This window comes from Pelobates fuscus, chromosome 11 (genome assembly GCF_036172605.1).
Source record: "Pelobates fuscus isolate aPelFus1 chromosome 11, aPelFus1.pri, whole genome shotgun sequence".
In the NCBI taxonomy this organism is placed as follows: Eukaryota; Metazoa; Chordata; class Amphibia; order Anura; family Pelobatidae; genus Pelobates; species Pelobates fuscus.
Window position 1 is genome coordinate 17,534,660 of NC_086327.1, and position 72,089 is coordinate 17,606,748.

The 72,089-nt window shown below is 39.4% G+C and overlaps 2 protein-coding genes across 3 annotated transcripts in view; both read right to left on the reverse strand.

Moving 5' to 3' along the window:
• LOC134578189 (myeloid cell surface antigen CD33-like) overlaps nt 1-9,363 on the reverse strand; it is a 17,055-nt gene extending 7,692 nt beyond the window's left edge. Inside the window, exons 1-6 of the mRNA XM_063437208.1 lie at nt 9,158-9,363; nt 7,062-7,180; nt 4,116-4,478; nt 3,519-3,887; nt 2,835-3,143; nt 380-421 (exon numbers count right to left, since the gene is read on the reverse strand). Of these exons, the coding sequence (XP_063293278.1) occupies nt 380-421; nt 2,835-3,143; nt 3,519-3,887; nt 4,116-4,478; nt 7,062-7,143 (1,165 nt within the window). The 5' untranslated portion in view covers nt 7,144-7,180; nt 9,158-9,363. The remainder of the gene's footprint in view (nt 1-379; nt 422-2,834; nt 3,144-3,518; nt 3,888-4,115; nt 4,479-7,061; nt 7,181-9,157) is intronic.
• Nucleotides 9,364-15,375: 6,012 nt separating this feature from the next.
• On the reverse strand, nt 15,376-44,460 carry LOC134577961 (sialic acid-binding Ig-like lectin 10). Of its 2 annotated transcripts, XM_063436919.1 has the most exons (11): nt 44,367-44,460; nt 42,219-42,578; nt 32,020-32,328; nt 28,173-28,202; nt 26,894-27,157; nt 24,682-24,717; nt 23,315-23,563; nt 21,266-21,556; nt 19,884-19,989; nt 18,074-18,155; nt 15,376-16,617 (listed from the first exon to the last, which is right to left on the reverse strand). In XM_063436919.1, the coding sequence occupies exons 1-11, from the start codon at nt 44,449-44,451 to the stop codon at nt 16,426-16,428; spliced, it is 2,004 nt and encodes a 667-aa protein (XP_063292989.1). In that variant the 5' UTR covers nt 44,452-44,460; the 3' UTR covers nt 15,376-16,425. The 2 variants fall into 2 exon arrangements, with proteins under 2 accessions (XP_063292989.1, XP_063292990.1); XM_063436920.1 differs by lacking the exon at nt 42,219-42,578.
• Between the last annotated feature and the right edge of the window lie 27,629 nt (nt 44,461-72,089).

The following is a 72,089-nucleotide window of genomic DNA, read 5'->3' on the forward strand; positions in this document are numbered from 1 at the left end:
GTTCCCTGGTGGTCAAGTGACGCACCTCTGGCCACAGAAGCCAGAAGCAGTGCCGGTTGTCATTCATTGGCTGATAACATTAGCTCTCAGCCGATGGTTGACATTCTCTGAAATGAAAGTTGCACAGAATTGATATTAGCCAGCCCTGAACTCTAGTTATGGTCCTATGACGCTGCCAGAGGTAGAGTTGCAACTAATAAGTGGATAGGTTAATGGTTAATCTCTATATGTGCGGTGTTTCAGACTCCTGGCACCTTGACCACTTCAGATCAGTGAAGTGTAAGCGAAAGTGAAAAAAAAGTGTAAGTGAATGATATATCATACAATGACATGCAACAATATATATATATTTGTATAATATGTCTTCAAACCAAATTACCACGTGAATTGTCACTGACGATATTATGATCTTCTGGGACATCTATCATAACAAAAGTAGAAAAAAAAAGTATTATTACTTAATAAAAATATTAAAGGAATGAAGCTACAAATTAAGTAAATTAAACAATAAAAATGTAATTAAGAACAGCATTTCCTAACTTCTTAATGACCAATGACTATCCAAGATATTGTATCAGCACGGAGTATCCTACTTATTTACTAACAGCAGTTCTATAGAAGCCATGTTATGTTAAATATGTCATTATAAAGTAGGATCCATGGCTAGATTTTCAGACTTATATCAATATTAGACATTAAGGGACCAATTCATGGTTTTACATCTCATAATTTAAAAATGTTAAAAGAAAACTAAAGAGTTTAGTTATCTACTAAACTGGCACTTGGAAAAACAAATGATGGCAAATTATAATCTAAACAAGTGAAGTAGTTATGTTTATAACAAAGCTTTTGAATAGCTTTTGCATAGCACTAGAAAACCAGTTGAGACTTTCTCATTAAAGCAAATTTGTAAATTTACCAGGAAAGGTTAAAGGATCTTAACATGTATAGCTAGGAGGAAAGACGAGACAGGGGGGATATGATAGAAACATTTAAATACATAAAGGGAATCAACACAGTAAAGGAGGAGACTATATTTTAAAGAAGAAAAACTACCACAACAAGAGGACATAGTCTTAAATTAGAGGGACAAAGGTTTAAAAATAATATCAGGAAGTATTACTTTACTGAGAGGGTAGTGGATGCATGGAATATATATTTAGATATACGATAAGATCAGGGACCTAATGAGAGTATTTAGAAAATTGGGCAAACCAGATTGGCCGAATGGTTCTTATCTGCCATCACATTCTATGTTTCTATGTTAATTTCAGGGGTCTTTGCATATTCTGGGAGCACAGTGGAGGTGAGTCTTACTTACCTCCAGCTGTCCCTTGTGGGCACTGTCATGTTCCAGGTCCTCTTCGCACCTAGTGCTTCAGTTGCCAGGAGCCATGTCAGTGTTGTACTCTTGCACCTGTGTGAGAGTACAACCCCCGAGGTCTATGGGGGATGCTGCTAGACCATGGGACCCTCTGTAGACAATGCCTGAATCCCATAGCCGTCATTTGTGATAACTCCTAGGACAGGACAAAAGTTGATGTCATGCCTTAACTACCGGTATTTCTTTGTCTCTTCCGGGTTGACGGAGCTTAGCCACACCCCCTTCTCTGACGCGGTCTCCCCCACGCTACACAATGCGACCGCGCCAGATACAAGACGCTGGATTATTGAACAGCGTTACCGTGGAATCAAACCGGCTAAAAGTTTTCTCCAACCTTTACCTGTGAACCGAACCGGACTGGAAATCTACAGACCCTCCTTCTCCTCTCCTCGACCACGGCTATTAACTGGACCTTTCTCATCCTGCCTGACAACTTCCCTCCCCGGAGGAGAACTTCGGGAAACCTGATCTTTTCACCATTAAAAGCTAAGTCAATTGCTATATCCGTAATAGGAGATTACCTGCTCTCAAGCCTGCTATTCATTCCTGCTACAGCCTGCTTACTTCGAACTCCAAAACGAATCACTCCTGCTACAACTTCATTTCTATTTTGCTCTGTTTCCATGAACTTGCAAACTCCAATGTACTATACTGCATATATGCCATAAGCTGCTTACTCCGTTTAAACAAACAGCAAAGTAATTAAAGATACAGTACCTGTATTATCCGTAATTAAAGATACAGTTCCTGCACTTTAGTATCCTAGTCATCAATCTGAATTCTAAGAGATCTGCAGTTGTGCTCCATTTAAATATATGTAAGCATTACAGTTGACAGGGGAGCACATCCTTTTCTCAACTTTTGTCAGCCTCATCTCTGCCAAAAGGCAAAGCAGTCCTTACTTTGTCATATGATAACTTTCAGTAAAATTCCAATGCAGTCTTAATCAGTATTCCATAAAGACTATATTCTTTATGAAATACTCAAAAGTGACCGATTCACTTTAGCATACAAGGCTGTAACAAACCTTGGTGGTGGTTCTTCTCTCTCATCTCCTTTACAATATCCTTTAAGACAGTTCTTAAAATATATTTTTACCTAATTTCCAGAGATATACAGATCTCAAGTTGGGAGAACCCAATAAGGCTTTCACCAACCACATATACAACTATGACTTTATTTTATTTATTTTTGTCATCATCTTCATGCAGTTCTTCTGATGATTAAACTGAAATAATGGAGAACCCTTTGATCTAATATATTGTATATCTAATATATTGTAAGATCCTCTGTCTTTCTAGTTTCCATACTTGTGATTAAACTGTGAATCACAATCAATTTAGAGATAATAATAATGATCTCTTCATGTTAAACAAGACATAACTCAGAAAGAGCACTATGTTTTCATATACTAGTAAATAATGAACACAGTATGAAGAGTAAGACTTACGTTCCACTTTTAGTATGATGTCTGCACTGGTGGTCGCATTGCTATCTCTGTAACTTACAGTACAGGTTAATGAAGACGTGTTACTTTTCTTAGATGGAGTAAATGTGATGTATGAGATGTAAGTCCAATTACCATCTTCATAATCTACCCTGTAATTCCGAGTTTTACCACTATTTAATTCTTCTGATCCATTCCATGTGATTGATGGGGGAGACCCTGTGCACCTTGCTGGACTCATACAGGTCAATGTTGCCTCTTGGTCTACCAGCAGATGTATTTTTGGAAAGATAAGAGGTTTTTCTGTAAGCTCTAGAGAAGAAAAAATATACATCAGAAAAGTTGTCATGTGATAATGTTTTCTCGAAATACCTGCATTCAAAATCAAGATAATTTATTCACATGTCCTCCAAGTTTTAAAAACAAGCTTATCCTATTGATCCATCCATCCAACACACACAAACCGCCTACCCCACCCCCCCACCCCCCCCCCCCCACATGTGTGTAGTTGGTGGGTGACTCTATAAATTCAGATAAAAACTGTGAGGATGTAACATAGAACACACTAATAACTATGAATTATGTAAGGTGCTATTAGGTATAGATATTTAAGTAATGTTATGTCAACAACCAGTGGAGATATGTTGAAGGAAAATTAGTAAGGTTAAAGGGTTCTTCTTCACTCACCTGTCACCTTCACATAGGGCAAAATATCCATGTAATTAAACTTAAGAGATCCATCTTCTATTCTGAATCGATATGGTGACTCATCTGTCTCTTGGACATCATTGATGCTGAAGGAACAGTCTCCTTTACTCACATCCCCAGTAAGGAGGATCCTTCCTCCAATGTTAGCCACAGAACCAGTTTTAGAAGCCACAGGGTTACTGTTAGTAACCTTGTTCTCTTTATACCACATACCTTGAGCATTTGGAGATAGAGTTTTATCTGCAGGGATGGTGAAGGTGCAAGGGATAAAGGCACAGAGACCCCTCTGCACAACAACACGGCTTGGCACGTTTAAATTGTACGATGGTTGTGACTTACATGTCATATCTGTGGATGTAAATATTGATATATTTTATTATTGTTGTATAGGTCAATACAATGTGTGCCATTGAGTTGGGTATTAGCAGCAGCTATTCAGCAGTTGTCTTGGTCAGCGTTGTGTTTCCATTATCATTATCATTAACGTGAAGATATATCTACTGTTGTTTGCAGAACTGGAATCAAACAAAGGATAGGGGTGTAATTGTTTTGGATATATTGATGAGTTTCCCTTACCTGTCACCTTAACATAAGGCTGAATTTCCAGATAGGTATACAGAGTTAGTCCATCTTCTATTCTGAATCGATACTGAGACTCATCACTGTCTTGTACATCAGTGATCCTGAAGGTGCAATCTCCTGTTATCACATCCCCGATCAGCTGGACCTTCCCTCCGATACTAGGCCCACTACCAGTCTTTGAAGCTACTGTATTTAACTGAAGTAAGGTTCCTTTATATATGATTCCCCGAGCATTTTTAGAAAGATTATTTCCAGGTACCGTAAAGGTACATGGGACATCGACACAAAATCCCCTCTGTGCAATGACCTCTATTGGGGCCTTGATACCGTAAATTGGCGTCTTCTGACATCTATTATCTGTGGAAACAAACAACTCAGACAGACAGGCAGAGACAGAGATAGATAGATAGATAGATAGATAATAGATAGATAGATAGACAACAAATTCCATAGTGTTGTGGAATTACGGACAAGTATTTACAATATATATATGTATATATATAATCAGTGTTTAGCTAATCATTTTGCCATTTTTCATTAGTTTATTCTTTTTCATGTAACTAAAGTCAGTAAATAACCTAGGCTTATACTCGAGTATAAGTCGACCCGAATATAAGCCGAGGCCCCTAATTTTAGCACATAAAACTGGGAAAACTTATTGACTCGAGTAAAAGCCTAGGGTGGGAAATGCAGCAGCTACTGGTAAATTTCTAAATAAAATTAGATCCCGATAAAATTACATTAATCGAATATTTATTTACAGTGTGTGTATATAATGAATGCCATGTGTGTGTGTTTGTGTAGTGTTTGTATGTAATGAATGCAGAGTGTGTGTGTTTGTGTAGTGTGTGTATATAATGAATGCAGTGTGTTTGTGTAGTGTGTGTATATAATGAATGCAGTGTGTGTGTGTGTGTTTGTGTAGTGTGTGTATATAATTAATGCAGTGTGTGTGTGTTTGTGTAGTGTGTGTATATAATGAATGCAGTGTGTGTGTGTGTTTGTGTAGTGTGTATATAATGAATGCAGAGTGTGTGTGTTTGTGTGTAGTGTGTGTATATAATGAATGCAGAGTGAGTGTATAAAATGAATGCAGTGTGTGTATATAATGCATAGTGTGTGTTTGTATGAGTGTGTGTGTATATAATGCAGAGTGTGCGCATTATATACACACACACTCTGCATTATATACACACACACACTCTGCATTATATACACACACACTCATACAAACACACACTCTGCATTATACACACACACATATACAAACACACACTCTGCAGTTTACACACACTGTGTGTATATATTGCAGAGTGTGTGTGTTTGTGTGAATGCAGTATGTGTGTGAACTGGGTGGGTGGAGGGAATTTTTATTATTTGAAATTTATTTTTTATTTTAATATTATTTAAAAACTAAATTATTTTAATATTATTATTTTTTTTATTATTTTATTATTTAATATTTGTTTTGTCCCCCCTCCCTGCTTGTTGCCTGACCAGGGAGGGGGACTGTAACATTCCCTGGTGGTCCAGTGGATGGACTGTGCAGGGGGGGCCCGGAGCAAGCTGTTACTTACCTTTGTAGCAGCTCTGGTCAGCTCCCTGTCAGCTCCGTGCAGCTTCCCCCGTGGCAACGCTCTGATGGCCGTGGGTGTCGCGAGACTTACACCGTGAGCTGAATGGGGGAGCTGCACGGAGCTGACAGGGAGCTGACCGGAGCTGCTACAAAGGTAAGTAAGAGCTCGTGGCCAGCCCCCAACAGGACCGCCGGGCTTGTAATGAGCACGGCGGTCCTGGTCTGTATTATGGCAATGTAAGTTGCGATAATACAGACCATGACTCGAGTATAAGCCAAGTGGGGCTTTTTCAGCACAAAAAAATGTGCCGAAAAACTTGGCTTATACTCGAGTTTATACGGTAAATAATGTATAAAATAGAGTATAGAAGAAAAAACTAAGTTAAATACTTCAACCAATTAGAAAGATTGTCAGGCTACATCTAACCTCCTCATGACATGGGGTTAGGCAAATTTTATTATATCGTGATAGCCCTGTGTTGCTGATTAGTTTAATTCACTAGAGCTCAATGATGTTCTAAGTGGCAATGTAGCATAGTTATGCCACAATTGCAGTTCACTAACTGGCACAGCTTTTCTGCCATGTCAATAAGGAAAGGGTCTTAATCAACTGTAGCACAAGACTTTCTATAGGAAATCACAGAAATCACAATTCAAATTGCTATTTACTAATTGACTTCACAGTTGCATTGCAGCTGAAAAAAAGCCTTTTTACTGGAACAAACATTACACCGAGTGAGACCACCGTGTTGAGGCCTCACAAGGCAAGTACCACCAGGCAATAAATTCTTCTAAGCCAAAATATTGGTCTTCGCAATGGCAATGGAAGTGAAAGTAAAAATATTGAATTAAATAATACATTTTGGGGGCTGTTTATAAATAAAAATAAAACCTAAGACTAATAAAAAAAATGGCTAGAGATGCTAATTGAAGTTCACCGAAGAACAGAAGAGATAAGTCCTAATTGATAGAAGGTAATCCTGGTGTATTTTTTATGTTGTTGTTGTTGAGCAATGTCTATCAATAAATGAAGCAAGTAATGTTGAGGAAATAGAAATTAGAGCAATACCATGGACAAATATGTGTGTGCTAAAGAGAAATTGGGTAATATTTTAAGTAAATGAACCTTGTGCAAGGAATCAAAGTAATATTTTTCAAGAACAAACTTGACCATTATTCCAGCTCAGATATTTTGGGGTCATTTATGTAATTCCATTGTGAATTCTTTACAATTTCAACTAAATTATATAAACCTCAAAAAATGGCCATTTGACACCTTGTCTTCACAATATCTTTTCAAATTGTAGACTAAGTAAAAGTACCTGTACGTGGAATTCAGATATTATAAATGTAATCAAACGCACCCTTCCATAGTAATGACAGAAGGAAGATCAAGGCAAGATGTTGAAAATTGTGTTGAAAAGTGTATGTTCCAAACCTCATCATGTTGCTGAATGTCAGTAGTGGTGTACTCACAGAAGGTCTATATTGGATGCAATAAAATAATTAGTACCGTAAATAAATATCTTAAGATAGCATCGTTAAAGATGAGTGGAGGCTTGTTTATAGGTGCACTTTGCCAGCTCCCTATAATTTTTTGTTCAAACAAAAAATAAATAGACACATTAAACAGACTCTTGTTGTAGTTTAATCATTCTTCTTCCGTTAGACTCTGCCTTGTATCCTCTACAGCAGGGTCAGATTAACATAGGGGCTGATGGAGCTGCAGCTCCAGGCCTATACAAATGGTAAAGGCCCATTGATTTAAAACTTGCTTTAGCTTAAGTATGTAGTAGGTCCATCATAATTGTCAGTACCAGGCCCAAAGGGCTCTTAATCTGGCCCTGCTCTGCAGATACATTTGATCTTTCTTATATTCTTATATATATATACATGTTGGCAGTTGTACTGAATTACTTTCCCTGCACCATTTAACTTTTAAAATGTATATTGAGAAAACTTAAAATTACACCTTTGAGATAAAAATGTTAGAAAATTCATGTAGAATCTGTCTTTGTCTATAAAGATAAAAGCTTGGGTGGGTTGCCCTGTTTTATGAGTGTTGGCTGTTTGGAGCAGCTCTTGACAGCAGCTGAGCCGAGCCTTGTTTCAACAAGTTTATGATGACGTCTAATTGGTCACGAGAAGACAACATGGGATTAGGTAAGTAGACTCCAACTGGTCAGGAGGAAGAGTTTGCAGAGTTGGGAGAGGAGTCAAAGTGAAGAGGACAGTCTAGCAACCATTATAGAATCGATAATATCATCTTTATCGATAATAGATCATTTCGAACTTTATGGCTTTTTTATAGAATATTTTTTTTTGTTATTTTTTTTTTGTTATTACAAGACCACTAATCACTAGATTTTTTCTTAAGATGACTGTTCACATATATTACTTTTCCTGAAGGCTTTGCAAAGATATCTCATTGGTGAATATTTTGTTTCATTAAATGTAATGATAATATTAATAACGCCATCAATATATTTTACCAAAAAATTAAGACCTTTAGAGTTTTCTATTTTTTTAGTCTAATGGTTTAAATTGTTCCCCAATGGAATTCCCTTTTTTATCATGTCTGAAAGATGCTGAAATTCAGACCTACAACCCTGATGTTTGAACAGGCACTAACAGAATTTAGCCAACAGATCTTTTGTGCAGACTATGCATTTCTACTTACAAATTACTACAATATATATTTTTAACAGGGCATCCATTTAAGATATAATAATAATTATAACAATACTAACAATGAGGGTCAGATAGTCTTATTGGATTATTTCCATGGCGTAATGTTTCAAAATAAAAGGCATCGGCACTAAACAGTGAATTTTCATAATCTGAAAATCTAATTTCAAATTGTAGGTCAAAGTAACTGCATTGCATTGGAATTAAATGTCAGTTTAGTGACTTTTTGAAAATTATTTTATAATTAAACAGATTTCACTGTTTAATGGAAAAAAAAAAACATAAAAGTGCTGTCAGATTATTTAGAAATATCTAACCTGTGAATTATATGGTCTGCAATTACTGTACACAAATGAAAGAAATTAATTGATGCTTAAAACTTACAAATGTATTGAACCTCACTCTATAAGGGCTATTCAATAAAGTAAGAATGGCCCAGATGTGGGACACCAGGGAACGAGACAGGACCCCAAAATTAGGACAGTCCCGACAAAAGTGGAATAATTGGGAGTCCAGCTATGTTAGCCTAAAATGTTACATTTACTTTAACTTTACTTTGAATTTCAACAATTCACAGTTTATTTAATAACTAACTAATTTTGTTAGTATGCATTAAAATATAAGAAAATGACTAACAGAACCTTAAATCATAAAAGAAACATGTTAAGATACAATTGTCTGAAGACAAACTATCCTTCTTGCATTATTCCCATCAATAAAGAATCTGGACTTTGCTTTGGTGTCCTCAGTACAGATTAATTTTATTTAATACCTGCACACGTTGTAGACTCTTGTTGTAGTTTAATCATTCTTTTTCAGTTCGACTCTGCCTTATATCATCTACAGAAACATTTGCTTTTTCTTATATTCTCTCTGCAATCTTTTTCCTCCTGTGCCAACAGTTATTGCTCATCTTATGACCCATCACTCTACCTTCCCTATTCAGCAATAATATTTTGAAATATGTTTTAAAAGGAGAAGTCAAAATAACTGATGGAATGTATCTCATAGTTGCAGTGAATGCAAAATCATTGTGCAAGTATTAACCTATTGCATCTATGCATTGACTCTCGAAATTTATCGGAATCATACATTTTGAGGGAGATTAATTAGGGAAAAGTCTGTGGCGAGGACTAGACTACGGGCACTCTTTCTTCAGTTGACTTCATTGTTCTTTCTTGCACAGAGTTTATTCGAGCAGCAATGTTGTAGCGATGAAAGTAATAGTCTACGTTCAGATAGCTGAGGATCACAGTCTACTAGTGAAGCAGCTGACGCCCAAAATAAACTTTGTTTCAAAAAGCAACAGTAACGGAATCGGCAGTAAGAGATTGGGCTATCTATTTAAACAAACAGAGGCCGGGCAACAATGAGGGAGATTCAGTTGCAACAAAATGGCAACAGTAAAAAACTCCACTTTGAAATGAATTAAGGTCAACATCACCATTTGGAGGCTTTTTAGAATGCCAAGAAGAAAAGCTCATGTAAAAGGCCAGTAAAACCATTATCTGGAAATCTATTCATAAACAGGGCTATACATAGAACACAAAGTCACGCATTAAGGCTGGAAGAAAGGAGATTTCATCTAAGGCAAAGAAAAGTTTTTTTTTTTTACAGTAAGAGCAATAAGGATATGGAATTATCTGCCTGAAGAGGTGGTTTTATCAGAGTCCACACAGATGTTTAAACTGCATTTGGATAAATACTTCCAAAAACATAACATACAGGGATATCATTTCTAATTAGTGGGGTAATAGCTGCTTGATCCAAGGAGACACCTGACTGCTATTTTGGGGCCAAGAAGGAATTGTTTCCTAGTTTGTTGCAAAATTGGAAGCGCTTCAGACTGGGTTTTTTGCCTTCTTTTGGATTAACAGAAAAAAACATATGTGAGGAAGGCTGAGCTTGATGGACGCAAGTCTCTTTTTAGCTATGTAACTATGTAATGTACTCTGAGCAAATGGTTATTTCCAAGTGATGTATGATGTCAGAGGGGCAATCTAAAACAGCTGTTCTGTTTGGAGAACACTGAGGGCGCATGGTCAGTAGACAGTCAGTGCATTAAATCAGAATTACCTTTGATTAAGTGCTGATGCAAGCGTGAAACATGGAAGGGGAAATAACAGTACATTTTCACTTTATATGTTTTGTAATTGTTAAACTTTGGTATTTTGCACAAAAGTTTTTAGTCTAAGCAGTATGTAATTACATTTTACATTAAATAATAAATGCTGTGTTTTTTACTTGATCATTTGTTCTGGAAGACTAGATTTTTCTATTTCTATTGCTTTTATGACCACACACCATGGTGTCAAATTGACCACTGGATGCTGCATTGAATATTAGAGATTGCTCCAGGGAATTAACCAGAGTTAGCACATCTTTTTGTTGTGAATTAATTTATTGGATTATTCAGTGAATATTAGACTTAGAGATTCATTGTGTTCCAAACTGCAATTAGTCCAAATTTCGGCCAATCAGGTGATTGGTTGAATTCCTGAACTCCAAGAACAACTTGAATGCACATTGAAATTTTTACAATATAGGTATCTAGCGCATACAGTTGAAGGCAGCTCAAACACCCAAACACGTCTCTTTGTTCTGGTCCAAAAGAAAATGCGTACGGTAGAAGGAGGGGTTAGTGCCTCGGTGTGGAGATAGAAGTCATTGTATTCTTTCTCTTTTATATACTATTTCATACAAACTATACTACACTATATTTTGTTGTATTCTTTCTCTTTTAAATACTATTTCATACAAACTATACTACACTATATTTTGTTGTATTCTTTCTCTTTTATATACTATTTCATACATACTATACTACACTATAATTTGTTTTATATTCTCTATCTTTTATATATTCACCTACCATTAAGACTACTTCTACCTCTGAGATCACATCAAGTAGCTACCCACTCGTTCTACCATACGTATTAAATGCAAAATTGCCTAGCATGTTGATTATGATTCATGATTCTGAATTCTGACCGTGGCACTAAAAAAAGAGAAGTTGATGGGGAAAATGGTTAATGATGGTTATGGGACAGTCCCTAACTGCTGATATTATTCATAGATCAGGCAAGAAATAACCAATTGAGGGAAATAAATGAGGTGCAGTAAAAATATATATTTATGTATTATAAATGTAATAAATATATAGTATATCAATATATATTATTTACTGTAGCTCCTGGTTTTGCCTCTATTGGTCATTTTCTTCTCACTTGATCTGTAAACCAAACAGCTCCAAAATGTGCCTATCAGTGTACTGCTAAATATATACATACTAGTTATATCAGATACAATGATTGACCCAGTTTAGTGTACTTTTGGTTCGTCTGATTTATTTCCCGAATCAGCTGCTGCTGAGCTGCTGAGCTGCTGAGCCAAACTGACATATGGCAGACGTGTGTCCGTCCTGCAAAAAATATATATATATTTTCAGGCCAAACCAAATTTTCTAGCCTTACATAAGTCTAGTGAGTACTACACAGTTGGAACAAATCACAAAGCAGTTAAGGCAGTGTGATTACTGTGTGGTTTATTCACTAAAAACCACATTGTAATAAATTGAAAACCAAATTGCTAATTTTAGACTAAAGTAGTTAAAAGTTAAGGGTAGAAAAAAAGTTGTTGTTTTCTTAAGTTGTCCCATTGTCAATGTTTTTAATACTTAAATGAACACTATAAGGTCAGGAACACAAACATCTATTGCTGATCCTATATTGTTAAAACCACAATTTAGCCTCCCTGCCCCCTCTTGCCTCCCTAAATATACTAAAATCTTACTTGTATTCAAATCTGCAGCTGCTGCCTCTGCCCTTGACTTGCCTGCTGGCGGCTGACATCATCAGAAGTGATGGTCTGAGCCAATCACAATGCTTTCCCATAGGGTTGGCTGATACTGTCAAGGATCCAGATCAGGGGCAGAGCCAGCACAAGTCAAACACAGCCCTGGCCAATCAGCATCTCCTCATAGAGATTAATTGTATTAATGCATCTCTATGAGAAAAGTTCAGTGTTTCCATGCGGAGGGTGGAGACATTAAATGGCAGTGCTGCTCACTGTGCAGCACTGCCCCAGGAAGAAACTCTAGTAGCCATCCGAGGAGTGGCCAGTGAAGTTATCGCTAGGCTGAAATGTAAACACTGCATTTTCTCTGAAAAGACAGTGTTTACTGCAAAAAGCCTGACGGTAATGATTATATTCACCAGAACAAATACAATAAGCTGTAGTTGTTCTGGTGACTCTAGTGTCCCTTTAATGATACATGATATACCCATATAAGTTAACAGAAGTTAAATACCTTTAGCACAAGTACATAGCAGAAGTCACAAAAGAGAAAATTTAAGGTGATCTCAAAGTGCATTTATAATTTAAGGGTAAAACAGCTGAACTGTAAGTCAACTATGCTTTCATTTTGGCTACTCCGGCCTTAAATTTGAAATTCACACTTTAGTGAATATCTTTTTTTATGGTTAAAAAGAGTTTAAAACATATCTGTCTAATAAATGCAGTATAGCAATATAGTTTACATACAGCTTTCGTTTGATAACTGTAATTTGAAATAAATTTCTCCATCTGTTGTATGCTTTTTTTTTTACCTTTTGAGTCAATAGATATTTAACCCCTTAAGGACACATGACATGTGTGACTTGTCATGATTCCCTATTATTCAAGAAGTTTGGTACTTGAGGAGTTAAAGGGACGCAGTATGGATCGTAACCAATTCAACCAATTTAAGTGGTTATGGTGGAAGTAGTCCATATGGACTAAGCAATGCATCACTGTTAAACGTTTTATTGTTTAGCAGAGATGCTCAATCCCAGGCAGCCTGTATCCCAGCCACCAATAATAAAATGATGGAGGTGCAACTATGCTGTGCTTCATACCAGGGGTAGTAAACGGTGATAAGCTGAGAGCATCACCTGACCACTCTTAGCCAAACCAACCATTTCTCCCATCCCTGGTAGCAAATGGTATGCCAAAAAGCTTAGTTCTCCAGAGGCCAAGCTGCCGGGAACGAGAATCCCTGATATTTTAGTCATTTAACTATTTCAGCCATTTAAATTGGTAGCTATAACTATTTCAGTCCTTTAAAGTGGTAATGTGCATATAGCGTTTCTTTGAGAGGTATGTCAAAGCGATCACAGGACTACCTACTTATTTAGAATCCCCAGCTCTATCTATTAATGTAGTGAGTGAATCCATTTAGAAAAGAATTCTTATAGATGCATATGTTATGAAGTTGTCCATTATTGGTCCTTTAACCCCTTAAGGACACATGACATGTGTGACATGTCATGATTCCCTTTTATTCCAGAAGTTTGGTCCTTAAGGGGTTAAGGGTAAAACTGAGAACCCATGTTTACAGGAATCGAGACCACATGAAAAACTGTGTTCATTTTTGTAACTTTTCAAACTGTCCACAAGTTTTTAGAATATTTTATTAGTAGAGTTATAAATAGCTGCTTTGAAAATAAATCCCCGTGATTTGGCACGTTTAGGCATGTGTCTAGATAGAAAATGAACCAGTATGTTTTACTATGAACTCTGTGATAGTCACACGAGACAGGACAAATAACCGCAAATTTATATTGCAAAAAAACTTAATGGCTTTAGTGTTTTGTTTTTTTTATATATACCGTATCAAGAATAATGTATTAAATGTTTTTTTTAAAAAACCAAAGAGACTGTATTAATTTTTATTACAACATTATTTTTTGTTTCATGAAGAATTTTGTGAAACAAATACATAATTTTATGTATTGTTAAAAAAAAAAATACATACTGCTGAATTATGGGACTTCAGTAAAATGTTGTCAAAGAAAGAAGATACATAACTGTAAAGTGTATAATATACGAATAAAATGCCATTGAAGGTTCTGGATAGATATCAGAACATGCTACAACACAGAAGATCTAGTGGTTTATAAACGTCTCAACCCAAACTTGGCATTATTTTCCCCTAATACATTCTTCAGATCTTTGTATCTTTTTCATTGCATATTTTAAAATTGAGATTAATGTTAGGGCTAAAATTAGGGCAGGGGTTTCTCTAATCTTAGAGCAGTAAATCTATTCAATATTGTGGGGAGTTATACTCCTAGATAACATCTGTCCTTAAGTTAGCCCTTGGTTTTGGTCCTTAATTCAGCCATTTTCCTTGTTAGTGGTATACTGGAAAATATATAATTGTTTCTTTCTGCTCAGCTTCCTCCTAGCAAACCAATAATTAGAAATTAACTAAGGCAGTCACTGACAACGTTCTACCTCTTTCAACTGTTCCCTAAACTCTGTGCAATTTTTAGCTAATAAGTACAATCTATCTCAATTCATTCCACTACACCAATAACTATTAGCTATCCACTACTCGCAGCCACACTTTGGACTTTCACTTACAGACTTTCACATTGCTCGAGTGACCAGGGTTCGGAGGGAATGTCCCAAATTCAAGGTTCTGCCCTGTTCCCTTGTGTTCCACAAATGGGAACACCAGAGTGATGTCCCCAATCTACACCACGATCATCAGATGCACTCATACTGTGCTGAGTAACTTCAGAGTACTAAGACGATGAGAAGAGCATTTAAAGAACACTCTACACATGATTTGCCTTTGGTTGGGCTGGTCTGAGCGCCTGTCTGTCAGCCAGCTGTGTCCTGGTACTTCCTTGAAAATCTCTACACAATGCTGCTCTGACCTACTTACCCTCACTAATACACAAATATGACCCGTCTAGGCCTCTACGCTATGCCAGAGACCTACATCTAACCTCAGTTTGCACTGTACCTCTGATGACTTCTCTAGGGCTGCAACATTCCCATGAAACGCCCTTTCCCTCTCTGTTAGAATTTCATCCAGTCTCCACTCCTTCTTCAGGACGGCATATCTCTCCCCACACCCTAATTCCTCTCCTGTAACTGTCATCAAAACAAAACACTGAGCCCTCCTTCTAGCATGTAAGTTAATTGAGCAGGGCCCTCGATCCCTCTGTTCCTGTGTGTCCAACTCGTCTGGTTACAATTACATGTTTGTTAGCCCATCCATTGTACAGCGCTACGGAATTTGTTGGTGCTTTATAAATAATAATAATAATAATAATGCACAACAGACTGACACATTCCTTATCAGTTAGACTAACCCATTTTACAAGCAGGGTCACCCATATCCAATGCCCCTTTCTGGCCAACCCACCCATTTGTCCAACTTCTATACCTCCTATTCTGGGACATACAGACTTTTCTAGAGATGTTTTATGAAATGCTTTATATTATTCTGTGAGACTTCCCCTAAATTGTAAATTCTACCTCTTAAAATGACGCTACCACAATAAACTATTGCTTAATTCCCTCAAACCAATTATTTCTAACTACCAATCACATTATTTTACTCTCTATCTGCTGTCTATATCACATAATTTATACAATCAATGTGGAGCATAAAACATTTTCATCTGATAATCTAATTTGCCTTCTGAATGTATTGCACTTTATTTTTGGTGCATTAATGCCCCAACTACGTCAAAAGCTAGACGGTTTGGCATCGCCTTGTAATATAGGACTGTAAACCATATTCCTCATGTTATATATAATCCTCTACTTATTTTTTACTTTAATTATTGTGCAGAGTTTTGGCATATATTGGAACTTTATATATAACCTAACAATAATTTTGAAGTTCCAATGAACCATGATTCAACTTTTCTGCAGTGCATGGTGTGAGATTTTTGCATAGTCCAAAGAAAATCTTCTAAAAATAAAGGTCCTCATCAGACTCACTGAAAGATTGGCCTTTTTCATTGCTTCCATATATTGTCCAACAGGTCAAAATATATCACATAAGATATAAACAACTGTAAATCAGTTTATCATAATCGGCCTCCTAAGACATCAGTCGATAAAAAATATGGCAGCTAAGGCAGTCCATATGATCTCATGGTCGGTATAGTTTTCCCATATATTTAATATAATATCCAGTTGAGATATCATACCAATCATATATAACCCGTAATGCCATGTGTAGGCATGATAATATGATCAGTTGTGTTTTTGTGTGCATTTGACTTCTGAATATTCTACTTCCTCTTCCTCTGGAACAATTCTGGGTGGCATCTTTGAAAAATCGAGTGTCACATATTGCGGTTCTTTATCACAATTCATATATATCGAGTCATCTTCTGTTTTGGTGTCTTGGTCTTCTAGTTGCTCCTCTGGAACTATTTTGGGAGTCTGTATAGGAAACACATACCATTAACTGTGGCGTAACACAAAAAATATATTGTATTTTAAAATGTAAAAAAAAAAAAATGGTACCAACTGATAAAATTGTCTAAATTGGCCTGCCCAGTGGCAAAATAATACCTATGGAACAGCACCATGCATGCCAAGAGATTGCCATGTGCATGTCAGACAGGGTTAGGGGTACCATGTTCATGTCAGACAGGGTTATCCACAAAAGTGAGAATTCAAAGTGAATTTTAAATTTGAGGCCAAAGTAACCAAACTGGAGCACAGCTTACGTAGAGAATTTTTCCAATTCAGCTTCAATGGATTAAAATCTGAAATTCACTTTGAATTCTCACTTTAGTGAAGAACCGTGTTGTTTTTCACAAAGTACCTCAGACAATACAAAAACACAAATTTTAGACATGATTCATGATTGTTCCAACTAAAATATAGGTTTAAGCATCAGCCAATAGAAACAATTAAAAATGAGTTAAACAAACTGAAAATTACAGTAAATCTCAGTTGAAACAGATCAAGATTCATAAGGCCAGGGACTAATGAAAGTATTTAGAAACTTGGGGAGAATAGATGGGCCGAATGGTTCTTATTTGCCGCCACATTCTATGTTTAAATCACAAACTCTTAAAGCACGTGTATTAAAATCTATATTAAAAACAGTTTACAACACTCTCCCTTGATACAGGCAAAATATATTAGTATGAATAAGGGCCCCAGAAAACTATAATGCTTATAAGGAATTCTAAAATTACAAAGGACCTGATCCTTTTGAAAACCAAAGTGGCTTGGCCCATTCTCCAGGACAGTGGAATTAAGATTTGTGATAGTTCCAATATATAGTACAATTTGGTTCACAAGCGCAGAGGTTAACACTAGTCCTGTGCACTGCGAGAATGATGGGGTTGGCCGAACATTTTTCCCAAAACACTTTTGTTTTGAATGGCTGTATTTTGGCCATATGGCTTTCTGGCTCGGCAGAATTTCAGGAACAAAAAAAAACAACTGAAAAAAACATCTACAATATAAATAGTATGTTTTTGTTTTGCAGTACACTTATAGGAGCATTTTTCCATACATTAGGCTCACAGATCAAGTGATAAAAAGGAACCAGAAGAAGGTAAGAAGAAGAGGAGCTGAAAAGAAAAAATGAAGCTCTTGAGATGAGCATATTTGTCATTAATTGGTGTATTTATTCAGATATTCAGATCTAAATATGAGTAGATTATTTCAATAAATCAGGTGAAATGGCCTTGATATATTATAATTTTACTATGTAAGATTAATACCGATGTAGCTCTACAGATATTTATGGTGGCCAGAATGGGCCAGTGATGTGATGACATGAGCGAGCCACCTACTATAAGTTTGCTGTCTTTAACCCTTGAGCAAAATGATCGTGAAGTTAGACACATAATTAGTAAGTCCTCAAAGTATTACTTACGTGATTGGTGTTGCAATAAATTGCCTCTGAGTTGCTTACAATGGAAGTCTTCATGTTTCCATTTTTTTCTGACAGTTTTCTCCTAGACATAGAAAGTAAATTAAAATCCGTCAATCAAAACAGACTTCTCGATTACAATAATCTAAAATGATCTGTTTAACGATGCTATGCACGTTAAACCAGGGTGTTAACATCCAAACAGGGATTTGAGAGTAACACTCTGTCTCATTAGAACACATTTAAATTTAATAATCCAGAAATTGCGGGCAATTGACATGGAAATTTAAAATTTTACACCAAAATATCTAAATTGGAAAATGAATCTCCATATCAGCTAGAATGGATACACAGGTCTAAATTTAGCAATATCACTGACAACCGTCAAATGTATACATTAAAAAGAAAGGCCTCTTAGAACACTATGGCATTTCCCAGCCCATCTTCCATAAAGAAAACCCCTGAATCTACAGAAAATACTTATGAATGGGTTCCTATACTTTACATTGCAGGGCTAAAACATTGGCACTTCCTCGATTTAACTGTAACAACGCTGGACGTCCTCACAGTTTGCATGAAAACTTCCAGTGTCTTCAATGTCTCCTTAGGAAAACATTGATTTAATTATTTCCTCTAGGGAAGCTCTAATTTGCACCATGTGCATTAGGTTCCCCCATGGGCATTACGTTGCGGTAGGAGAGGACGGATCCTAAGGGACCTCGACTCTGGAATTAGATAAGTGTAGGAAGGGTTTTTAACCCCTTTGCGACTGGTGGCGTGAAGAGGCAAAGGGACACTATGTTAGGAATTTTTTATGTCAGTTTTGTATTCCTAACAATAGTGTTCCTTTAAGGAGATAATTTATTTTTAATATTTAGAGTAAAATGATTTTAAAGGTAGAGTTCCCTATACTAAGAAAAAAATTAAATAATTAAATAAGAAAATTTAAAAAAAATGTATGTTGGATCAAATGGAAATGTCTGTAGTAAACATCAGACTTCTCTCTGTGAGTGGTAGTTAGTAATTCTGACTGACTCTATATTTCGAGTGAGTGCTGAAATTTGGTAGTAGAGAAATGTTACTCAATATACAGTATTTAATAATTTAAAATCTAAAATACAACACACACAAATGTAACATGGATTCAGTCTCCTAGGTTACAGATTAAAACATACCCACAATTTTTCCTTATACTTCTACTCCCGATAAAGTAGAAATGTGAAGGTTGTTCTTGGTTTTAATAGGAAACTATAGTGCACATTTGTGCTTTTATTAACGGTCAGCCGTTTGGCAATAATGAGCCTTCCAGAAGTCCTGCATCTCTAAATGAATATTCCCTTACCATTAAACTCAATTTACATTGTTACACTAAGAATCCCATTTTGATGGATCCAAACTAATAAAACAAAAACTCTCTCCAGCAGTCGGTTAGCTCTTTCCCTCTGTGGCTGACTGCCACCTCTATAAATTTGTATTTTATTTTTGTCTATGTTATTTATTATGCTGTTTACAATCATATGCAAAGTATACGGGTCATATGCAAATTATAACACTTTGCATGTTACCTTTAGTTTTAAAGAATATTTTATTATAGTTTGGTTTTCTACATAAATCTTATTATTTTCTATTTTAGATAAGCATTCTTATATTTCAGTTCTGCCCTAGCACAGTGCGTTAAAATCCACTCATATTTTTCTTCTATTATACCTTTCTATTTCTATGGAAGCATTGGCTATGTGTGGAAGGACGGGAAGCCTAATGAAATGAGAGACGTTACCCAGGAAAATTAAAAACTGTCAGAAGGAAAACTTACTTTCTGGAATACGTAAAAATCAAGGCTGCTGTTACTAAACACAGAACGATGATCACAACTCCTGTAATGACTCCAGGAATACTAGATTGGAAAGAATTGTCCCCAGCTAAATATATAAAAAGAAATAATTCAGATTCAGAAAATAATCACAACACCCTACAGATTTATTTTACATCATGATATGCATCTAAATACATGTAATAGAATAACCCATGGGTTTCTGTAAGACTCGACAAGACATTTCAATAATATCATGTTAGAAACTACTTATCGACAAACTTGGGAGGATATCAACCCATTTAGTAAATATTTGTATTGGCATTAATAAGTTGGTAAGGACAATGTATAGTCCATATGCAAACTTGGAAGCATTTTAGATTTTATAGGTAGCGGCACATATATCCATTTCTCTTCACCCCATTTGGAAAAACTATTGTGGAAGCCAATTAATATGTACAATTTTTTTATTTTTTTTATTAAGGGTCCATGACAGTGATGCATATATAACGAAGAAATTGATTCATATATTTGACAATTGTGTTTCACACACAAAAAAAAAGTTGATATAATGTAAGATAGCAAATCAATAAATCAGTTTACTAAGGCATTCAAATATACATCTAAGGCTACAGAAAACCTTTATGGAAGTCAATTTTAACCTTATATATGTTTCATCCTGAAATGTTAATGTCAAGTTAAGATTAAGCTGAAGATTTGAAATACTGTTATGAACAATGATAAGACATTAAGACAAAAAAAAAAATACTTGGCTAACAAGTAGAGATTGTCTGACCTTTTCAGAGTATTTCTCTATTATAGGAGTAGTAATATTTGCTCTTTTAACAGATTGTGGTACCAATGTTTAAAGGAACACTATAGTCACCAAAACAACTTTAGCTTAATGTAGCAGTTTTTTGTTTATAGAACATGCCTCTGAGGTTTCACTGCTCAATTCTCTGCCATTTAGGAGTTAAATCACTTTGTTAATGTTTATACAACAATAGCCACACCTCCCCTGACTGGCACAGCCTGCCTGAAAACAAAATAGTTTCATTTTCAGTCAGATGTTAACTTATTTTAGATGTATTTATCTCCTGCTTTGTAAAATGAACTTTAATACTTAAATTACATACAGGAAACAAATCTGACAAAGTTGTTTATGCTTTATTTTGGTTTGTACATTTGTTCATAAGTGTCTGATTGCTGGTTGACATTGTTTTAACAAGTGATGCATTTCCCTTTAACCCCTTAAGGACCAAACTTCTGGAATAAAAGGGAATCATGACATGTCACACATGTCATGTGTCCTTAAGGGGTTAAAGCTTAAGAACAAACATTCTTCATAATGCAGATATGACATATATATCAAAACATATACTCACAGTTATCTAAAAGTCTTAGAACGAGATCACCGATATCATTATAAGTCATACATTCGATCAGAGGCTTTTTACCATCTGTTAATTTCAGAGTCAAGTTGCTAGTGCTGATTGAATGCGACTGTTTTACTGTAACAATGTGAAGGCTGTCATTGCTAATGTTCGTAATGTAATATTTCATATTGATTTTCCATGTGATATTTGTTAGTGGAAATGACTGGATAACACAGGTACATTCGACAAGGCTTTCTCTCATCGAGCAACTTGATTTATCTCCCACAGATTTGGGTCCGTCTAAAAAGTAATAAATACGTGATGTAGACATTTAATGGATAAACAAGTCTGATTATGTGAAAACAGCATATTTCATATAAATGCTTAAACTGTGTATAAAAATAACCAAAGTTCAATGATTTATATTATTATGGGAAGATTTCTATAACATTTCTGTTAAATGAAATAGTGATACATATCTTATAAAACCAGCATTTCTAAGCATAGATTGTTACGAAAAAAAGATATATAAACAGAAAATATAGAGTATTTGTTATTACAGAAATAGTGTAAAGTATACATTACTACCTGTTCTATGCAAATTCTTAACATACAATTCTCAAGAAAAATAAAAAATGAGTCTTTTAACCAGAAATGTCATTAAAACTGTACAAATACTGTGGTCACAGGTTTTTCGGTACCTTCACTGGTGACGTTAAAGAATGACTGACTACATTTAAGCTTGAACATTCTGTGGGAGGACAAGGAAACTCCTTCACGCTTGGTGTATTTCTCATTCCTGACTGTTCTCATTCCTGACTGTTCTTGTTGATTGTCCGTGCCCTCCGTTGTTGGTTCCTGACGCTGACTCTTATTCCCGGACACTGACTCTCATTCCCGGCTACTCTTACCCCATGTATGTCTGCTTCTGAGCTTGGATTACGCACCCTGAGTACACTCATGGATTGTCCTTCTGGTCATTTGCTTTGCTCCTATATCCACTCTTACCAAAGACTCTGCTCTCACGACATTGTTTCCTCTGCTAAAGACTCCCATTTCCCCAAACCTCTCTATTGCCTCCACTGTACAACAGGTAGTATCCGCAGCTCACCATAATGCTTCCTATTCTATGTAGGTTTCCTGGCTTTCATAAATAAATAGTTACTTTATTGCTAACCAATACCAAGCTTGTATAATTAGATCCTACATCTCTGAAATATCATCAAAGCTATCACAGGAGGTAAAACTTTGTATATATTGTAAATTGTATATTGTAAATATATTTACCTACCAGCATTGTTCTGTCTATTCTGTCTATTAACCAATTAAAAGCCATTGAGATTTGCCCCAAATGTTACAGTATGTGCTAAGAGTGATTAAGTAAAGTCATTTCATTTACTGCTTGAAATATTGTGTCCTCCAATTATTGTACAACATTACACCATCAGTACATCATGAATATGTCAACAATTCTAGTACCATCTAGTTATTAATCAGTTTAAGTTTTTTCATTGCAAAAATTATCCACACTCCAAAGTAACAATTAATTATATCATGTGAAATTACACATAAAAAGTACTTTTTTTGTATTTCTTTTCTCTTCCGAGTAGAATAAATTAAATTGAAGAATTTATATTTTGTATTAATATTAAAATATAAGACTGCATGTAATATAGTCTTGCTGTATACTATTTGTAATGAATACATTTAAATTAATCTCCTGTCTTGCTCTAGTGGGGCAGCCAACTTTAGTCTTCTTTTTCGTCAGAAACATAGCTTATCGTCTAAGAGTATGTACAATTTGTTCTGTAACTCTCCCAGAGTGCCTTTTGTAGATGAATATCAAGTGTGCATGATGTCAGAATTCATGACTTCACACTAGCTCTTATAACCTGCACACTTTTCTAATTGTATAAGCTGTGCTTACGACCAAAGAGGACTTCAAGATGGCTACTTCGTGGCGGAGATGCACTTAAACTAGATGTTTACTAATATGCTTTACAAAATAATATAATAAAATATAATACATTTTATGCTACTGTAGCACTTACTACTTACATGTCATCATGACTGTTATATTACTCGAAGAATTGCCCCATAAATTGTTTGCTGTGCAGGTGTATGTTCCCTCATCTCCGAATGATACTTTGTTCACAGTCAGTGGTCCATTTGACGATGTCTGCATAGTGTTTTGACGATCCTTAATCCAAAACAGGTTGGCTGCTGGTAAACTCTCAGCTGAACAGAATAATTTAAATGATGACCCCTCCTCAGCATAGACAATGGATTTTGCATTCACTGAGCAACCTAGATAAAGACATTGGTTTCATTGAATGTAGACCATAAAATAGAGAGAAATTCATAGCTATAACAACATCTTGCAATGCTACACTTCCACCTTCCATGGTTTCATAACATTTTACGTGTTAGTTTGTCTTGTACACATATATGCTTCCTGTCTACTAACTGCTCACTGTTAGTCCTGTTTACTATTGTAGATGTGTCCATGCCGGTGAGACTGAGTGTAAAATAGAGCTTTAATGGGCAGGTTAAAGAGTATTTATAACTATGAAAAATGCAGGGTTTTTACAATCACATAATAAATAATCTTATTCTTAAAGTCTAGGGTTGTTAATTAATGTCCTAAAGTGTTGATGTAACTGTAGTAGTCCTACTTAGTAATATATTTCCCTAGTGTTCGACAACACAGTCTGTTTTTTTAAAATGGCTAGCATGATTAAAAATATACAGGATTAGCTTGATTATAGACCACAGGTATTCTATGAAAGGCATATAATCAAAGTATTTCACAGAGCAGTTGTGCCCAATGGCAGAACCTCAGATTTTTAAAAAAAAACTTAGACTCCCAGGTGTTTTTCAAATAAAATGTCCATAATGCTTTGTCATTCTAAAGCAGGGGTGCCCAACAGGTAGATCCCCAGATGTTGTAGAACTACAACTCCCATGATGCTTTGCATGCCTTTAGAATGCGTTCGAATGACAAAGCATCATGGAAGTTGTAGTTTTAAAACATATGGGGATCTACCTTTTGGGCAGCCCCCTGTTCTAAAGACTGGGAAAGCTGAAGCATCATTGGAGTCATATTTTGTAAACAAATGTCTTTTGTCTTTTGGATATCCGTTCATAGTGGAAACTTACAGAAAAACAAATGATTGGATAGAGTTTAATAGACAAGACCCATCAGCTCACCATATAAATTACTACACCTTTTGTATGTTTTATTTTTTATTAAAATGTCTCTCAATATACAGCATAGCATTATAGCTATGTTCCTGCTATCTATAATAGACACAGCTAGACACATTCTCCATCCAAGTTATAGGAACTGCCTTTATTTATGCATTTAACATATAATTCTAATCTAATTAATAAGAACATTAAACAAGAAAAACAATCATAATTACCAATTGAACAAGAAATATTTGGTGTCCTTGGAGGATCTGAAATTATAAAAATGAAATAAAAATAATGACATAATAATTCAATAACAACATTGAAAATAACTCCAATTCTTAGTTGCTATCATTGTTTAGTGAAGAATATTAATGGCAATAATACTATTATAATAAAATAAGCATAATATTTAATCTAGAAACTTAAATCCCAGGGGACCCTCTGGATCCACACATGATGCTCTGGATCTTATATCTCATTACCAGCTGTTTTCACTCTTGCAGGGTAGAGAGTATACTGTGGTCAGACCCACATTAGACGCAAGTAATGCTCTGCTCAATGTTGCTCACTTTCAATTGATCTCCATGTCCTCGCCAGCTGCTCGTTCTACAAGACAGCTTCCTGTTAGCAAGCTCTAACTCTACTGCAGGGTTAGACATTGAACACTAACAATTTGTAACATTATTGGCAAAATGATTACTTCTTCCATACCCCACCCCTGCCTATTCTCCATTTACAATGCCATCAACACCAGCCCTCTCACAATGCCATCACGTCCAGTCCACTCACAATGCCATCCCACCTACAATACTATCAATACGATCTCACCCACAATGCCATCAATATGATCTCACCCACAATGCCATCAATACGATCTCACCCACAATGCCATCAATACAATCGCACCCACAATGCCATCAATACAATCGCACCCACAATTCCATCAATATCAGCCATCCACAATTCTATCAATACGATTGCACCCACAATGCCATCAATACCAGCCATCCACAATGCCATCAATACGATCGCACCCACAATGCCACTAATATCAGCCCATCCACAATGCCATTAATACCGGCCCACCAGCAATACCATCACTTTCAGTCCACTCACAATGTCATCCCACCCACAATGCCATCAATACGGTCCCACCCACAATGCCATCAATACCAGCATACCCACAATTCCATCCACACCAGCCCACTCACAATGCCATCCCACCCACAATGCCATCAACACCAGCCCACCAGCAATACCATCACTTCCAGTCCACTCACAATGTCATCCCACCCACAATGCCATCAATATCATCCCACCCACAATGCCATCAATATCAGCCCACCCACAATGCCATCAATACGATCCCACCCACAATGCCATCAATACAGTCCCACCCACAATGCCATCAATACTAGCATACCCACAATTCCATCCACACCAGCCCACTCACAATGCCATCAACACCAGCCCACCAGCAATACCATCACTTCCAGTCCACTCACAATGTCATCCCACCCACAATGCCATCAATACGATCCCACCCACAATGCCATCAATATCAGCCCACCCACAATGTCATCAATACGATCCCACCCACAATGCCATCAATACGATCCCACCCACAATGCCATCAATATCAGCCCACCCACAATGCCATCAATATCAGTCCATCCACAATGCCATTACTACCAGCCAGCCCACGATGTCATTAATATCAGCTAATTCACCATTAATACCGCTATCTCTTCATATCCCCATCCATTAATCGATTAACAGCAGCCCACTCCTACCTCTTTCCCACCCACAATTCTATTAATACCACCCCACCCCTGCCTATTTGCACACAACAATGCCATTAATACCACCCCTGCCCTGCCTATTTCCCACCCTCAATGCCATTAACCCCACCCTTGCCTATTCCTCACCCACAATGCTATTAATACCACCCCACTCCGACCTTTTCCCCAACCACAGTGCCATTAATACCAGTTTATGCCTGCCTTCTTTAATTTACAATGTCATCAATACTACCCCACTGCTGCCCATTCTCCAACCACAATGCCATTAACACCACTTATGCCTATTTCCCACCCACAATGCTATTAATAGCACCCCACTCTGACCTTTTCCCCAACCACAGTAATATTAATACCAGTCTATGCCTGCCTCATTCCTACTTACAATGCCATCAATACTACCCCACTGCTGCCTATTTTCCAACCACAGTGCCATTACTATCAACATTTTGAAAGCGCTAGCTTCTTGCCGCCTATTCTAGGTTAGAAGACTTGCTCGCTAGCTTCTTGCCGCCTATTCTAGGTTAGAAGAAGTTCCCTCGCCCTGACATGAAATTGACTGGTTAGAAAATTATAGGAATTGTGGCCTGAAGTTTCACATCATCTGCACCTTGTCCACTACAAGAAACAAGGCACTACTTACACTGGACGATAACATTAAAAAATTTGCTGGTGTTGCCATGATTATTCTGGGCCAAGCAGAGATAAATGGCCGCATCCTTAGGTGAGATATTCTGTAGACTGTAAGTCCTTGTCTGAGCACCAACCGAACTCTCATGTTTATTGCTTCCAATCCACCAGTTAATGCTAGAGGTAGGGTTACTGGCTACCTTGCATTCTAGAACAATAGATTTGCCTTCTCTGAGCACAATAGATGTGTTTTCCTTTGCATCAGGTTTAAATCCACCTAACAGAAATAGACGTACGTCAGATATGTAAATAAACAATACGAGAACATATATATAGCTCTGGCTAAGTGTTTATCTATATACAATATGTAAAATAGCTAATAAAGAATGTATCTTTTAATACCTCAAGTCGAGAGCATTTCTGAGCAAAAAATGACACATAGATTTCAAAGTTGAGTTGTGATACGGGGGTTATAGTGATAAGAAAAAAAAGAAAAATTTGATTGTTTTTTTTTTGCATCTGCATTGCTTGACTAATATGGATACAATCCCTACTCTATATACAATAAAAATACATAACAGGATGGGGAAAATGTGTGACCATATAGTAACTGATGGTGCAAGATGTGGTGATTTGTGGTTTGAGTATCAGAGATTGCTGATTTTCTGGTATTGATAAACAAAACAATTTCTACGGAATACAGAGATTGGTCTGAACTACAAAAGAATATCCAGTCAGCTGCATTTCTCTGGGTTTAAATATCTTGTTAATGAGACAGTTCAATTGAAAGTGGCCAGGATGGTTAAGGTGACAGGGTGTGAAAACATTATAAAAATGCTATGCACAAACAGCACATTGAACCTTGGGTATAAAAATATATTTCTGTAGCAACATGCAGATAGTAGAGTCAGAATTGTCACAAACATAAATCCGTGGGTACATCCGTCATTTTGCCATGTTTCATTGTGTTGGTGGGGATGTAACGGTGTGGGGAAAGTGACCACCTAGATGTGGAGACTTTTCTGTGAGTTTATTTTTCTGCAAAACTCTGTGATTCACTAATACACACAGCCAACACTGAGTTCTATTGCTGTGGAACTCTGTGATAAAAATATATCCAAGAAAAATTGAGAGCATCTAGAATTTTGGAGAGAGATGTTTGAATCCCTATTTAAATCAAACGATAGTCCTGGTTTACTGTTCGACAGTCAATCTTTATTAATTCGGATCCTAGTAAACAATTAAATGATTAACATGTAGTATATGTAATAAATAGATATAGCTTGCCTTACCTGTAATGGAGATATTCATGTAGGGTGGATCTGAAATATAAGCACATGTATGTAAACATAAACAATAATCACAACTGGACCTGCATTTAAGTAGGTCTTAATATGTGTGTATTTTTTTTATTACTGAGCTAGATAAAGTAGAGACCTTTAATCATAATGGTATTGTTTGTTGCATGCACTAAATACCAATCTCATTATTAGCAACTCTCACAGTGCAATCACACCAGACAAACAGAAACATCACAACTCACCTGTTATGGGTTTGGATATACACCCAAAATGTACTAATGACATGCAAACATGGTGTGCAGTATCAATAACAGAGTGTATAAAAATTCCCCTGAAATATTCAGGTTGGGCAGAAGAAGGGTTTAATGCATGTGGGTTACCTTTAGGGTTTTTTCAGTAGGTGAAGTGAACTATTTAGCGATACAATTTGATTATTTCATATCAATGGATGCACCATTCAAGTTGTATCAGCTGATCCCATGACCTGGTTGAGTTAATGCTGCTGTCTGCTCATTGTGCTAATTGTCAGTATATATATATATACTTACAGGACACAGGATTTCTAACATTTAAAAACTGTATATGAAAAAATGAACAGTCCCTAATGCATTGCAAACAAGGATAGCTCAAAGTGGCATGACTTAGCTGTAGATGTTTTGAAGTTATTTGAAATTATGAATAAATATTAGAATTTAAAAAAAAAATACTATACTCTTACAGCATTTAATTGTCTTTTGAAGAAGACACATCCCGTTTCAAGACTTTCACAGTTCTTGTTTTTAACATGCTATACTGTTCCAGTAGAAACCTCTTGGTGTCAGTATTGTACCTCATCCACGTGAAAGTGTGCCTGGAGAATCTCTTCCTATCAGAAAATATGGGTAGAAATAGCCCATCAAAAGTTCAGAAAAATATTGAATAGCTCAGCCCAAAGACACAATTAGACCATGAGACTAGAAATACGAACAGAGCCATTAACTGCACCAGACCCAATAAGCCTTCAGGCTGACACTCAAGAATACAAAAAACACTGACTAAAGCAGTAGCCAAAGACATTAGAAGGATATAGAAAATCTGCAATCTGAGCCATGGGCAAAAATAAGACTAGAGCAGTCAGGTACCAGAAACAGGGGAACAACCGGACGTAACTGAGCCAAAGCAGGTTTGGCACTGTACATATTAGGATTATACATAGCACAATGATAACACAGTGACAATGACCTGGAACCAAGTCAATGGCCTAATGCCCTTTGAAGGGATATATCGCCATCGAAAAACTCCACAATGCACACATGGAAACAAAGGTCTGTGTGTATTATTCCCAAAAAAGGCAAAACGAGACAGATACCTGTACATGAGCATTATGTTACATAACAACAAGGTAGGAACAGCCAAGACACACTTTAAGGCAGGTAAGAATGCAGAACACTTATCACGGTTGGAGAAAGCAAGGGATTAGATGTGCAACTTGCTATAACATCAGGAACCAGAGGCAAGGAGGCAAATACCTCACATTTGGATGAGAAACGTGATACTTATGTTAATATATATATTGTGGAAAATTAATTTAAGTATCCATAAAAGTGGCCCTTTAGGAAAGCATTTAACCCCTTAAGGACACATGACATGTGTGACATGTCATGATTCCCTTTTATTCCAGAGGTTTGGTCCTTAAGGGGTTAAATGGTAAAGTTATATAGGTAAGAATCTTGTGTTTGATGCATTAGTCACTTATGCAGGAACAGGTACATATAAATATAATAAAGCATGCACATAACTATTGCTGGTTTATTTGTACTGGTGCAAATAAAAACACACACCTTGTGTGTGTTTGTATTTGCTTTTGCATTATACAGCCATGTCATAGTCCCAACCCATGTGCACCAAATCATTTTTAATTAGTATGTAGAGGTTCATAAAATACTCCTTTGTGTCTGAAAGATTTTGCCATTTAGTAAAAAGCAGGAAGGTAAATTGTTAGTGTAAGTTCACCTACGAAGTGCACTGGCACTCCATACAAATATACCCCTGCATTCTCCACAGAAATACACCACTTCATTTGCAAACACTGCACACATGTGCTTATAGTTAAACAGATGGACGGATGGACATAAAGACAGACATTATAGATTTGAAAGCATCTTCCTCCGTCTGCCTATCTAGCATACATATATTGTAGGTAGATGGGTGTATAAAAATAATAATAAAAATCTATGAATCCGGACTGGCCAGTTAATGCTTCTCTACCCTGGAATATATATACACAGCAAATATTTTGCATTGTAAAGTGTTGTTGGCCACCTACCTCTGCACTGGAACACTATGTGTCCCATATACATACATACATACATACAGAAAAGAACGTGAGTGCAAGCCTTTTTCTAACTATATATATATATATATATATATATATATATATACAGTATCTCACAAAAGTGAGTACATCCCTCACCTTTTTGTAAATATTTTATAATATCTTTTCATGTGACAAAACTAAAGAAATGACAAAACACTTTTGTTGCCAATGGTTTAGACATTAATGGCTGTGTGTTGAGGCATTTTGAGGGGACAGCAAATTTACACTGTTATACAGGCTGTACACTTACAGCTTTACATTGTAGCAGAGTGTAATTGCTTCAGTGTTATCACATGAAAAGATATAATAAAATATTTACAAAAATGTGAGGGGTGTACTCACTTTGTATATATAGTCTCTGGAGATACCAGTGGCAACGTGTGTCCATGTGTCCAGAAGCAACAACCTAAAAGGCTCATCATTACTATGGAAATTAGTTGAGTTTTCTACATGTGTATAAGGACCATGCCAATGTAGAGAGGCCACCATGAGCATGCCTGAAACTAGGTGGGAACCCATTGGGTAAATTAATTGGAGTCCTAAAATCTATATAGATTTGCAGTTATTTACAATTATTTTTTTTTATCTGTTCCATTTTTGTTACTGGTCACCAATCTGGAGGCATTAATATTGTATACTCCTGACCTGACATTCTGGAATAGACCACAAAGAATACACAGATGACAGCAGCCAAAGTTGGACATTGAATAGGTAATAATAAATAAATTGCACGTAGATATTTGCTCATCTATAAATTTGCTAGCTGTTCCATAGCACCTTAGTACCATGCAAAAATGTAACTAGAAGTTTAGTGGTAGACATTAACAAGAGGATAAACAAAATTGCAAATACATGGATAACATTACATAATTCTGAATTTTAGGTGAATTAGGCAAAGCATAGCAAAAAAAAAAAAAATCTAAACTAAATTAATTTGCGTAGGAAAATATGACAATTCTGTTATCAAATCAACACAAATAAATCTTGAGTGAAAACCACTCTAACCATTTATTTATTTATAAAATATTTTACCAGGAAAGATACATTGAGATTTCTCTAGTTCTTAAGTATGTCCTGGGTCCACAAAACATTGCATTGTTACATTATGGTACAATAAAATACAAAAACAATATGAATACACAATCTATACAACATTTCACATAGAACATGTAGGAAATATATAATCAACCACGACAGGTGCATTCTGTTTTGAGGTATGTAGAGAGGGATCTCTTAAAGGACTTTAGTTTTGGGGAAGATTTGAAAGTGTGCGGGAGGCCGTTCTACAATTGCGGCGCTCTGTAGGAGAAGGAGGATCGGGCTGCTTTCTTTTTGTATTGAGGTAGACTAAATAAACGATGTAGCTAGACTGTGTAAAACCGTAATTAACAAACTTTGTTACATTACCTCATATTGTTTACTTATTTTTCAATATAGGATATTATTTATAATATAGAATAAAATACAGAGTTTAAGACTTACATTGAACATCAAGGATGATACCTCCTGTAATTGAGACCCTCTTAGTTTCGTATATCAGCATACAGCTTATAAAAGACTTGTCATTTTCCTTTGTTGGAATGAATGTGATATTTGAGTAGAATGTCGTGCTGCCATTTTGATTTGTTACATGTTGCTTATTCGATGACACAGATTGTAGGTTTTCTAGTCCATCCCACCTCATGCTGTAACTGGTCTCAGAACATCTGCCAAGACCAGTGCAGGTGAGTGTCACCTCTTTATCCACCAATAGATTCTCCGAGTGTGTGATTGCAGTTTTATCTGTTATACCTAAAGGGAACAAAATCATTTTACATTAGTTTATATTATTTAATTATGCCTGTTGAAATGATTCCGTTTATGTCTGAACATTAAACTTCACAACTAAGAACATGCATATTATTAAAAACCCTAGAACAAGCAGTCAGAGTTAGCATCAGACAGCCATTTGAAAATTATATTATAAAGCTGCTTATACGTATACATGCTTACACTTACTACACTAGCTCCACCTACTGTCCAGTTTGTCAATCACACTCATTATATATGATGATTGATACTGCTACCCAACACCCCATCTCAACTACATATCCATCATTACATAATGCCCAGATGTTCTGTATTTGTCAATTAACAGTGTTAATGTATATTTTTTAGCCTTTTATATAAAGATATGCCCCTTTTTTTTTTATAAACTTTGTATTATTTATTCATATTTACAAACTCTTAATTTTTACCATGTTTTTTGCAGATGATTTTATCATTTGTGTATTTTGTATAACAGAAATTTTGTCCTTAATAGTTGTTTTATAATGCTTTTTTTTTTTGTCCCTCCTTACACTGTATTTTCATGAGGACTGTACATATGAATATAAATGTTTTTTGAGGACTACTTTAACCCCTTAAGGACACGTGACATGTGTGACATGTCATGATTCCCTTTTATTCCAGAAGTTTGGTCCTTAAGGGGTTAAACGATTGGTGTAACATAATGTTGATATTTAAAATATGTACTTGGGCACTTTAAGAGGTCTGACGTCCTGTCACCCTCGCAGCATATAAAAGAATGCCGCGGGAGAACTCATGCATGCTTGCAAAAGCCCAAAGAGGCGGGCCGAAACACGTAGCAACACGCCGAACCCAGAAGATACTGCAGATGCAAAGAGACAGTGACCAGCTGGGAGATACAGAGGGGACACTCGGACTGTATGTTTTCCAGCACCCAAGACTTTGGTCTGCTCCAAGTGCAGTGAGATTGTATCGCTTTTTTTATTCTTCAATTACGGATTGCTGAATAATAAAGTCTTTTACTTTATGCTTTTGGCTGGTGGTGAGTTTGCTTGCAAAACCACGTTAGGATCCAACTATCCCAAGGGTCTGATCCTACCTGTGCCTGATAGTCCGGCGGGGTACTATAACCACTCCACAATTGTGAGTGTATTTCCTTCAGAGCACCACATTTTATATATTTTTTTGGCTATATTGTTTATTTATTACTGGTGTTTATAAAGTGCTAACAGATTCCGCAGGGCTGTACAATTAGTGGAGAACGTACAATGGAACATGCCATATATTTAGGGGAAACCTGGGTGGGTGGGATGTGGTGAGAAAAAATGCAGAGCTTCACTGAGTTTCAGTGTGAGATGAGCCCTGAAGAACAGAGATGGAGATTGAACAGTTATATGAAAGTATTTACAGCTGGGAGGTGAATAGGAAAGAGGAGGAGGGGGGAGGAGGGTAGAGTATCCATGTGTTATATACTATTGAAAAGTTTAGCAACCAAATTCTATCACCCAAAATATTAATAACTGTGTATATGAGATATTGGTCAGAAACATTGAATTACATTTGTTCGCCCGCCGTGGCGAACAAGCTATGTTCGCCGGGAACTATTCGCCAGAAAACTATTCGCGACATCTCTACAATAGTACAAACTGTATGCACGTAAAATTACAGTGGCAAACTACAGGTATAAATGGTAACAAATCTATAGTAACACATGATAATATGGTAGCAATGTAAGAATAAATGAGGTGGAGTATCTTCCAAGATTCAGTCAGTACCTGGGAGGGGTGGGATTTACTGCAGGATGTAATATTCAGAGCGTCACTGTGTTTGAGTGTGAGATGAGGCCACATAAAATATTGGGTGCTTTCACAGTGTGGTTTTTATAATAATTTTTTCCTCACGAACAGATTTTTAATGTGTATATCTCTGGAAGATCCATATGCTATGCCACTTTTCCTGCACTGACACTTTTTGAAAATATTTGTTTGCGCAGCTACATTTTTGTTGTTTTTTACTACTTTGAGGATTTACTATATCAGAGTTCCTTGTAGGCTGCTGCATATATATTGTTGTTTATAGTTTGCTTATAGTGGTAACACTTATTTTTATAATTACTTGCGCCATTCCAATTTATTTGTTTTTGCAATTAACAGTGTTAATTGAACTATTTTTCATGCCAGCATTGTTATTTTTTTTATATTACAATTTGGCTAGCAATTTAGAGCTTGTCACAAGCTGAAACAATTCTAAAACCATAAGCCTTGCTACAGACTTACTGTCCAGTATACCAAACACTTGTTAGATATTATAGAAGCAATTGTTAGTCTTTTTTTAACATATGATGGGCTCCTTTGCAACATTGTGGCCAAATATCTGCCATAAACTGTTAGAAACAATGGCAGCCACAAGTTTCCAACCTTGACCCTCCTATCACTAGTAACATGTACTGCAAATAATACTTACTATCATATCGCTATTATCATGATATAATATTATTATTATATCATATCATCATGATATAATATTTTTAAAGTGTCTCTGTCACCCCTATATACAAAAATGAGTATTTCATAAAGATTAATTATTTATGAAATATTCAGATTGACTTTGCTGTGATAAAAATATACTGAGACAAAGCTTGACGGGCTTGACCACAAGGCAGGGCTACCTCTGTCAGGCTTGTTGTGACAAAATGCCCTTTGTCACTGTATTTTTAGGTGACAAGCTGCCCATTTGCCCCTGGCTGTTGGAGGAGCCTGATTGCCAGCCTCCTGCCTCATGACTATGGCCCTGGGTTGAATGGCCCTTTACAAACATTATTTGGGCTAATGGATTTATATGGTGCTGTTGCTGGCCCTTTAAGAACTGCATTGTGGCTTATGGACTTGTATTGGACCATGCTGGCCCTTTAAGAACCGTCTAGGGACATATTGAGACTTTGTGCGACAATGCACCTTTAAGACGGTGTCCCCAGTGTACCCAGATTTGGTTAAAATATTTTGTTCCTTGCTATTTTCCACTTGGTTCAGTAAACGGGGCTTACTGAACCAAGTACCCTACAGGCGGACCACCCAGAAGTGGAAGTGTGCAGGCAATTCACCTCACAGGCTGGGAGCCTGCTGTAGGTAAATCGCCGACCGCTGGGTGGCCGCAGTTCATGCAAACGAACACGTGGCAGGCGGCCATCTTTGTTCATTCGAACAAGGTCAGCGGTATGTGTAGCCAAATTCATGGAACTGAAATCGGCTACACATTTCAATGAACACTGCGGACCCTTATCTTCTCCTACACTCCGTTTTCAGCTACAGAGACTAAGTCCCGTTCGGCAGTTTGAACTCACTGCTATACTGAGCCAAATGCAATACCCTGCCCATGTTCTGTTACTGTTTCCCTTTTTGTATTGTGTACATGTTCTGGGTTCTGCTTTCTGTCCTGCTCCGGTTCTGGGTTCTACTAATTTGGTTTTGTCTTATCTTGTTTGGTGCCTGTTCTAGTCTTGCCCTGTTTCTAGTACTGCATACATACCTGCTGCAGAGCCTCCCTATCCAGATCCTGGGAGGTCTGCATTTTTTCTCCTAGTTCCTGGGTTTCGCAGAAGCTGCATCAGGTCCCTGATATGTGGCCGCACAAACCCTAGTTCTCAACACCAGGGGGCGTGTGGTTACCCTGCACCAGGCCCTGATTGTTTCATTTCCATGAGGTTGACTGCGATCATCATCAGGCACACAGGGGTCTCGGTTTCCGTAACGTCATCCGTGACAAGAAGAAGGTTGCCTGGTCTGATAAATCATGTTTTTTTCTTTTAGATCAGGCGGACGGCTGGGAGCATGGGCATTGTTTACCTGGTGAGGAGATGGCTGCAGGATGCACTATGGGAAGAAGGCAGGCTGGCAGAGGCAGTGGTATGCTCTGGGTAAGGTTCTACTGAGAAACGTTTGCAATTATATGGATGTAACTTTGATATATTCCAACTATCTAGAGATTGTTGCAGACCACATAGTTTGGCAATGGCAATGGTGTTCCCTGATGGAGCTGAACTCTGTCAGCAAGATATTGCACCCTACCATACTGCAAAAACATGTTCAAGAATAGTTTAACCCCTTAAGGACACATGACGTGTGTGACACGTCATGATTCCCTTTTATTCCAGAAGTTTGGTCCTTAAGGGGTTAAGGAGCATGACAATGAGTTCAAGGTGTTGCATTGGCCTCCAAATTCCCTAGATTTCAATCTGATTGAGCATCTGCGGGATGTGTTTGTCAGGGTTTCTTTGCTGTTTTAAACAGCAACCCTTTCTGTTTCAGTGATTGAGTTTTCAGCTGCAATTACTATGAGCTGCTTCTGCTTGTTGCCACGGTTACTCACCTGTGAGTAGTAATCAACCCTGCTGCTAATCAGTTCTGCCTATTTAAGCAGCTAAGCCCAGAACCTCCTTGCCCTTGCGTGGTTTCCTGTTTCCCAGAAGTCTCCTTGTTCCTGTGTTTCCTGTTTGCTCCTGGTTCCTGACTCCAGCCTTGTTCCGGACTCCGCTGCTCTCCGTGCTCCTGACCCTGGCTTGTCTGACTACCCGCTCTGGTGACTGACCCCTGCTTGATTCCTGGACTTTGCTTTTGTTATTTATTAGTTATTTATTAATAAAGGTGTGTTTGCATCTACTTCTGTCTCTGTCTGGTTCCTGGTTCCTGACATTACGCAAGGGCCATGAATACAGATGGTACAGGCAAGACACCTATACCTAACCTATTTACCCGGTGGGACCAGCAGAACCACCTTTTGGACCAGTATGCCCATCTGGATCCAGTACCCGGCCAGCCTGCGATTGCGGCCGCCTCTGCCTCACTTCCTGTTCTAGCACCGGTTGTAGCCTCCAAACCTGTAGCGGCTAGAGAAATGACTGGGTCTGTCCCGCTCCCTCAGTATTTTGGGGGCAACCCAGCACAGTGCAGAGAATTTATAAATCAGGTTAAAGGATACCTTAAAACCCTGCCCCAGGCATTTCCTACAGACAGTGACAAAGTTCACTTCATGATTTCTTTGCTGTCTGAAAAGGCCCTAGCTTGGGCAAAACCTCTCTGGGAGGCAGAGAAGCCTATTATTTACAATTACCCTGAATTTGTTGCATCCTTCAATAGGGTTTTTGATATTCCAGCTCGCTCCACCCCTACTGCCGAACTACTCATGTCTAATTCTCAGGGCACAAAAACTATTGTCGAGTATGCCAGTGAATTCCGTACCATGGCAGCAGAGGGTGGCTGGAACAACGAGACTCTCGTGGCTGCCTTTGCACAAGGTCTCTCCGATGTGTTTAAAAATGAGATTGCAGCCAGAGAATTACCTAAAGATCTCGAGGAACTGATATCATTTGTCACCCTCATTGACATCAGATTCCGAGAGAGATCCTCATCCAAGGAGCGCCTGCGGAGGCCTCTTGTAAATTTGGCACCGAGCTTTTCTTGCTCACCTCCCATGCCTCCTGGTCCTGAGTCCTCTGTCTGTGTGGAGCCAAAGCAGTTAGGCTTCTCACGCCTCTCGGTCGAGGAGAGAGCCTTTAGGAGGAGGGAGGGTCTGTGCCTATACTGCGGACACCATGGTCACTTGTTAAAATTTTGCCCGATTCGTCCGGCAAAGGGCCCGCACCCAAGATACTGTCAGGGGCAGATCTTGGGTGGTCTTTCTGCAGACCCAGAGATATGTGTGCGCAAACCCTTGGTGCCTGTTATCCTCTCCTGGCCTGATTCATCCATTGAAACCCGGGCGTTACTTGATTCTGGGGCCGCAGGCTTGTTTATAGATTGTGCATTTGCAGCAAAGCACTCTATACCCTTACAGTCTCGCAACTCCCCACTAGCCTTCGAAGCCATCGATGGCAGACCAATACAGCCAACCCACGTGACCCAAGAAACCGTGCCCATATCTTTGGCTGTAGGGGCTCTACATCATGAGACGACCCAATTCCAGGTCCTTTCCTCTCCATATTACCAGGTTGTTTTGGGATACCTTTGGTTACAGAAGCATAACCCCACAATTGATTGGCGCAAAGCTGAGATATTATCATGGTCCCAGCAATGCATATTGTCCTGTCTCCAGAAACCGGTCAAAGTTTTGGGCGCATGTTCTGCCTCTTCCTTACCCGCTGAGTACCAAGAATTCCAAGATGTATTTGACAAGGGTCAAGCCAGCGTTCTGCCACCACACCGTCCGTATGACTGTGGTATCGAACTCCAACCGGGTACCAATCCTCCCCGGGGCCGGATTTACCCACTGTCTGTAGCAGAGAATCGAGCCATGGAGGAGTATGTTACCGATGCACTGTCTAAGGGTTTTATTCGGAAGTCATCTTCTCCTGCCGGGGCCGGCTTTTTCTTTGTAAAGAAAAAAGATGGCGAGTTGAGACCCTGTATCGACTATAGGGGTCTCAATCGCATTACTATTAAGAATGCCTACCCCATTCCATTAATCACGGAATTATTTGACCGCCTCAAGGGAGCAACGGTCTTCACCAAACTTGATCTGAGAGGGGCATATAATCTCGTCCGGATAAAAGAGGACCACGAATGGAAAACCGCATTTAACACCAGGAGCGGCCATTACGAATACCTAGTAATGCCCTTTGGTCTTTGCAATGCTCCGGCGGTTTTCCAAGAATTTATAAATGACGTCCTGCGAGATATGCTGCAGCAATGTGTGGTGGTTTATCTTGATGATATTCTGATCCATTCCACATCTCTCGAGAACCATCACGCAGACGTTTCTCGTGTTCTACAGAGACTTAGAGAAAATAGTCTGTTCTGCAAATTGGAGAAATGTGAGTTTCACTGCAAACAGGTTACATTCTTGGGATATGTTATCTCAGATACTGGATTCTCTATGGATCCGGAGAAACTTTCGGCTGTACTAAAATGGCCTCGACCTACGGGTCTTCGCTCTATACAACGGTTTCTGGGCTTCGCCAATTATTATCGGAAGTTCATACGCAACTTTTCTTCCTTGGTTAAACCTCTCACGGACATGACCAGGAGAGATGCTGATCCACAGCATTGGTCACAGGAAGCCATTACTGCCTTTGAGTCTCTCAAAGTCGCCTTTGCTGCTGCTCCTATACTGGCACACCCTAACCCTGCCTTACCATTCATTCTTGAGGTCGATGCGTCTGAGACAGGAGTGGGCGCCCTCCTGTCTCAACGTCCTAACCCAGAGAGCTCCAGGCATCCGTGCGGTTATTTCTCGAGGAAATTGAACCCGGCGGAATGCAACTACCAGATTGGTGATAGAGAACTTCTAGCCATAATTTTAGCTCTCAAAGAATGGAGGCACCTTCTTGAGGGTACTTCAGTGCCAATCCTCATACTCACAGACCACAAGAATCTAACATATCTTTCTGAAGCTAAGCGACTTTCCCCCCGGCAAGCTAGATGGGCTCTCTTCCTATCAAGATTCAATTATGTGGTTTCTTACTTGCCCGGTACAAAAAACATTCGGGCTGATGCCTTGTCTCGACAGTTCTCCCCTCCATCTAGAGAGGAGATAACCCCTACTCCTGTGATTCCTCCGGACCATATACTGGCAACCATCCGTACTAACCTCACCTCACCCCTAGGCGAGGAGATTCTGGCTGCACAAAGTAATGCTCCTCCAGAGAAACCTAATGGCCGTTGTTTTGTACCTATTAACCTCCGTACGAAACTATTGAGTACATACCACGACCCCAAAGCAGCTGGACATCCAGGCAAAAACCAGTTAATCTGGTCCGTATCCCGGCAATTTTGGTTGCCTAGTCTCCGTTCGGATGTCACCGCTTTTGTAGCTGCCTGTCCTGTGTGCGCGCAAAACAAAACCCCACGACGCCCTCCAGTGGGTCTCCTGCAAACCATACCTAATGGTGAACGACCCTGGACCCACTTGTCCATGGATTTTATCGTAGATCTTCCGGTCTCCCGTGGCAATACAGTCGTTCTCATGGTTGTTGACCGATTCTCGAAGATGTCGCATTGCATTCCCTTGAAAAAACTACCAACTTCCCAGGAACTTGCAACAATTTTTGGTCGGGAGATTTTTCGTTTGCATGGGTTACCCAAAGTGATAGTCTCAGATAGGGGTAGCCAGTTCGTGTCCAGATTTTGGAGAGCTTTTTGTACGCAAATGGGAATTCAGCTTTCCTTCTCCTCGGCCTACCACCCGCAATCCAATGGTGCAGCGGAACGAGCTAACCAAACACTGGAACAGTTTCTGCGTTGCTACATTTCTGACCACCAGAACAACTGGTCTGATCTGCTACCCTGAGCGGAGTTTGCCCACAATAGTGCGATTAATGCCTCCTCCCGGCTATCCCCGTTCCTGGCAAACTATGGGTTTCAACCGTCCATGTTGCCTGATACGTTCTTGCCACAGGAGATACCGGCATTGGAGGAACATCTCAGGGAACTCCGTTCCACTTGGGTGCAGGTTCAGAGTTCTTTGCAACGCGCAATGCAGAACTACAAACTCCAGGCCGACCGCAGACGCCTTCCTGCACCTACCTATCAGGTCGGAGAGAGGGTCTGGCTGTCTTCCCGCAACCTACGCCTCCGTGTTCCCTCACAAAAACTGGCACCCCGATACGTTGGGCCATTTCGTATACTTCGAAGGGTTAACCCTGTAGCTTACGCACTTGACCTTCCTGCTAACATGCGCATCTCAAATGTTTTCCATGTTTCCCTCTTGAAACCGCTGGTTTGTAATTGCTACACCACCTCAGTGCCACGTCCACGTCCTGTTCTGATTGACAATCATGAGGAATATGAAATACGCAGCATCATTGACTCACGGGTCTTCAGAGGACAGATCCAATACTTGGTGCACTGGAAAGGATACGGTCCAGAGGAACGCTCCTGGGTTCCAGCCTCTGATGTCCATGCACCATCCCTCCTTAGTTCCTATCACGCCCGCTTCCCCATGAAGCCCGGACCCACCAACAGAGATGGGGGAGTCGTTGATGGGGAGGTACTGTCAGGGTTTCTTTGCTGTTTTAAACAGCAACCCTTTCTGTTTCAGTGATTGAGTTTCAGCTGCAATTACTATGAGCTGCTTCTGCTTGTTGCCACGGTTACTCACCTGTGAGTAGTAATCAACCCTGCTGCTAATCAGTTCTGCCTATTTAAGCAGCTAAGCCCAGAACCTCCTTGCCCTTGCGTGGTTTCCTGTTTCCCAGAAGTCTCCTTGTTCCTGTGTTTCCTGTTTGCTCCTGGTTCCTGACTCCAGCCTTGTTCCGGACTCCGCTGCTCTCCGTGCTCCTGATCCTGGCTTGTCTGACTACCCGCTCTGGTGACTGACCCCTGCTTGATTCCTGGACTTTGCTTTTGTTATTTATTAGTTATTTATTAATAAAGGTGTGTTTGCATCTACTTCTGTCTCTGTCTGGTTCCTGGTTCCTGACAGTGTTGAAACAACAAATCCGATCCATGAAGACCCCACCTTGCAATTTGCAGGACTTAAAGGATCTGCTGCTAATGTCTTTGTGCCAATTACTACAGGAAACATTCAGAGGGCTTGTGGAGTCCATGCCTCAATGTATCAGAGCTATTTTGTCAGCACAAAGTAGACCTACACGATATTAGGTTGATGGTTATAATGTTGTGGCTGATCAGTGTGTGTATTCAGCTTTTTCTATACAATGATTCATAATGAATTCATGATTCATTTAACAGAAGCACACAGAACAAAAAACAATAGTTTTAAATAAAATTATAATATGCTAATTTAGTAAACGCTAATTTCATCACAGAATTCTTATTTAACCACTGGAATTCAGTTTGTTTTTCTCTCCATACATTTGCCACATTAACTCTTGGATCTAATAGCTCACAATAGTAAAAATAAACTGTGTTTTTAGTTGTAATAATTCCTGATAAACTCACCTGCCACTCTTACTAAAGGCCGGATATCAAAATAAGTGAATTTTATGTCGTTGTCTTCTACTCTGAATTGATAGCTTGACCAATCAGAATACTCTACATCACTGATGCTGAATGAGCAGTCTCCTTTACTCACATCCCCAGTCAGCAAGAACCTTCGTCCTGGGTCATGCACAGAACCAGTTTTAGAAGCCACTAATTTGCCATCACGGTAATATTCTCTATACCAGAGTCCTTTGGCATTTCCAGTTAGCTCTCTTTCGATGATAAAGCTGCAGGTAATGTGCACACAGAGCCCAATCTGGGCTGTGACAGATTTTGTTGCAGTGATACTATATTTTGGGTTGGCCTCACTCTTATTCCCTGTGTCAAAAAAAAGCAACAGCAAAAAATTAGAGATATGTATAAGAGGAATAACATGTATTAATTTCTGGAAATTCAAAGTACATTCAAAGTGCAATTTAAAATTTTTGCCATTAAAAAAAACAACCTATTCTGATCTGATTCTTAATTTCTGAATCAGGGCACAAAATTGGGTTCCCATGCTATGCCTGTTCAAACCTTTGGTTGGAACAGGCAAAGCATGTATTTCAGGCCTCGGGAAATTGGTTAAAAGAAGTTACTCCGGAAGAGTTACTCCAAGCATCATGACCACTGCAGTGATATGAAGTGGTCATGGTGCCTGGAGTCTGTATGTCATAATGAAAAATTGCACATACAGAGTTTAAACTGTCTGCAGCCAGAGGTGTAACTCCACCTCCATCAGTGTCAGTGGGATGTCGGCAGCCAGCTTTCATTATACAGAATCTCAGTCATTGTCTGAGAGGGGTCAGCTGGCGATTGTCACCAGACCACCAGGGAGCCTCGGAGCTCGGCGGGGACCAAGGTAATGGGGCAAACCATTTTTTCATGTAGCAGAAACACACAATTTAGTATAGCGTCATATTAAGAGTTGTTGTCCAAGCTAGAGTTTCAGTTAAAAATGGATATTTGAGTTAATGCTCTGCTTCATTAAAAATAAAAGGCTAAGAACAATGTATTTAGTGCATAGCTCTGTTTACGTGCATTGCAATGAAGTGTGTTCAATTATTTTAACACATTCACTGCAAAAATGATGTCTTCAGATTATTACTTTCATTTGTTTAGCAAATTTTAATTTAGTCCATAAAGCCTCTCATTCCTTTTTTTTATACTTCAGGAACATTTATTAACTTATAGAGGAACAAATGTATCTGCCAGGAACGAACACATGTCACCCATTTCCTGACTGCAGATGGGCTGGGAATGGGACTGTATGCTAAAACCATGCATATTTTTTTATATTGTTTTCTTAGAAATGTTTGATTTAACTCCAAGCATTATGGTCAATCACAGACATTCTCTTAATATTCTGTTTCCATTTTCAGTAAGTTATATGCTAGTAATGTCATCAAGGTTCTTATAAATACCTATCAGAAAGGTATTTGACCGTATTGATCTATTCTGACACACCTGCTAGATTGTATTTTTTCTTTTATACTAATATTTTAGACCCAGTTATGGCAGTGCCTCCTCCCCCCTCTTAGTGAGATGTGTCTCTCCCAAAGTTTACTTCTATAAACACTTGGGGAAGACGGGCAGTTACTGAAGTCCCTGGTATCTTGTGGTGAGGAAGCTGATGAGCTGGGAATTAGCTCACATAGACTCCTTCCTGTTACTCATAGGCAACCTGCACAGTAACGGGCAGTAGATGCCGGTATATCACTCTGTCCAAGCACATTCTGCCTATATAGACATCTGGAGGTAAAAAACAAAAAAGGTATCACAGAGTAGGGTAGCTAAAGCTACACACTGTGTGCCAGGCAGTGTGGATACCAATCACTGCCCAGTGCTTGATTTAACGGCTGAGAAAAGGGGAAATGCTAATTTTCCAGGTATCACCATGTCTAATTATTATATAAACTTAAGACAAAGAGCTATTTTTTTTTTTTTTTTAGAGACCGGAATTCAGGAATACCTAAACATTGCAGAGATTTAAGAAGGCATTAGTAAATGTTGAAATGTGAGAATGTTTGATATTATTTACAGTTGCCTGAAAGTTCTCTCCATATCCCAAGTATTATGTTGATGAGGTCAAAGAGCAGTTGTGTGCAGAATATTAATGGTACTCACCTGTAAACCGTGTGGACAGTAGGAACCAAAGAAGGACCCCAGCTGTAGGACAGTGATGGAGAAAACAATATCTTCTAACCAGCATCTTTGCAAACTGTAACAATGAGATATATATATATATATATAGAAATCAATATCAGGATCTTTGTGGGAAATTCTCATGTTCTGTGTTCTTACACTAAGAAAAAACATTTGAAACCGTTTGTGTTTATTTGTTATAATGCAAACATATTTTAGCAGCTTGTCATATTGAACATTGTGTATTGTACTTCTGGAGTAATTACTAAGGTCAAAGTTCAACACATTCAATGATTCAAAGCATGGAACCATGATCATGTAGGAGAATAATGATCCTTGGATGTAAAGCATCCCCAATGCAACAATTACCATGTGTTGAGACCAAAGGGCCTCTCTGAAGATAGATATGAAAGGATGAGACAAGTCCAGGGAGACATGGGGCAAGTTACTGCAAGGAACATGTCAAGACACTCTCTATCAATGTCCATCTATCACAAGGGCAGATCCATAATGTCAGGAGGAACACTGGTAGATTATTTGTGTGTAATATACTATATATATATATATATATAATCTGTTAAAAACAGATAAAATTAGTATCTTGTAATACCTTTTTTATTGGACTAACAGAATTTTTAATATCAAGCTTTCGGGAGAGCCTCCCTTTCTCAAGTCTAAAGCATTTCTGAGCAAGACAGCACATAGAATTCAAAGTTGAGTTGTGATACAGGGGTTAAAGCGACATGAGTGCAGATGAGACACAGGTTTGAAAGGGTAGTAAATATCTTTTGTGAAGATCACAGAGTGAGGGGGAAAGAGAGGGAAAAAAACAAGCAAACAGTGCAGAAAACGGTGCTAGATGGGGAGAGCAAAAACAAAATAATTACTTGTATTAAGAATGCATGAATTCCCATCTAAGAGTTACAGGATATGCATGAAAGCCTACACCCAGCATACACAGACACACGTACATACATGCACATATACATAAGTAGTACATACATCCACACACAAGCACCAATACATGTACCTACACATATGCAAATGTGCCTACACATACATAGACCCATATATATGTACACATACACCTATTCACAAACACACATGTCTGCATGTATATACACACTTTATATCTACACACAAGATAACAAGATACAAATTTTATCTGTCTTTTACATCTACATCACTGGACTAATATGGCTACAATCTCTCTCTCTCTATATATATATATATATATAGAGAGAGAGAGAGAGAATGAGAGAGAGAGAGAGAGAGAGAGAGAATGAGAGAGAGAGGGATTATATATTTGTTATATATTTATTTATTTATTATTGTTTTTGTTTTGTTTTTTAATTCAAAATGTTGGTCCTTTGAGAGAAAACTGAAATTATATTTTATAGTCAGAGATACTTACATACATGCAAAATAAAGTTCACATTCAAGTTCCATAGCCTGAGATCTCTGTAAGCTGGCAAGTTCAGTTTTTTAAATAACTGCAGTGAATTTTATGAAATGTGCCCTTTTAGTATTCATACATTATACATGTTAAAAACAAATGCTTAATTTCAGCTCAAAGCATTTAGTTAAGAGTGCCATGACAACCACCAAAAAACACATGGCAGAGCAAGGTTAACCATGTGGGGCTTCCTAGCCAACTAATTACAAAACATTTGGGGGGTCAATATGTCCCCAATATAATGATAGAGAGGTTTAATACTTCCCATGTGCTCTCTTCCACCATGTGCGGCAAGTACCATCTCTCATGAGGTTCAGAGGGGTCAATTAAAACAAACAGACATTCAGAAAAGGCTTAATCACAAAGGGGTTAAATATTTATGGCTAGTATATTTTGTTATGTGGTTGGTGTAAAAGGTAATTTGCTACAATTCATATGTAGGGAGAATATATCAATTGGTCTTTGCACAAAAAAAAACTAATTGGAATTTTGTTTTGCAAAAGAGGTGAAAATTGAATCACTCACATAAACACAATGTACCAGTTGTTTTTTTTTGTCTAAAATTACCTCTTAACGAGAAAATAATCAATAAACAATGAAAAGTCACGTTCCTGAAAAGGGAATTACTCAGAGGTAGTAATGTGCTTTCCAAAAGGAACTAGTTATGAATAGATCTGGACGGTAAAACTAATCGTTTCTCCTTGCCTGGACTCATGGATGGACAAGTGTGGGAAGGGTGTTGGGAGCTAAGGAACTTTTAGATAAATGGCGGTGGGTTGCTTCGTAAAGGCATAACAGTACATTAATCAAGGCTTTGCTTATCATTAATGGCTGGGGTTAAGCTAGATGTTTAGAACTTTCTGGTCATGTACAAATAGCAGTAATAATAATAATAATAATAATAATACGTGGATATCCAGAATACCCTGTAAGCTAAGTTGTAAACAAGGATATGTGTGTCAGGCAATGTGAACAAAAAAAAGCATTACCAATGCAATATTAAAGGCCTGATACAGCAAGTGTTTCCTCCTTGGGAGGAAGTGAAACACATGGAGGGGCTTTGGGGGGGAAATGAGACACATGAAGTGGCTCTGGTGGGTCATGAGACACATGGAGGGGCTGGGAGGTAATGAGTCACATGGAGGATCTGGTGGAGAATGAAACACACATGGAGGAGTGTCGAGGGGGAGGAAATGAGACACATGGAGGGGCTTTGGGGGCAAACGAGACACATGGAGTGGCTCTGGTGGGTCATGAGACACATGGAGGGGCTGGGAGGTAATGAGTCACATGGAGGAGCTGGTGGAGAATGAAACACACATGGAGGAGTGTCGAGGGGGAGGGAATGAGACACATGGAGGAGCTTTGGGGGCAAATGAGACACATGGAGTGGCTCTGGTGGGGGATGAGACACATGGAGGGGCTGGGAGGGAATGAGTCACATGGAGGTACTGAGGGGAATGAAACGCATGGAGGAACTGGTGCAAGGTAATGAGACACATGGGGATCTGGGGGTGAGGGGATGAGTCACATGGAGGGGCTGGTGGGAAATGAGACACATGGAGAAGCTGGATGGATGAGACACCATGAAGGGCTAAGTGGATGGAATGAGTCACTTTGAGGGGCTGAGTATGGAATAAGACACATGGAGGAGCTCAAGGGGAGAGAATGAGACACATAGGAGGAATTTGCACCAGCAAATTCCATAGCGCTGTACAATGGGTCAATGGCATTGCAGGCTGATTTGGTTTTAAATGTTTTTAATATTTTGTTCATAATAAAGGCAGTCAGACAGCAAAATTACGTATGCAGTTTTACTTTTGCCTATGCAGAGTCTAATGAAATCATCAGATGGCATTTTTACATTGCCAAAAAAAAAAGCAAAAATGTTTACACCTAGCAAACCAATGTCAAACAACAATATAACGCATACTGAATATATTCCAATGCGGTATCGGAGTAAACGTATTGGTTGTTTTATATTAATAATAAGTCTAAGTGAGCAATATGTTGAAATGGGCATCAAACGGTGACATGTGGAAATGGGAAGTACTTTGTGTTGATTGAAACGTTCACACTGTGCAATTGTACAATGAACAATGATGCAGCCTAATGTTTGCTTTGAGTATTGATTGATTATTCAAGGTGCATTTAAAAACAGGCTAATGCGGATAAAGCAGTTGCTAACGTGAAATGCAGCGTGGGATATTTAAGAGCAGAGCATGCAGTCTCGTTCATCTATGGCTAATAATGTGGCATGGTTAATGGCAGTTAATGAAACAGAAACAATACAACGTATGGAATGTAAAACCAACTGAGCTGGTACTGAGCAATTAAGTGATGATAAAAATAAGATAAAGTTTGTATGTGAACATGAAAAATAACAGGGTAGGTGAAGAGTGGCCAGTCCGCTCCCCGGGTGATGTTCAGAACATGCCCTGCCAGTGAATTACGATCACTAAGAACAAAATTGTGTTCCAAACAGGGATTCTTACTGCATATTATCATAATCGCTCGACAGTGAAATCTAGGAAAGTAAGCAACAATCCTAACTGCAATAACTTTCAGTACATCTATAAAATCACGTGTGGTTAACAACATAGTAGATGTGTTACGTGCATATAAACTGTCGTGCTTACGTACATGTTTGCAGACTCAGACTTAATATACAAAGAAAAATGAAAAGAGAAAAAAAATAAAATAAAATATATAAAGCAAATTTGATTGAAGTTTAACCCCCATCATTTTAGAGGCCTCAGCTGTGTTAGACACACTCAGTGCTTTGGCCCCACTTTCCTCCTCCGGGCCAATCCCAGTCTCCCCATAGAGCTCTCAGTGGTGCAGTGGGCACTCGGGGGCCAAGCCAGTCCACCAGACCCCTCTCCAAAAGTCTATAGACCAACCGTCCCCTGCACCTCTCCTGCTCCCTCGAAGCATTGGTTGTGCTGATGTCCCCTCATATATCATCAGACTCTGACTACATTCTTGGGTTAGGGATGCATCCCCCATAGCCATCGGTCTACTGCAGGGCTGTCCAACCTAGCTCCACTGGGCTCACAGCAGCGGGGACATTACACTTCAGGACCCCAACTTAGCCCAGAGGTCGGAGGACCAGCACTTTGGTCAGCAGGCGACCCAGGAGACATAGCAACAGGTCAGCATCTCCTCGGGGTTCAAATGCTGTACGCGGCAGCCTTCAGGGTGAAGTAAGCAGGTATGATAACATTACTACTGCCAGCTGGTCGATCGCACAGGTAAGCATTTGGCGATCATGTGTGGGTTGTTATGATTTGGTATCTCATATAGCTATTTGCTACACTGGTATATAATTCTAGTACTTTTGGTAATTTCTTTGTACCATCTGTATGGGAATGTTTGTTTTTGTTTTGATTTATTGATATGTATGATGAGATATCCATTTGCTGTGGACCCATCTAATAAAGATTGTTGTATATATTTATGGTTGTGGTCCTTGCTTGGGTAGTATTTGTAACTTTTTTGGTCCTTTGGGAATGGGACCTTGTGTGAGTGAGCACCCAGTGTAATTTGCTTAGCGCTTCTTGAGACTGTCTTTATTAACATTTGGAGTGTGCCCACCTATTTTTATTCTCTCACCACCCCTCTTGACTCATGTCTCTGACTGCTTCTCTGCTGTTTCCAACTGGATGGCTGCTCTTTCCTTAAAGTTAACCTGTCCAAAACAGAATGTCTTGTCTTTCCCCTTCAAGTGTTGCTACTCCCCTGTCTTACGCCCTCCAAGTCAATTAGCTCTACCTCGTGGGCTCCCTGCCTATATGTTCTCTTTTATTCTAACATCTCCTTCACCCCTCTTGTCCATTCAATTAACAAATCCTGCTGCTTCCATCTCAAAAACATAGCACGCATCTGCCATTATTTAATGCCGGACGTGGCTAAGGTGCTGATCCTTTGCCGCTATCCTCCTTTACCTTGACTACTGCCATCTGCTCCTCAGTGGTCTCATGTATAATTAATGTGGTCTCTGTCAGTCCATTGGCTTCCCATTAGATATAGGGCTCAATTTAAAATTCTGGTACTTGTTTAAAAAACTCTACACAATACCTACCTATCTTCCCTAATACACAAGTTTATCCCTTCTATGCCCCTACACTCTGCTGAAGACCTACATCTATCCTCTGCTCATTCTCCCACCTCTGATGCTCGCCTTTAAGACTTTTCTAGGGCTGCACCGTCACTATGGAACTCAATTCCCTTTTCCGTTAGACTTTCACCCAGGCTCCAGTCCTTCAAAAAATCATTGAAAACGTACTTCTTCAGGAAAGAATATCAATCAAACTGCTACCAGCTCCTTCCACCCTGATTCCTCTCCTGCAACTGTCATCAAAACAAAACACTAAGCCCTCAGTGAATACTATCCTTGCAACCATATTTTTGTAGTCTGCCCTTACTTTTTGTGTGACTTTACCCCACTACATCTAGCATGAAAGCTCATTGAGCAGGGTTCTCAACCCCTCTGTTCATGTGAGTCCAACTCAACTGGTTTAAACTACGTGTCTGTCAGTCCACTCATTGTACAGCGCTGTGAATCTGTTGCCACTTCATAAATAATAATAATCATTAGTACAAAGGAGCCACCACTAACGTTGCACAGATGACTTAGTGCACAAAATTACTTGTAAGAAAACATCAAAATTCTGATAGCAATTTTGGTCTGCAGTTCACTAGAAACTAATAAGTAATAGAAGATGATGAAACAATACTGAGTGATGCAGAAAGAGAGAACGATTATAATCGTAAATATATGATGGAAAAAAAATGTAGGTAGAAAAGGGGAACAAGCAAATTTATTAACACAATTAATGCAGTGACACTAATTATTGCTATGGGAAATACAAAAACGAAATCATGTTTAAATATAATCCAGTATTCACGTATATGTGCTCTAGCTTGTTGATTTGAGGGCTGGAATCCTATAGGGTATCTGACACAAAGTGGAAAAGAACACAAATAAATAAACAAACCAATAAGTATGGAAATAGGAGGGTGGATAAAAATATTTATGTTAACCAGGGCTCAAATTTCTCTTGCCCATTTGCAAGCTGTGGAGTAGAACACCGGTGACTACATACTATTTAGAGGCATGTGGTGAAGAGAAGCCACCAGAGACTCTGGAAGCTCAGGAATAAGAGTTCCAAAGCCATGTTGAGTAATACTTGGGTTGGCTGAATCCACAAATAGTTTCTGACTGTATGGTAGTCAATACAGAGTAATCTGTGAGGGAGCTGTGTTTAGAATTAGCCCATGTACCGCGTTTTGTACTTCCCTCACACCACCGAATACGAGTACAGAGTCCCGTCCCCTCCAGTAAGCTAGCAGGAGGGGGGCTGAATAGAATATCAAAAGAGATAACTAGAAAATGTAGCAGCATGGGGGAGAGAAGTAATAGATATTGGAATTAAGATGGAGGCATGTTAGAGAAGAGGATGGGGTACACGTAAACAGGGCATGGATGGGCAAATTAATGGAGCCTGCAGAAAGGTAGCATTGATGGGTAGACAAAGAAAAAGTACAAAAAGAAAACATGAAAGGGGAGAGCAAGGGGTAAAGAAGAGAAATGGCAAAGAGGGGTAAAGATGAGAAGTATTCAAACACAGACACCCCCACAAATACACCCCTTTAGAAAGACACTACACAAATACATTCTTGCATTCACACTCAACAACACATAACACAAGTAAATCTCTGCATACAGGCACTACACTCAAATACGTCTGCATATTCAAACACAGAAAAACAAAAAAAAATGTAAATGTTTTGTTATAGCAGTTTTTCATTATTATTTTTTTTTTTAGAACCACTTAGCCCACCTACCTCTTGAAAAGCTACAGTGGATCCTCTCACTGGGGTCCAGTAGACAGCTGCTCCGATTTTTGTGTACTTCCTGTTTTGCAATTAATAGCCTCCTTCTGTGATGCCAGGGGCTGAATGACGTCACATCCCAGCTCCCAGCATCAGTACAGGGCACACAAGAGAGCTCTGCAGGCACAGTAAACACCCAGAGCTCCTGTGCTTCTTTGTATCCTATCCCCCACTGGATCCTGTACATCTTATAAGAATAGATACCTGCCATTGGTGTACTCTGTAAGCATGTTTGAGCAGGGTCCTCTTCAACCTATCATTCCTGTAAGTTTTCTTGTAATTGTCCTATTTATAGTTAAATCCCCCGCCCCCCCTCCCCCCCTGTTATAATATTGTAAGACACTACAAAATCCATTGGCGCTATATAAATGGCAATAATAATAATAATACTCTGTACAGGCAGTGGCGTACATACCGGGGTCGCAGGGGTCGCGGCTGCGACCGGGCCCGGCCCACCAGGGAGCCCGGCCGCCCTGCGACCCAGGTATGTAGGTCACTGGGCCAGCCTCTTCTGCTGGGGGGCCCAGGAGCCGGCCACCTCCGGGCCCCCCCGAGGCTGGCCCTGCTGTCACACGGCTGGCTGGCGGGAGCGCGAGGGAGCACTGTCCCCTGGTTGCTCCCTCTTCAGCTCCCTCGCGCACCGCACTGAAACCGGAGCCGGAAGATGACGTCATCTTCCGGCTCCGGCATCAGTACGCGGCGCGCGAGGGAGCTGAAGAGGGAGCAACCAGGGGACAGTGCTCCCTCGCGCTCCCGCCAGCCAGCCGTGTGACAGCAGGGCCAGCAGCACCACTGGACCCCAGGGAATCCCCTCAGCTCTCCCACAGGTAAGGAGGCTGGGGGGATTAAAAAAAAACAACAAAAAAAACGTTTGAGTGTGTTAGTGTTAGTGAGTGTGTTAGTGTGTGTGTGTGTGTGTTAGTGAGTGTGTTAGTGTTAGTGAGTGTGTGTGTGGTGTTAGTGAGTGTGTGTGTTAGGGAGTGTGTTAGTGTTAGTGAGTGTGTGTGTGGTGTTTGTTAGTGTGTGTGTGGTGTTAGTGAGTGTGTGTGTTAGTGAGTGTGTGTGTTAGTGAGTGTGTGTGTTAGTGTTAGTGAGTGTGTGAGTGAGTGTGTTAGTGTTAGTGTGTGTGTTAGTGTTAGTGTGTGTTAGTGAGTGTGTGTGTTAGTGAGTGTGTGTGTTAGTGAGTGTGTGTGTTAGTGTTAGTGTGTGTGTTAGTGTTAGTGTGTGTGTTAGTGTGTGTGTTAGTGAGTGTTAGTGAGTGTGTTAGTGAGTGTTAGAGTGTGTGTTAGTGTTAGAGAGTGTGTTAGTGTTAGAGAGTGTGTTAGTGTTAGTGAGTGTGTTAGTGTTAGTGAGTGTGTTAGTGTTAGAGTGTGTGTGTGTGTCTGTTACTGAGTATGTTTGTGTGCGTCTGTCACTGAGTGTGTGTCTGTCAGTAAATGTGTGCGTCTGTTCATGAGAGTGTTTGTGTGTGTGTGTCTTAAGCACTTACCTTTCTCCAGCGCCGGACTCCCTTAACGCTGGGGATCTCTCCGTCCCCATCCGCCTCTCAGCTCCGAATGCACATGCGTGGCAAGAGCCACGCGCGCATTCAAACCGCCCATAGGAAAGCATTACTCAATGCTTTCCTATGGACGTTCAGCGTCTTCTCACTGTGATTTTCACAGTGAGAATCGCAGAAAATCCTCTAGCGGCTGTCAATGAGACAGCCACTAGAGGCTGGATTAACCCTCAGTGAAACATAGCAGTTTCTCTGAAACTGCTATGTTTTCAGCTGCAGGGTTAAAACTAGAGAGACCTGGCACCCAGACCACTTCATTGAGCTGATGTGATCTGGGTGTTTGTAGTGGTCCTTTAAGTGTATGTGTTTATGCATGCACTGGCATACATACCGTGGTCGCACGGGTCGCAGCCCTGCGACCAGGTGCCCGCCGGCAATGTGTTGCGGCCCCAGCCTGCGCAGAGTAAGCGCTCGCGCGGGGGGGGGGGGGGGGGGGGCCCGGATAAGTTTTCGCACCGGGGCCCCATGGGTTGTGTGTACGCCACTGTGTACAGGGCAGAGCAGGGCGGTTTTTGCACGCCCTCACATGGGGTAACCTAAGGTGGCCACCTAGGGCCAGCCTGTCTATACATTGCACACACATGTGGATGCTTGGATTTCCCCTTTAAATAGATGGCATTCAGAAGCAGACAATGTGGCTTTCCACCTCCTGTTCCACTCATAAGTAGGAGAAATAAAATGTTATATAGTCATAAAAGTTGTGCAGACAGCTTCCTATTTCTGTGAAAATGTAAAATGCTAAATTTACAAATAACAAACAATAAAGAGTATAAGTAACATTTCCCATGTGACAAAGGGAACATGTCTCATATTCATGAGTTTGCAGGGACAGCACCTACCTGCACCTGATACCCATATTCTTTACTTCCTCTTTTATTTATTGGGTCTCTTTCTCTATGCATACATGAGACATGTGCGTGCTTAGTGCTTAGCTCATATAACATCTGTCAAATATTTCTCAGTAAGTAAAAAGCTAATTTCTTTTAGATGCTGCCACACCGAATACAGAGAGAGTATTTACTAATCTAAACCAGGTTGTCTCGCTTTGCTGCATTGCCGCCTTCCCCCGATATTTTCATAAGGCTAGTCACAATGTGAGCCAGCAGTGATTAGACCATATCCCTGATTTAGCTCATGGAGACAATGGAAGCAAAATGTATGTTCGACAATTACACTAGCAAGTTTGGCTTATTAGTACACGTTGTGAACATTTGTGTAAATTTTAAAAAAAAAACCTGATGATTTTTTCATCATATCATATGGTACTTCCTGATCACATGTCATTTGAACCCTTTTTATTATTCGCTCTGTTTTCGCTGATGTACTATCACAACAAAGACCTCTGAGAAATTTAAAACGTTGCTTTTCATGGGACCACAATAAAAGTAGATTTTTATACCACCTGTGCAGTGTCGGCCTATCTTTCCCAGTTCATTTTAAAAGGAACTGACTTCCTCAATTTTAACACAACCTAAGATAACTAAGGATAACTAAAAGTTTTAAATAGCTGTCATTTCTTTATAAAAAAAATTAATTTACATGCTATGCCAAGCAATGCCAGGCAAAGTAAATGTAAATGAACCGCGTAACGCGAGTACAGCATTCATTGGATGGCACAGTTGCTACAATGTGGAAGTATAGGGAGGGTAAGTGACCTTTACTGCTTTTTCTCCCCAGTAAACAGTGAAATGTTTTTTACTGAGATGACTGAAAAGGAAAACCAGAGTTCTTCCTTAGAAAAGCAACTAAGGAATATGTAATGAGAGTGGTATATATACTGAATATATGTGAATTATTAACGCAATCAAGTACTATGTGAGATAGATGGATAATACAGAACAAGCACATGTCAAAATTTCAAAAATTGTTCTCACTCTGAAGATAGAAAATAACTTTATTCCTAAGCAACATAACAATATAACACATAAACAGTGTAGAAAACATAATATTGGACAATGTGTTACAGTACAAGCATTGTTGAATTTCAGAACTTATAATTACTTGAGATTATTTACTAAAGTCACTTTCATTGAGTTTAAATTTAATTTTAAACTTATGGTCAGAGTAGACAAACTGGAAAGAAGTCTTGAATTCAGGTAAACTGTTTGCTACTTTGTCCTTAAATGGTCACTCTAGACCCCCTAAACAACTTTAGCTGGCTGAAAAGCTTTATTTGTGAAGAGTGTGTCCTATTTGTTTTTAGACATTTACACTTTTATAAACTAACCTGGTTACACCCCCTTGGCTTTTTAGCAGTCAACAGGTAATGTTACTTCCTGTTTTTGTTAGCTCAATGCAGCTGACCTCAAGAGGCAGCAATTGCACAGAGCACCTGACTTACAAAGACTGCTCATTAAACTCTATTGGGAAGTCTCTGATTGGACAGTCACAGAAAGTCTGAGCGGGGCTAGAAGGGGAGAGCTTGCAAAAGCAGCAGACAAGCCATCTGCAGCGTTTGCAAGCTGATTTTAGATATATCCCCAATGACAAAAATACATAGTGAAATGCATGCACTTTTTAATCCGGGGGTATATCTACTAAACAGTGATGCTTATTTATTTTATATTAGGGTAGTGGAGTGTCCCTTTAAACTTGAAATTTGCTGTGAATTCACTTTATACTCACTGAAAATCTCAATTAACTCTACTAGATTGGCTGTTTTGACCTAAAATGTTATATTCACTTTGAAATCTCACATTACTAGATAACCCTGTGAGTACCATGCAGATCGTCAATCTTGGGAATTTATACAGTATGTGAGTGTATGTTAGTTAGTGCATTTTTGGGGAGTGCTAGTGTCTGGGTTCTGGTGTAGCTTCTTTTAATGTATATACACGGTGTGAGCCCACAGTGTGTATGGTAACTGTAATTAAAATTCCCATTAACTCATACTTCAAAAGCCCACGAAGTTGAGAAACATCCATGCTTATGCGTTTAAGCAAAAAAGAAAATGTGAGTTTTCAGAAGAAAAAAAAAAAACGTATGTTAGATAAATAATCTTCAATAACATTGGGTAGCCAACTAGTAGCCAAACAGCTGTTGTAAACCTACAACTTCTAATATTGTTTTGCTCAGCAGCTGCCTATAGCAGTATGCTAGATGTTCTGGGATCCTGTAAAAACCCACTAGATTAACCACCTAACTGCAAATCTCCAAGACACATCTTAGATATAGCTCTGACAACCCAAGTGGTCCATTGCCCCGCGAGGACTAAACCTGGGAAGCTTTTATCTTTAATTATCAAAGTTATATATTTTTTAGGCAACAATTACCTTTACGGGTTCCAGATTTCTCTCTGCGTTTCTTTTACCGACCTCACCATGTTATATGTCTCCATTTGCCCTCAAGCGTAATTCCTCCACCGTTCTAATTCGCATTTTTTATCCTTTGCGTATTCTCTTGTTTATTTCATTATTTTCAACCGTTTCATCAGTATTTTTCTCTTCCTCTTTTTCTGGGTTTTAACTCCTATTGCCTTGACAGTCAGTGTAGGATAGGAAACACTCTAGCATGGGCACACACACATACATGCAGAAAAAAAAAAAGCAGAAGCCAAATTCTTAAACTGATAAACTGCAACAAACCCTCCTATTCAACTTGTTCTCTCCCTCAACCCAAATTAGTATGTGATTGAATTGTGTCATCAGTTACTCCATCAACAAAAAGAAAGGCTCTTTGTTGGGAAACTCTTGTTTGGAAACATTTATATGTTACAACTCTCGTGGGACATACAGTACTGAGCATTAGATATGCCCGAATGAGCTCATACCCAGGAGGCATAAGAATTCAGTACAACAAATCTGATAAACTAACAGGAAACATGTAGCAATGCTTCCTATAACATTACTGTGTTGAGCTAATTTCTAGAGATCTATCTTTCCCGGCTCCTTTAAAAAAAATAAAAAAAAATTACAGTGACTCTGAAAATGTTGTTTTAGGCTCCTAAATTCTTCTTACATTTGTTTCGGACTGTATATAGGATTGAATAAATACTTCTGTCTTGTAATGCTATTAAAACTTCCAATGTAAGGACTTTACGAAAACCTAGAGAGTCGAGGCCAAATTCTCTCTGACGCCTGATCCTCTTCAGTTTTTATCTCTCCCCCTCAAGAGAGATTTTAGGGAAGGAAGGCTGAAGGCAGCATGGGGAGGGACTATACTACCTGTGCTGGTGTCAGACGCCAATTATGCACAGTATTGATATTAGTCAGCCCAAGCTGGAAAATGACGCCTCGATGATGCGGCAGAAGGTGAAGCTACACCTCCAGGAGCAGAGGAGTTAACCTCATTATGTGTAGTGTTTCATAGACAAATGCTGCGTTTGCAGACTCCAGGCACCATGACCACTTCACTATAGAGAGCATACTGCTTGGAGTAATCTTTTACGTGTTACAACTGAAGGCATTGGGGAATTCATTCTTTCCTGTCTATGCCTATATGTACCTCCTCTTATGGTCAAGGATGTTTTTTCTTTAAACTGGGATCCATAATGCCAGAACCTACGATATGAAAACACTTAATGAGAGCTGAACAAACAGAAGGTATTGGGAAAATGTCTGATTAAGGGTTGTTGAACAGTCCAGAAGTCCAGAATAGTTACAACTGGGTTTATGACCAAGAGCAGGCACAGGTAGGTACACCTATGGAAGAGAAGGTCTGTGTTCCTGAAATGCTTCAGAAGCATAAAGGACAACAATGCTAAAAAGGAAAACAGAGCAAAAAAATTTGATCTAGAACATTATTCAGGAGGAACCAGGGATGTATGAGGTAGCAGACATAATTGGTGCAGGAACAGGTAAAGCAATAATCTAGTCCATATGTTAGAGCAGGCAGAAGATATTCCTAGCCAATGAAAGAGGTCATACATCAAGTAAAGTATCAGGAGAGACAAGCAGCTGGACCAGGAATGAAATAAAATGTCAGAGAGTCAGTCTTCCAGTGAAGGACTACCAGAACATCCGAGCACTGTCTGGAGCTCACATAAGTATTTACATGGTTGAATCTGGGATACAGTGGAGGTATGAGGTGGGAAGATACCCAAGTGTCTTTGTAGGACTTTAGTGCATTTGTAAAGGTTTGAGATGATCATTTATACAGTGTCAACATATTCAGCACTTAACTATCTCAAAACTGGAATTGAAACATCAAGCAACTGATAAACCCAACAAAGGTGTCAGAACCTTGAAAGAAATAGGACTCATGTTTGCAGTATTCGGAGATTGACACTTCTATCTTCTCACTGAGACTTTTATGTGGTAGATGCTAGTCTGCAAAACCTTGAACTAGCAATTGTAATCAGTACGTGGTATAGCAGGTAAGTGACAGCCCTATGCCTTGCAGTCGTGACTGCAACATCAGGAAAATTTAGACATTGATAGGTGGTAACTGACCAGCAGAACAGGCTGGTTCTACTAAAAATGTGTGGATTCATACAAAAACCAACATTAAAAAACTTCTTATGTTTAGATGTTTTTATTTATTTTTTTATTTCAGGTTTACTAAACTTTTAAAAACAAAAAATAAATCAACAAAAATGGGCTTATTTCTTTCAAGGTTTCCTTATAAATGAATTAAAAAATATTAATCGACAGAGAACGAAGCATGAGGAAGTGCTACAATGTGTGCTTTCTAACGGCTTTGTCGATAAACATTAAGAGGAAACTGAGATGCAAGTGTATGTCTAGGAAGCAGATGGTCTGGGAGATAATGCACCTCTAATAAACTTTAATAAAATTGAATGGATCAAAAATATAAACGGGAAATAATTTAGAGGCACCCATAAAACATTGTAATCTGTTAAGGCAGAGTCTCTTTGATGACACAGACACATTATACGGGATTTTGCTAGATTAAATAAATGGAGTTAGAAATCTCACCCCTTCCTCTATTAACCAATCTCTGATGGTTACACAAGTGATATTTCAAAAGCTGAAACCGGAAATCTCTCCTTGTTTGGCTTTTATTCAAATGAGCAGGTGGCTCTGAACCCAGTGGTATTTTAAAGTCTTCAAGCTATAGGCGATTGCCTAGTTTCCATCTGTACATCTGTATTTTCAGGAAATATACATAATAATAATATACATAATATATACAAAAAATATAGCAAGTGCTCTACTTCGATTGGTAACCCAGTGTAACATGCACTAACTTCAACATGGTGCTAAAAGTGGGAGAAAAGTCTCTGCACTCTGTGATTCAAATTTCTCCGTCACTTCCTCCCAGCAGCACTTGCGGTGCAGCCGCAATTGTTTTTAAAGGGGCCCGTCCGGCAGTACAGGGATTAGGTCACTAGCTTTGACTAATACAATACTAGGGTATCTCAGGTACCATAGCCAATACAGTGAGCTGTAGTGGTTATGATGTTTGGAGTGTTCCTTTCAGGATTAATAGTTGATCCAGCACGTAGAACTGTGTCACACCTAGGACTAATGCCTGGCCTTAGAATGGCTGGACTTAACGTACCAGAGAATAGTCAGAATACTTGCCGAGTTCAGGGATAGAGAAAAAGACACAAAGATGAGGGAAAGCCAAAAGTCAAGGATACCAGAATACAGGGAAGTCAAACAAAGCCAAAGTCAATAACCAGAAATAAACGCTCAGGAATACACTCTCGGACAACAACTAAGGGAAACCACAACAGGGCAATGAGCTGAAGAATTAAATGAGCTTAAAAACCCCTCTAGTGGATCCGATTGGCCGCAACCGGCCTTTGACCCCAGAACATGTGTGTGCGTCTTTTGCATGACGTCACGTGGATGTCTACATCGTCCATGCCATGGGTGGATGTGGGACTATTAATTGATGTAGATCTGCAGCGGCCGGCATCCATCAACATCCTGCAGGGGTCAGACTGTCAGGATTAAAAATTGATCCCGCACGCAGAACTGTATCACACCTGGGACTAAGGATAAAAGGATTTGAGATTTGATTGGACATGAGGGGTGAAGGAGAGGTTGGAGTCAAAAAGAACACCCAGGCAGCGAGCCTGAGAGGTAGAGGTTATGATAGCGCCGTTGACTTGGAGGGAGACAGACACTGGAGTAGTAACACTTGAGGGAAGAAAAGATCAGAAGTTCTGTTTTGGACAGGTTGAGTTTAAGGAAGTGAGCAGCCATCCATTTGGAAATCAAAGAGAGGCAGTCAGAGAAACAAGTCAAGATGGGCGGAGAGAGATCAGGAGAGGACAGGTAGATTTGTGTGTCATTAGCATAGAAATGATAATGGAAGCCAAATGAGCTGATGAGTTTACCAAGGGAGGCAGTATAGATAGAGAACAGTAGGGGACCAAGGACAGAACCTTGGGGAACACCGACAGAAAGTGGTTGGGGGGGGGGGAAGAGGCAGAATCAGAGAAAGAAACACTGAAAGAGCGCTGGGAGAAGTAGGAGGAGCACCAGGAGAGAGCAGTATCCCGTAGACCAAAATTACGGAGAATGCAAAGAAGCTGTTGATGATCAACAGTGTCAAAGGCAGCAGGAAGATCAAGGAGGATTAGAAGAGAGTATTGGCCGTGAGATTTAGCAGCAATTAAATCGTTGGATACTTTGGTCACAGCCGTTTCGACAGAATGACCAGCACAGAATCCAGACTGAAGGGGGTCAAGCAGAGAGTTGGTTTCGAGAAATTCAGTCAGTCTGGTGTACACAACTCTCTCGAGGATCTTGGAGGCAAATGACAGTAGCAAGATAGGGCAGTAGTTGGATGGGGAGTTGGGGTCAAGGCTGGGCTTTTTCAGAATTGAGGTTACAGTTGCATGTTTGAAGGGTGAGGGAAATGTGCCAGAGGAAAGGGAGAGATTGAAATTTTTAGTGAGGGGAAGAGCACGAGAGGGAGACATAGGAATAGGATCGAGGGAGCAGGTGGTGGGGTGGGAGGACCAGAGCAGAGAAGAAACCTCTTCTGCTGTAGTAGGTGCGAATGAGTGTAGAGTGGTGGAGTGAGTGGGGTTGGGTGATGTAATGGAAGGGGAAGGAGAGAAATTAGTGATCTCTTCTCTGATTGTAGAGATCTTCTCAGTGAAGTGAGATGTAAAGTTTGTGGCGGACAAGGTGGTAGAAGGAGGGGGAGTGAAAGGGCAAAGAAGAGCATCAAAAATGTGAAATAAGTGTTTGGGTTGATGGGACAGTGTACTTATGAGGGTATTAAAGTAGTGTACTTTTGCAACGGAAATAGCCAGGCTGTAGGAGCGCAGCATAAATTTATAGTGGAGGAAGTCAGATGCAAAGTGAGACTTTCTCCAGCAGCGTTCAGCAGTTCTAGAACATTTTTGGAGGTGACGGGTTAGCTTGGTGTGCCAGGGTTGTAATTTGGGGCGCTTGCTGCGTTTAATTGTAGGAGGTGCCATGATGTTGAGTTGAGAGGAGAGAGTTGAGTTGTAGAGTGAGGTAGCCGAGTCAGGGCAAGTTAGATTTGAGATGGGTAAAAGGAGAGTATTGAGTTTTGTGGAGAAATGCTGGAGATCAAGGCAGTTGAGGTTTCTGCGAGATTGGAGAGTTGAGGGTGGTGAAATTTGGGTACAGGGTATACTCATGTCGAATGATAGTAGATGGTGGTCAGACAAAGGAAATGGAACAGTGGAGAGATTAGAGGTGGTACAGAGATGGGTGAAGATGAGGTCAAGAGTGTTTCCTGCCGTATGAGTTGCTGAAGTAGACAACTGCGTGAGGCCAAAGGAGGAGGTTACAGAGAGCAGACGGGAGGCATCAGGGCTGTTGAGGTTGTTGATTGGGATATTAAAGTCCCCAAGTATGAGGGAGGGGGTGCTAGAGGAGAGAAAGTGGGGTAGCCATGAAGAAAAGTGTTCGATGAATAGCCTAGGATGACCGGGGGGGGGGCAATAGATGATGGCAATTCATAAAGGAGTGGGCTTAAAAGGGCAGACAGTGTGAACTTCACAGGAAGTAAAGGAAAGGGCAAGGGCATGGAGGATAGGTTGAAAGGTACATTGAGGGGAGAGAAGGGTGCCTCCTTTACAGTTGAGGCTGGGAGTGTGGGAAAATTGTAGTCCACCAAAACATAAAGAAGCGGGAGTAGCAGTATCAGAGGGGGACAACCAGGTCTCAGTGAGTGCCAATATTGTGAGGGAGTTAGAGATGACAAGGTTGTGTACAGCTGTTGATTTAATATTACTACAGATTGAACGGGCGTTCCAGAGTGCACACAGAATGTTGGTAAAGGAGGATAAACTGCAGGGTATGTGGATGAGGTTTGTGTGGTTTCTGGTTGTCTTAGTGTGAACCGATGAGGTGAAGGGCCCCGGGTTGGGTGAGACATGATGAGATTGAGTTAGAGCAGGAGAGAGAGAATAGAGAAATGAGTGCAAGGCTTGAGATGAGAGAAGGGGGGAGTGAAGCAGAGAGGGATTAATGTTATTGTAAATTGTGTTGTTGAGGGAAGTGGGTATAGGGAGATAGTTTGATGCTGAGGGAGATGAGAGAAAATGAGAAGAGGAGAAGATAAAGCATTGCTCCTATGAGTAGGCACTTTGGCAATGTTTGCAGCTGCCATGTATAATCATCTAAAATTGTGTGTGAGATTCTATCTATAAATGTAGTAACGAACTTGGGATGGGGTGGTGAGGGGAGGGGTGGGCAGGCCTCTGAGCTATGGCCTGGATTGCAGTAGGGAGCTTTTAAAACTCAGACTGTGGAAAGAGAGAGGATGGGGTCAAAAAAGGCCTGCAATAAAACTATGAAATGGAGATGCATAGAGGAGGTGAGGATTCGTCAAGCAAGACCATTTGGGTGGGTATCAATAAAATAAGGGGGGGGGAGAGCAGAAATAACAGAGAAAGTCTTTAGAAATAAGAGATAGAATAACATTTGAATAACATTTAAGTTAACAAACCAACGATGATGAGTAGGGTAGGGAACAACTACCATTAGCATGCAGAAGGAGACAAACTACAAAATATATGCATGTATGTATGTATGTATGTATGTAAGTATGTATGAATAAGCACATACACACACATACATATATACACCTATATATATATATACACAAACATATACACACATACAGTAAAGAACAAGCACGCCCAGGTATGTTACAGTGACAACGAAATAGTAGTTCAAGATACAATGTTTAAAAAAAAAATATGCAAGTAGTTAAAATGCAATAAAGTGACAGCGTCCAGTATTAGGGGCATCAGGCTATTGCTATTTACAGTGCAGGGTGAAGACTAAGGTATATTTAATTATGGTCCAAGAGACAAAACAAAGAAACGACGTTTCGTCCGACCTTCAGGCCTCATGATTAAGGACTCAAAGCCGAAATGTCTTATCTTTGTTTTGTCTCTTGGACCATAATTAAATATACCTTACTCTTCACCCTGCACTGTGTAGCCTGTGGCTCTATACTTCTGGATTTATACTGGAGCTAGCCAACCTACCCCCACAGAGCTCCGGTGTATCAAGAAAATAGTGTAAAGCACTCTAATACCTGGTTGTTCTATGGAATTGTCCATATGGCTTACAGTGCAAATTACATTATCACAACCTGTTGTGACCTTGATTATAGTGGCGGAAGGTAGGTTTCTCAAATTTTATGGTAAAAATTCTCATGCTACCAACACACAGGAAAGGGAATCTGAATGCCACGTTTTCAGTGTTATTGGATTAACATATATTTAAATACAGCCATATAATGAACTAGTATGCCATAAATAGCTTTATGCAAAATAATAGTCTTATTATAAATGTCACAAGCAAAATTATAAAGAAAACTTGCTCGCGACAATGCAACTCTAGAAGATTGCTACTGGTTCCTATCAAAACATCCATCTGATTTTACCCGAGGCAGCTTAAAAATGTGTATGTTTTTTGTAATTAAGATTGTGATATAGCAACACGTTTGTCTAAAAACATGTAATGTAGACCCCTCCAACATAAAAAGTCAAAATCTCACAGCGCAAGGAAAATGATATAATGATCTGTCTAGAGAACACCATGAGTTGCCCCCCCCCCCCTCTCCCCCCCCCCCCCCCCCTACAGAATCAAACTCTAGTACCTACCGGAGAAAAAGAGAGACGTCTTCCAGGAGACAATGCTCTTTCGAAGGTTCAGTATATCCAGTCAATGGGGGGCGATGACATGACTTGGATGCCCAAACACCACCTAGATCATCACCCAGTCAGATAACTAAATATTTAAGTCATCATGCATAAACACACAGTGTTCTAATGTTAATCTTAACACAGCATAGGAGATAATAAAAAAATATGTCACCTTATATCATGGCACAGAATAATGGAGCTGCTAAGAGTTCATTCCAGGCAATGAAAACAAATATCTTTGAGAAATAATCCTACCTGCATTCGCAACTGAAATATGCAAGTAACTCTTTATGGGCCAGATAATAAATTGTACATTGATTGTACAAAAAAAAAAAAAAAAAACTGGAAAAAATATTAAAGTCGGAATGTAAGGTCATTGAAAAAAATAGATCAATACATAAAGAAAAAAAATATCTAAATATAGTTTTAAAAGTTTATCCAACAATATTAAATCATTTGAAAAAACCTATCCAAAAATACTAAATCGAGGCCATAAAAATATATGAAATTCCAATAATTGGGATGAAACTAGTGCAACGCGTTTGAAATAAAGGAGGTTTAAGGAATATTTTTTTTATCAGAAACACTGATATTTCACTGTGATTGTTTGTATGTGAGTTTGCATACCTCCCAAAAGTCCCCGTTTAGAAAGAACTGTCCCTATCTGGGTCTAAATCCCCTCTTTTTTAGGAGTTTGGAATATTTGTTTTTTTAAGAGTAGAACAGTGCCCCTTCTTAGTAAGTTGGCAGATGGAGGGGTATATATGATGGTGTTTGCATAACTTAATAAATGTACTAATTTATTATCTGTATTAGTCAATATCACATACGCATCCATTTGCTCCAATTTGCCATCAAGTTCTGCAATACAAGACTTCTGCTGACTTTGCATCCTCTTATTTATTAAAAATTTGTACTTCACCTAATTTCTCAATATACATAAGAAATAGACCATCTGTTGTCTTTTATTTTTAAGGAAGTAATAAAAATCATGATATAAATGTTAGCTAAAGTTAAATTATACAACTTTTTTATACATACCTATCCACACACTCCCTACATAGGGGATAATGCTCAATATTAAAGGTTCACTATAGGGTCAGGAACACGAACATGTATTCCTGACCTTATAGTGTTAACACCACCATCTAGATCCCCTGGGCCCCTCATGCCTCCATAAATATAGCAAAATCTTACTGTATTCAAGCCTGAAGCTGCTGGCTCTGCCCTGTCTGCTTCAGAAAAAAACAAGCAGTCTGCTGATATCATCAGAAGTGGTGGCCTGATCCAATCACAATGCTTCCACATAGGATTGGCTGAGACTGACAAAGAGGCAGATCAGGGGCAGAGCCAGCATGATTCAAACACAGCCCTGGACAATCCTATGAATTTCTATGAGGAAAGTTCAGTGTCTGCATGCAGAGGGAGGAGATACTGAATGTTTGGATGCATTTTAGGCAGCCATGACCCAGGAAGGATCTCTAACAGCTATCTGAGCAGTGGCCAGTGAAGTTATCACTAGGCTGTAATGTAAAGACTGCATTTTATCTGAAAAGACAGTGTTTACTACAAAAAGCCTGAAGGTAATGATTCTCCTCACCAGAGCAAATTCAATAAGCTGTAGTTGTTCTGGTGACTATAGTGTCCCTTTAACATTTTCTTGGAAAGTTACAAGGTACCCAGAATAGGTTACACATATTACTACAGAGAAATAGTATATATTTGAAACATTATAGCAGTTTAGCCTTAAAATTGGAATCCCATATATTAAATGAACTTTGTGGACATTTATAATATTGTTATTAATTTTCACCTATCAGCAATATTAGTGGACAGTATAAAACGCATAACATGATATCGTTCGGAGAGTTTCTTCTTTTTTTATTATTTTCTGATGAGAAAAAGTCGACTTGTGGAAGTTGTATAATCATTTAACTTAAGATAAAATTTATATTATGGCTTTTATTATCTATTACTTCCATAAAACATGCCTTTTACTTTGTTGGTTATTATGGATTTTTTCTGTGACAATGACACGCTAACAAATTAACAGGTGCTATAAATTTCTTATGTGCAGGGATTTTTCGGAAGTGCATTCATCATTACAATTGTTTAATGCCATAGTACCTGCAGATTATTCTCCAAACTGGCATCATTAAGTTCTGCTTTCTGGTGGCATTTTCTGGTTTTTCCCTTGGCTTCTCCGACTACTCCTAATCTCTGTAATACTAACCTTGGCTTGTCTCTTGTTTGTGTGTGTTTCCATATTCCTTTGACTGTGGCCTTTTAATGTTCCCCCTCTGTTAGCTTATGGACACTTTGACTCTGCATTAGCCTTGTCTAAGGACCAGTATATGCCTTTGTCCTCTGCTCTGCCATTTACCTAGGTTTGCGTAATAGGGCTGTTAGGCTAGACTTAAAGGACCACTATAGTGCCAGGAAAACATACTAGTTTTCCTGGCAATATAGTGCCCTGAGGGTGCCCCTACCCTCAGGGATCCCCTCCCGCCGGACTGAATGGACAGGAAGGGGTTAAACTTACCCCTTTCTCCAGCGCCGGGCGGGGAGCTCTCCTCCTGCTCTCCTCCTCTTCGGCTGAATGCGCATGCGCGGCAAACGCCACGCACGCATTCAGCCAGTCTCATAGGAAAGCATTATCAATGCTTTCCTATGAACGCTGGCATCTTCTCGCTGTGATTTTCGCAGTGAGAAGCAAGGAAACCCTCTAGCGGCTGTCAATGAGACAGCCGCTAGAGGCTGGATTAACCCATTTATAAACATAGCAGTTTCTTTGAAACTGCTATGTTTATAGAAAAAAGGGTTAACCGTAGCTGGACCAGGCACCCAGACCACTTCATTAAGCTGAAGTGGTCTGGGTGCCTATAGTGGTCATTTAAACAATATGTGATAAAACATCTCCAATAGGTTTATACCCAACAAAAATGTTTACAGATAAAAAACATTGCTGCACATAAAATGTGAAGATAACAACTTATCACTTGACAGGAGGGTTCGTTATCATTGAGTTACATATGGTATACAGAAGTTTTATTGGGTAGCTTTTGGTTTCTTTTCATTGTGTGGGCATTAATGTGTATCTGTTTTGAGCGTTTTAGACCTATTTTTGATAAAAGGGGGAATATATGACATTCCTACCTGACCGTTCACACCTACAGTAATGAAGCAATAAATATTATAACATACCTCCAGTTCCTTTACTGAGTAGAAAACGGGTGATGTGAAGCTGTGATCTATAACCCTTTAATTTTTGAAGATTTTCATGAAGAAGTGCCTCTAGTTGTCGCCTGTCTGATGTCCACCAGGGGTGTGTTCTCTGACAAATGTAAACATTGTCATGGAACAGGGAGGGCGTCTGTGCACAAATAAAAATACTTCTTTAAGGTTTTTGGGAAAGTGTCCCTTTCATGATTAATTTCTAAACTTACAACACATGACACAAATGAGCTGTTAATGTAACAATATAACCACAAATACATTATATATTACCAATCTGAAGTTTCTGAAAGACATCTTGTTTTTTTCTGTATGTGTGTCTTTTCGGCTACTGTAGTGATTTGGTCTTATTTTTTGTATTTTAGTTATCTTTATTTATCTGTACATATAAACATTTCTTGCATGTTTCAATCCCATTTCCCAAAACAACTGATGCAATAAGTATGCTTTGAAATGTCGCAGTGATGTACAGTGTAGCAATAGGCTTTGAATGTAATGAAATACCTATATAGTGTTAAACGTAGCCTGTCTATGTTGGCAAAGGGATGGCATGGGATCCATAAATATACCACCTGGAGAGCTTAATAGATCTCTGGCACTTGGACTTGTTTTATTGCTGTTGCAACCCAGGAGCATTTTACATTCATTTTTGATGTAAAACAATATTTGGTTAAGTAGTATTGTGCAAAAGGCAGTTATTAGATATATATTGTTTATATACTTAAATTAAATGTATATGTTAAAATTTCTGTGTATTTAAATACAGTTTCTGACATGGGGTCCCTTTCAGACACTATAATGATTTTACCTTGATATGTGTATTTTATTTCATTTTGTACATATATGTAGTCATTTCCTGTATGTTTCAATAGCTTTTCCCAACATTAATGCAATAAATGTGTTTTGCAATGTTGCAGTGAAGCAACATGCTTTGTATGTAATGTTATACAATAAAACTGTTCTATGTTGGCATACGATATGAAATTGGATCCAAATAGAGAATTTAAAGGAAGGATACAAGCACTATAACTACTGCAGTATGATCTCAGCTAATGAGCTGATGGAAGTTCCTACTTAGAAACATCAGGGTCTCCAGCATTATGAGGACGAGGGAAGCAATGCCCAGCAGAGCACAGGTTACAAGTCAAACTGGTTTTAATGCTTACTATAGGATAATTCAGGGTACTCCTGGCACCATAACCTCTATAGCTGTCAGGATCGGGACAGGGATCCAACACGCAGAGTACAAACAATAGCCAGATACGTATACCGGACCTTAGAATGGCCGGACTAACGTAAGTAGTACAGTATAGAATGGTCAAAGACAAGCCGAGGTCGAGGGTAACAGAAGACAGGTAAGCGAGAGACAAGCCGAATCAAGGGTAACAGAGATAAGCAGAGTAAGGTAAACAAGCCGGGTCAAAACCAAAAGGGATAATAGAATACACAAGCACTGAGTGACTAGAACAAGCTAGAACCACGACAGGGCAATGAGCTAATAAAAGAAGCTCTGTTAAATACCCTGTTCAGAGCAGTAACCACGCCTCCGAGGCGTCCTGATTGGTCCTGCAGCAATTGACTGACAGGTCGTTCCGGGGGAGTGTCCTGATGACTACTTCCTGCCTAGATGCTGTAAAAGGCAGTCACTCCCTCGCGGCCGGCCTAGCATGACCGGATAGACCGCGGGGAAGGGAGCCATCAGACCGTCTGGATGGAGGAACAGCTAAGTCTCTACCTCTTTCGGAGGTAGAGACCACAGGTACCCTGACAATAGCAAACCTTTCTTCCGCATCAGTTAGGTCCGCGGATGTGCTAAGCTAGAGTATGACTACCATTTCCCTTCTCGATGAGCTGTACTAGAGCTCATTGAGAAGCAATGGAAACCGTAATAAGATACACATCTCTGAATGGTCAATTCACCAGCACAGACTGAAAGACTATGTCTGGGATAAAGAGGAAGGAAAGGATGTTTTAACATTTTAACATTTTATTTTGTGGGTATATCTACTAAACATTTAAAAATAAAATAAAATTCAGTGGAGTGTTCCAATACTCGTCCCAACAGATGGACGCAGATTCTGTTGAAACATGGAAGCAAGACGTGGTTTAAGTACAATTTCAATTATGGGAAACCATTTCTAAAGAACAAAGAATGAAACATTTTGGTGACATCAGTAAAACGTATAAAGAAATGTGGGAGACTAATCAAAAGAGGTGCTATTTTAGTGCAAGGTGCTAAATGTTGAGCAATATTGCATTGATTTCCATGCTGATTGCTTTGATAAGCCTTCCCCATTATATTTGCCATGCAACCCCTATGATTTTGATGCTTTAAGTATATTTTAAGTAATTCACAAAAACGGAGGATACCGCACTCGCACTTAGGAATCCAGGTACTTATCAGGGCCGGGGTTGGCAAACCCAGTTTAGTAGATAAAATAAAGTAGGTCCAGGCACTCAGGATTTCTGCAGGAATGCAGGTTTATTGGAACAAAAACAATTTTGAAGTATATTTTAAGTCATTTTATATATTACACCTGCAAATTTGTTTTACGCAAATTGCGACAGCTGAATTTTTTTCATTTTTTATTTTTAATAAGAAAAGTGAACTCAGTCATTTAGCACTATTTTTGTCTCACACAAGAAGAGGAAGATTGTCTCTGGGGTGAATATGTCAGTGGCTAAATTTAGAACATACATAATATGTACCACAATCAGTAAATTAATAAATATAATTAAGGCTTAATCATTCATATTTCAAGAAAAACCTTCTTTATTAGGTATTTTAATCACTTTTTAAGGGAAAAGTCCCAGTGATTCTTTTTTGGGTGACACACTCCTCTGTAATGAAGTGAGGGGTGGCAGTTTCTCTCCACTATAGTCACCCATACCCAGTGGCGTACTAAGTGGGAGTCAGGGGGTGAAACTGAGGGGGGTGCCAATGGCCAAGCTTGACATACCTTTGAGCCAGTGTGCAGCCACCTATGGCACACCGGGCTGGGGGTGCAACTGCAGGATGACAAGCAGGAGGAGAGGAGTGGAGACACATTGAGGGGGTAAGGGGCTTTAATGAGACACATGGAGGGACTAGAGGGAATGAGATACATGGAGGGGCTGTGGGCTTGAATTAGACACATGGAGGGACTGGATGGTGTGAATGAAACACACGCAGGGGCTGGGTAGGGTTTCGACACATGGAGGAACTGTGGAGAATTAAATACATGGAGGGTCTTTGGGAGAATGAGATACATGGAAGGGCTGGGGGGAATGAGACACATGGAGGGGCACAAAGACACACACAGAGGAGCTGGGGGCGAATGAGGCACACGGAGGGGCACAAAGACACACACAGAGGAGCTGGGGGTACAAAGAGACACACACAGAAGGGCTGGTGGGAAAAGATACAGAGGGGCCGGGAGGTACAAAGAGACTCATAGAGGGGGGACAAAGAGGCACACAGAAGAGCTGGGGGGACAAACAGAAGGGCTGGGGGGGAGGGGGAGACACATGGAGCGGAAGGGAAAAAGAGATACACTGGGGATGGGGAAAAAGATATACACACAAAGGAGTACTAGGAGAAACAGACTCAAAAATGGCTGGGGGAATTAAGAGGCCTCCAAGTCAGCAACACCAGTCTGCCTGACAGCCAGCCACAGCATCCTACCACAGCAGCCAGCCTGCCTGCCTGCACGCTAGCCAATCAGCCACAGCAGCATGCCAGACGGCCAGTGTTAGCTGTCCACAGCAGCCAGCCTGCCTGCTAGCCGGCCACAACAGTTTACAAACTCAGAATTTGCCCTGGGTTCCAAATGCTCTAGGTACACCCCTGCCCACACCACTTCATCTCATTGAGGTGGTCTGGGTGCACTGTCCCTGTAAAACATTGCAATTTTTGAGAAATGTTTACATTGTTGGGTTAACTCCATCTCTACTGGCTGTCATACTGACAGCCACTAGAGGTGCTTCCGTGGCGTAAACAGAGAAAAGCTTGGTCACGTGACGCAAAAGCCCCATAGAGAAGATTTGTTTCAATACTTTCCTTTGGGAAAGTTTGAATGCTTGTGGCACTCACCACGCATTAGGTCCTCAGTGCTCCTTTTCGAGAAGCATTAGTTTGGACCATCGCAGAGGAAGCCATGATCGTGATGGTCCTGGGAAGAGGAGGTGAGCCATGCTGTGGGAGCTTCTTTAGTCCAAATGGAGGGGGGGGGGGGCATTTAAGAATATTAGTAACACTTACACAATAACATTATAAATACAGATTTGCAATCCTAACATTAGAGTGTTGTTTTAACATAAGCAACTACAAGGGCAAGCTAGTTGGTGATAAAGCTGCTGGTCTCGCCATTATAAGGAGCACTGAGCTGCCAGACATAGCTATGATGATTGCTCTAAGTGCTAACCTCAGCTGATGTAGAATTCAGCACAGAGGAAGCAACATTTATTACAGGGTTAGTTGAGAAAGAGTTTAATTAAGTATGAGGAACTACAGAGGGTCAAAAC

Coding starts and splice junctions, on each gene's coding strand:
- LOC134577961 (XM_063436919.1), bottom strand. CDS start 44,451: ATGCTGGTTAGAAGATATTGTTTTCTCCATCACTGTCCTACAGCTGGG. Junction 32,329..42,218: donor GCCTTTAGTAAGAGTGGCAG/GTGAGTTTATCA, acceptor TGTTCCCTTTAG/GTATAACAGATAAAACTGCA. Junction 23,564..24,681: donor AAATATTTCTTGTTCAATTG/GTAATTATGATT, acceptor GTCTTTATCTAG/GTTGCTCAGTGAATGCAAAA.